The sequence below is a fragment of the Telopea speciosissima genome, chromosome 7 (genome assembly GCF_018873765.1).
Source record: "Telopea speciosissima isolate NSW1024214 ecotype Mountain lineage chromosome 7, Tspe_v1, whole genome shotgun sequence".
Taxonomy (NCBI): Eukaryota; Viridiplantae; Streptophyta; class Magnoliopsida; order Proteales; family Proteaceae; genus Telopea; species Telopea speciosissima.
In genome coordinates, this window is record NC_057922.1 from 36627122 (window position 1) to 36688069 (window position 60948).

A 60948-nucleotide genomic window follows, 5' to 3' on the forward strand; every position below is an offset into this window, starting at 1 on the left:
TCATTTGATTATAAGTTTTTCTTATTGTTTTTGGACGGGGTGGGGCAAGATTTGTATCTCAGATCGGATCGGCCAATATTGGCTGGATCGGATCAGTATCGGTCGAAACTGATCCCAAGACCGATTTGATACATCTGGACAAGGGTAAAAAGGTTAAAAGACAGGGCAAATGCATCATATTTGGGCCGATTTTGGGCGATACTGATCTGAGACAACTGATCCGATCTAAGACATCGATCCGATCCTGATAACGAGATTACGAACCATGGTACTGTGGGGAGGATGCTAGGATTAAGTTTGAATAGAATTTAGGGGTGTCAATCGATCGGTTTGGGCCGGTTTGATTCAGATTGAGTTGGTTTCGATGTGAGAATAGTAAATCCAAATCCAAACCAATAACGAAAGTTGGGTTGGTTCGGTTTCGATTTTTGGTTGTATTGGTTTGTTATCATGTCAGCTTCGAGTTCAGTTTAATTGAATCGCTCCCGAAAAAGAATCTATTAATTCTCTCCCAATTGGTTGGATTATAGGTGTGATGATTTACTTCATGGGCGAGGTCTATGGTTCAAGTCCAAGATGGCCTAGCTGCGCTAGGGAAAAGAATAAAACATACATATTTATCCAAAACTATGACAAAAATCTAATTTTTAAATGGTTTTCGAATTTTTTTCAGTTTCTTATCGGGGTAGATAGGTTTGGTTTTGGTTTTGGTCTGAGTTTTGAGCCAATTTCGGTGCCAGGTTCTTTCTGTTTTCAGTGGGATTCGATTCAGTTTCGGGTCATAATACCCCAATCCGAAACCTGCCTAATAAAGCTTCGATTCAATTTTTTATGGACCATTTTGGTTCGAGCCGATTTACATAGTTCCAATTTTGATATTTCTAGAATATATAATGAGTAGTAGGGGTGTCAAACGGCCGGTTAGGTCCGATTTCGGATTGAGAATGAGTGAGACCAAAACCAAACCATTAAGGAACTTCGGTTTTCAGTCAATTTTAGTTTATTTCTATTTTTAGTATTAGGTTAATATTGATTTAGATCAATTTGTTTTTGGGCTTAAACCATAATGAAATCCTACATTCATAACCTACAGTGAGGAAAGATTCCGTAAAAACACTTTAAATCATCTTCCCAAGTCAAACAACTAGACAATCAAGAATAGAAAAATTGATTTCATGTGTTTATGTTGTAATTGGAACTGTTAGAAAATCATTGGGTTTTATCAAACCCAAATCCATCCCCATACAAAGATCTAGAACACGATTGAATAAAAGAACAGGGAAATAAAGTGTACTTGGCACCCACGTATGTTGGCGAAGAATATATAAGAATAAGTCGAAGAACACTAACGATCCGTCAAATAATGGTTGTAAATCCATGAATAATCTTGGATAACCGCGATGGGGATCTTCCACAATCTCCTAAACTCTCCCATAGAGCTCCCTTTCTTGTGGAGAAAAGAGAATAGTGACTGCAGAGACCCCTCATCATTAGTATTTATAATACTCCCCAAACCCTAACCACTTCCACAATGGGCCAAGCCGGTCCAATCCATCTCAATAAAATAGTGGCAAGCCACGTCAGCCATTATATTTATTGATGCCCATCAATGATCAACCCGATAATTAATTAAGCCCATACGTCGTAATTGAAAAATACCTAACAATCTCCCACTTGGGTTAGATTAATTATAAGGTCATCATTATCAGATGTGGCCATGGAATCTCAATACAACTATAATACTATTAAACCTTGATCCAGTTAGCAAATATATCGATGTCGAGCAACAGTAGAAAATACACCTCATCATACGGCATATCACTTTCTGTCAGCTACAAACAAATATTTACTTACTAATATGAACCGCCTTGAGATAATTTTGTACAAAGAATGTCGTACACATCTGTGATCACATAAATATCGTCATCATTCATTGTGGGTCCTCGAACGTATCATGAGCATCGTACGACTCATAGATTACCTTTGAACATCGTCATATTCGTCAGTAATCGAACAACTTAGCTTATCAACAATCGAACATCCATGGCTAGAAATAGCCGAACGACTTGGCTCATCACCAATCGAACATCCTTAGACCAAAATGGTCTTCAACACGTCAAACGACATATGCATGCATGCAAGTGTTATTCATCACATCAAGCAGAGCGTCATGATTAAAAGGAAACATATATCCTCTAAGTTCTCCCACTCAACAAGCATATTAATCAAATAAAGAAGAATTCTCAATCCACAAACAGATCAATCATGTAAAGAAGTACTTCCACTGATCAAGAGAATTAAACAAACCGAATCAGCCAAGTTTGAAAGTAAAGATTCAAACCATAAATTTTGCATAAAGTAATCAAAACTGTCAAACTACTCGAACTAATTACTTCTTTGTTCTCAATTAAGTCAACACTTTCAATGTTCTTCTTTTCTTTCTTATGCATAAATAGATATCAACTTCTTTAAGGGTATAATTGTAGTTTGTTAAGTGCATCAATTTTTCTTTAATATGTTCTACGTGATATTATTTGTTCATTCATTCCTCTTTATTATTTCTTATTTTATTTCAGTGTTTAGCCTAATCATTTCATACTATTGATATACTTTCAATCCATGCCACCAAAGTGACTTTTGTCAAATTGGTTTTTAACATAATCTTTCATCATTTCAATTCTTATTGATGGATTATTTTGTTCATGGTTCATTATCCATGTTGGTTAACCGTCAATTGTCATAATCATTCACATATTATTTCATCTACCATAATTAGTTATCATTTGTCAATAACATAACTTTCCATCAACATATAGAAACATAACATCATAATATCAAAGCTTCTATATCGTACAACATAATCAACATGTTCTTTCACCATCGCGTATCCATTTATCATTAAGCATGTATCAACATATTATCATAAAATCAGTGGTTCTATACTTTATCATCATCAACACACCAGATAGATATATGTATGCATTCTAGATGATAAATATCAATCAACAATACTTCTTTATATTATTGCATTCTTGTCCTTTTGGGTCAAATGCACACACCTTTATCGCATTGCAAGTACCGCGAGATGGCAATAATTTTCAAAAATCTCCCTCCACCTTTGGGTGATAGAAAAACCCTTAGGTTATGCACCTCAATTATAATAATTGTATCGCACTGCAAATACTGCGAGATGTCGATGACTTTCAAAAAATTTTCTCCACCTTTGGGTGATAAGAAACCCCTAGGCCATGCATTCCAAATTGTTTGAGTATACTATCTTTAGATGGACATACTGCCTTTCCGTGAAAATATCAGTAGTTTTCAGAAATTTTAGCACCTTTGGGCATCTAGAACCCTTAGACTATTATCCCTTCCAATCTATGTGTATATCACCCCGTCAATCTTTGGCAACACTTCCTTTGGGCTAATGTTACCTACTCCGCTGCTTTGACAGAATCATAAAAAAATTCAATGGACCACTTTGGTGCATCATCATTTTACCCTCTCATAATTTCTCAACTTGATATGCAGCAATATAAGTGGAAATAAATACATTAAACGTCCTTAATGTGTTGTGACATGCACATTCATCGTCCAAGTGGCAGTGGTCAACCCAAAATAGTCCAAATATACTCAAAGTAGCATAATTCTCCAAAATAGGTCCCTAGAAGTATTAAACGTTCTAAAATCAGGTACCAGCAAGTAGGTATTGAAATTACGAGTGAAATAAGACCAACCAGAGCCCAATCCGATGCTCCATTCACCCCACGTGCCACCCAAAGGTGACATAATCGTCATTAACAGGTCCCATAAGTTCATCAAAATTATTCAAATAGGATACCCAAAAATACATCTCTGAAAATCGGACACATCGGTCCAAATCGGAGCTCAATCGGATGCTCCACGTCCATTATACCATGCATTCAAGATTATTAGAAAATGCAAAACTGCCAAAATCATGGTCTCTGTTTACTCAAGATATGCCAAATTGAATATCAAAGCGAAGAGTATGACAAAACAGACACACCAGAAAAAATCGCACCTCAAAATTCATCCAAACGAACTCACACGGAACATTTGAAGTTTTCTGGTCATTTGCCCTTTTTTCTTTTTTTTAAGGAAGAACCGAACCGAACAAACCAAACCGAACCGATTCAGTTCACCCAAACTGGACCGTCGGTCCACCCAACCGTGTTCCTGGGTCAAAACCCAGGTCATAAATTCGGGCCTCGGGTTGGGTCCATCTCTGACCGGGTGAAACGTGACTCGCAAGCAGTCTGCTGACGTCATCGTGATGTAAGCCCTACGACGTCATGATGATGTCATAATCGTTATCATTTTTTTTTCTTAAACCTTGCCAGCGAGTGGATCTCACTCGTCACTTTGGCCGACGCGTGCCGACACGTTTGGCCACCGATGGTGACGATCCACCCACCGAAATGCTCGTCTCTCCGAGCCCTTCAATCCAGTATAAAAATTTTAATTTTTCTCCGATGAAAAAATCTGACAGTGGTAAAAAAATGTACGGGTTTACCTTAAATCCAATCAAAAATCCGTTCTTCGTCGTTCAAAAATCGATTCATGTTCTTAAATAAGCAATCAATCGATTCTAGGTCTGTATGGATGGCTCTGATACCACTTGTTAAAAAATCATTAATATTTGTCAAACCCAAATCCATCCCCATACAAAGGTCTAGAACACGATTGAATAAAAGAACAGGGAAATAAAGTGTACCTGGCACCCACGTATGTTGGCGAAGAATAAAAGAATACGTCGAAGAACAATAACGATCCGTCAAATAATGATTGTGAATCCATGGATAATCTTGGATAACCGCGATGGGGATCTTCCACAGTCTCCTAAACTCTCCCATAGAGCTCCCTTTCTTGTGGAGAAAAGAGAATAGTGACTGCAGAGACCCCTCATCATTAGTATTTATAATACTCCCCAAACCCTAACCACTTCCACAATGGGCCAAGCCGGTCCAATCCATCTCAATAAAATAATAGCAAGCCACATCAGCCCTTATATTTTTTTAATCCCCATCAATGATCGACCTAATAATTAATTAAGCCCACACATCATAATTGAAAAATACCAAACAGAAACAAAAGGAATGAATTACAAGGGAAAGATAACTAATATTGGAATAAATGGATAAATAGAATTTGTAGCAAAATTATTGTTTTTTATTATAAGGGGAAGATAACTAATATTAAAATCAATTGATGAGAGACAACTAATAATGAAATCACAAAATGAACCCTACTATCAAAACATTATTTAAAGGTTGGGTGGGTGGTAGCAGAACGTACGTTCTCTTTGATATCATTTTTATCTTCTTTTTTTTCCTGACACAAACGTTTTTTACAGGTGTATGATATCATTTACGGACCCTATTATTATTTAAAATAAATCAAAATAATAGAAAAATCATAATATATATAGGGTCAAGAATCAAGACTTGTTTATCTATTATGGTTAAAAATCATTTTTGACAATTTATGTGAGTACCATTAATGTTCCATGTAGTCTTGTTGGAAAACCAGGTTTTTTTATTTGACTTATCTTTCAGAAAAACCTAATGACTCGGCCTTGTCAAACTTGGTCAAGATGAGTCACGTTTTTTTTTTTTTTTTAATACAATAAATATGTATGAATTCGGAAGAAATCAGAAAAATATGGGAAAACCAGGAAATAAAATCAAGGAATCATAAATCATTGCATTTTGAGTTCATATCATTGAACAAGAGAAGGGAGTCAAAGAGTTGAGGGTTTCTTATTGTTTTAGAATATGGATTTACTATTTTACTCAACTCAGTATCTAAATAAGGTTGACTCGGGCGAGTTTATCATGACTTGGGTAAAAATACCTAGTCTTATTTGACTCAGACAATTTATGACCCAGTCTCGCCATTTTTTACCTTGACCTAGTCTACACAATTCTTGACTAGGTTTTCCAAAATTTTGGCTCGACTCAGGTGACTAGTCTCAGTCAAAACCCAGTTTTCCAACTATGCCATGTACACAATTACTACTTAAGTGGAGATAAAATGATAAAATTAACAAAGAAAGAAGAAGATGATTACAAGAAGGCGGAGGATTCCTACCACTTAGTAGTGGCAGGAACATTCAAGGGAGGGAGGTTGGGTAAGACGGCGAAGGGGACAAGCTTTGTTTCATTAGAAACGCTAATGACGATAATAGTGATGAGGGTGGGAATTCTAATGTTAGCTAGTAATCTCATTTATAGAGAGACTGAAACTTGAGAGGGCAATGTCATGTTAGGCTGTCAACAATACAGATGTAGACAGCTATGAATACCTGAAATAAATATAGAGCAGTGTGGGGACAAAGGAGGCACTAACTAGATCATGATCCTCTGCTGTCGGGCAGCTGTGCGGCTGGCGTGCGGCCTCACAAAGGCAGGGGTGAAATGATCGCCCCACCCACTGCTCAAGCACCCAGCCCATGTAAGGTCCATGTCCGGCCTGTGTGAGGCCACACGGCTGCCTGGCAGAAGAGGATCCCAAATTGGCACAATATAGATCATTACATGAGTTAAAATGGAATCACTAGGGCTCTTACATCAAGTTAAATAAAAAGGGGCAATTACTATCACTACCCTACACTTAGCCTATATTTATTAAAACTACCCTACCTTAAACTTCTTTTCTGAAACTACCCTGCTTTTAAACTTTTACATCTCCTTCTACCCTCATATTTTTAAATACCCAGATTACCCTTCCTTTTCACCTAGTAACTTGCTAATCTATTTAACCTACCATTCTTCTTCTATTTTTTACTATTTTCATCATTAAAATAGTAAAAAATGAAAGCACCCACCCGCTTCTTCTCTCTCCCATTTTTTACTCCATTAGTTTTATTTTTGTTTTTTCTTCAATTTTTCTATTTAATTAATTTTTTAAAGAGAGTCGATATGTTCCATGGTTTTAGTGTACGGTATCAAGTGCTTTGAAGAGAGTTGATCTGTTCCATGAATTTAGTGCACAGTATCAAAACGGGTATCGGTAACCTGCAAAACCGATATGATACTGATACGGTATTGGCCTGGATCGGCTGTATCAGACAAAATTACTCCTGAATCTCCTTAAAAATGAGTTTTCTGACCATTTTATCCCTTGTTCGTACCATGCTATCGATACGGTATTGATACGGTATCGGTGACTAGCAAAATCGGTACATATCACCCGATACGGGCGATACGATACCGATACTTAGAACCATGATTTGTTCGAAGAAGAACATTGAGGATGAAATGTTGAATAAAAAATTAATTAAATAGAAAAATTGAAGAAGAAAAAAACGGAGTAAAAAACGAGAGAGAGAAGAAGCGGGTGGGTGCTTTCAATTTTTTCTATTTAATGATAAAAATAGTAAAAAATAGAAGAAGAATGGCTGGTTAAATAGATTAGCAGATTACTAGGTGAAAACGAAGGGCAATCTAGGTATTTAAAAACATGAGGGTAGAAGGAGATGTAAAAGCTTAAAAGCATTTTAGTATTAGAAAAGATGTTTAAGGTAGAGTAGTTTTAGTAACTATAGGCTTAGTGTAGGGTAGTGATAGTAATTATCCCAAATAAAAAAGAATTAAGTCTGTGTTAAATAAAGTGGAAAGCCCCCCACCCCCTAAAAAAAAAAAAAGGGTTTTTGACAAATGCCCCTTTGAAAATATCCATTTGTCCAAATGCCCCTTTACAATTTTTCTAATTGCAAAATCCCCTTACATTCAAAACATTATAGCACTTTGGTCTCTGTCGTTACTTTGTGACGTTAGATGTTAGTTTTAAGAAATAGAATGACCACAATGCCCTTCTAATAATAATCCACCAAAATCAAAAAATAAAATGACCACAATGCCCTTCTAATAATAATCCACCAAAATCAAAAAATAAAATGACCAAAATGCCCTCATCTTCCCCAAATCGATTAGGGTTGAAACTAAAAATGTTTTCTCCAAATTGGTTAGGGTTTGAACCCATCTGGAAAGCAAGAGATCAGAATTGGTAATGGGAGTGCTCGCTGCCGCTGTATATGGGTTGTGACAGGCTAGGTTGGAAAATAAAAAGGAAACAATTTCAGACCAATTTGGATTGAAATAAATTACATGGGATAAAACTTCTTCTAAAACAGGGTATTGCCAAAGAAAGTAAATGATCAGAATTTTGAAGAACGAACAAGGGAAATTAAGAAATAAAAACTTAAATAGAAAGGGAAAGAAAAATTCCACATTACTGCTATGCATTAACTCAGCTCTCAATTGCAGGAAAAAAAAACCTTTGTTTCTTATAAATTCTTACAACCAAACCAATTCCTCTGTTCTGGGAACAATTGTCTACAGCGCCACAATCAGATTTTGATGGAATTTTTCATTTTTTTGGTTGTAGATTTCCATAGCTTGGACAGAAACACCAACAGGTCGAACTCAGGATTTGGTTGGTGGGTGGAGCGGGGAGCCGAAGAGGAGAGGGGCGCAGGAGGGGGGAGCCTGGGACAAAGAAGAAGGGCGAGAGGAAGAGGGAGGAGGGGGGAAATGACGTAAAATACAGTATCATTACCAATTCTAATCTCTTGTTTTCGAGATGGGTTCAAACCCTAATCAATTTGGGGGAAAAATTTTCAGTTTCAGCCCTAATCGATTTGAGGAAGATGAGGACATTTTGGTCATTTTATTCTTTAATTTTGGTGGATTATTATCAGAAGGGCATTTTGGTCATTAGATTCCTTAAAACTAACATCTAACGTCCCAAATTAACAGCAAAGATCAAAGTGCCAACAATATTTTGAAAGTAAAGGGATTTTGCAATTAAAAAAATTGTAGGGGGCATTTGAACAAATTGGCATTTTTAGAGGGGCAATTGTCAAAAACCCAAAAAAACATTTGGGGTCCTATTTAAAATCTTAACCTACTATGTCAATGGTAAAAGTGTCAATTTTGGACCAAAATTGAAAATTGAATTGAAACTGGAAAAGACCTATACCCAATTGATTATTGGTTTGATTTTAGATCTACCGATCAAATTATTGGTCTCCCGATGATTTCAGAACTGATAGACCAATTAGGAATCGTTGGAACCGAAACAAATCCATATCCTAATCCTATTATCTATAGATTATATAATTCTTAGGATTTAAAGTCATGAGAGCATAGTTGGAAAATCAGGTTTTGATTTGGACGAGTCAACCAAAACATGTCAAAATTTTAAAAAATCCGGTCAATAGTCATGTAGACTCGGCCAGATTTTTAACTAGAGATTCGATTGTTTTCTCCTAGTCACATAGAACTAGGCGAGTCAAATTATCTTTTTAAATGTGGTCTAACCCAATTCCATTCTCTTTTACCCCAAATACATTATCTCTTTGTCACCCAAAAAAAAAATACATTACGTCTTTTAAGTTGTGATATTTATGTCATACTTATGAATTATGACCGTTTTCTGGTTTTGTCCTCTCTCTCCTTATTCCAACTCTTCATGTGTGTGTCTTTATTTATTGCGAAGAGAACAAGGAACACGTAAGGAGGACCAGCAGGTACACGGTATATCAGGTTATGCGCATGTCCAACTTATTCTAGGGAGAATCTTTACCTCTAGATTTATTGCATCTCAACTAACTCCTATTAGCATGTTGCGTTAACCTAAACGTCTCTTTGCAGAGAAATCTCTCAGTCAAGGAATGAACTGAGACATGAAAGGATCTAGAGAATTTCCTTCTCAAAGAAAAGAGGAGAGTCACAAGAAGAGGTCGACAGAATACCAGCTTTAACTGAAGTATTTTCTGTTCTTCGATTCTCTGCAACCAAAGGTTTTTTTCTTTCGTTTTGTTCACACACTCTCTCTCTCTCTCCCACATGCGTGTCATTTCCCAACTGAAATTATAGACCTGAATCCGATCTTCTCCACCTCTTTGGTGTGTCTTCTTTTTTTCTCTAACTGTTAGACGTTTCCCTTCCACCTCTTTGGTTTGTCATCTTTCTCAATCTTTTAGACGTTTCTGTTCTGCCATGGACCAAGCGAACAGATGTCACTCTTTATCCCTCCCTCCGCCACCTCCAATGCCTGAACCTCCTTGCGTAGACCCAAGATTTTCAGATTCCTGTTCGGATGAAGATGACACCTTTACTTTAGATGATGAATTGGAGGATCGCCTGAGTCATTCTCCCACCCTCTCGTTGGTTGGTTTTGTGCTAGCTGGTAAGCCATATCATAGGCAATCTGTATCGGAAGTGCTAGTCTCCACCTGGCATACTGTTCAACCGGTCGCTGTTTCGTCCTTGGCGCCGCACACTTATGTCTTCAAATTCCAGCACCCTTTGGATCTCAACAATGTCTTGAATCAGGGTCCATGGTCTGTAGCAGGTGATAAGTCATAAAATCCCCATCCAACCATGAAGCGCCACGTGGAGGTACTGAGACTGAACCCGAGGACCGAGCCGAGCTGACGGATGCCGTGTCGAACCGGTCAGCCGGTGCGAGAACATCACCATAATTCTCCATACGGCCGAGCACCTTGGCCGAGCATTGGGTCTACCGAGCACTGAGCCGTGCCAACCAGGGTCGGCCATACAGACGACCGTCTCCAAGGGCGAGCACCGAGCCGAGCATCAGTGTGGTCTGAGAACGGCCCAGCTGAACCCGGCACTTAGGGCACCACACACTCGCCACCCATACTGAGCATGGGGCCTAGCACCAAGGGCCCGGCCATTCGAGGCCGAGGCCTCACCAGAAGCAGTAACACCAACTCCCCCGGAATCACGGAGCCACATCAGCACCCCTCCACAATCACGGGATACGAATTGGGTCGCGATCCCGTAATAGAATCAAGTCACACCCTCACAAGGACTCGTACCGCTTTAGGAGTCCAACTCCGAGAATAACTCTCCATTCCGCTCCGTACGGAAGAGCCTTGCCAATAGAGGACTCTTACCATACAAGGACTCATGCAACCGCCTCATCTCACCCTATAAATACCCAGGTATAGAGCTCAAACGCTCATCTCACTTTCACTAAGATGTTACACTGGAGACTTGACTTAAGCGTCAGAGAGTCTTAGACCGAAGCCACACCGGCTCTCTTGTGCTCACTCAGTTTTTGCAGGCTCATTCGTGGGTGAACCGGGCATCGGAGGTTTTCACACACAACAGATTTGGCATCGTCTGTGGGAACGACATCAGCTAGTCATCGTCGTTTCTGCAAATCAAGAAAGCAAGGACAATGGTCGTGGAAACAAGATCAGGACAACACGGCTCTGCCTCCCGCGGGGATGAGCCACAGCCCGATAGGCAAGAAAGACAGTTGCCGCCCCTGAAACGTCACGGCAGGGCGCGGCTGGAAGACCCCCACAAGGGGGAGGAACTCAGTGCAACGCGGGTGTCGCGGCCAACCCGGCCCCATCGATAGACTGAGGAAATGAGGGAAGCGTGTTGGACACGGCAGCAAAGGGTCGACCCCGGGCCAAGCAATGACAAAGGAGCTCCCATATACACTATCCTTGGAGGGCCCGGACAAGAATCCACCAGGAAAGCCAAGGCGAATGCGTGGCTCGTCGTGGTCGCAGATATGCCGAACAAGAGGCCAAAGTCTGAGGCAACAATCTCTTTCACCGAGGCCGACCTTGAAGGTATAAGTTTACCTCATGATGACGCTTTGGTGGTGCAAGTGGAAATCGCGAAGAGACCCGTCCATCGGGTATTGGTCGACACAGGAGCGTCGATGGATCTTATGTCACACGACGCCAATCGACAGTTTGGCTTTGGAGATGACACGCTGAAGCCAGAAGGAACCTTGCTCCATGGATTCTTGGGGGCCGCCGCCACGATCAAAGGGTCGACCGACCTACTGGTTACGTTCGGACAAGCCCTATGTCAAGCGACGATCCAAGTCAAGTTCATGGAGGTACGGTCAGTGGTGGCTTTTAATGCGATCCTCGGTTGCCCGTCACTCACCGCCCTCCAAGCTATCATCTCGCCGGTGCATTTAAAGATGAAGTTCCCCACGGAGAACGGGATCGGAGAAATCTGAGGTGATCAAAAGAAGGCTCGGGAATGTTACGCAACATTCGTCAAGCAAAACAAAGGAAACGTCCGAGGAATGGCAATGTGCATTGAGCACCTCCCTGAAGACCAGAGGGATGCGCTCACTGAAAAGCGCGGAAGGCCCGTAGAAGACCTCATTCTATTCTCCCTTAGTGATGAAGATCCAACAAAGACGGTACAGCTCGGATCACTACTGAGCGAAGAACAAAGGAATCGGCTAAGAAATTTCCAGAAGATGAATGTCGATGTCTTTGCTTGGTCGGCCGCCGACATGCCCGATATACCAAGGCACATAGTTGAGCACCGACTCCATGTGGACCCGAGCCGAAAGTTGATCCAATAGAAGAGAAGAAACTAGGCCCTCGATCGGCAAGCCGCAATCAAAGAGGAAGTGGAGAAACTCCAACAATCAGGATTCATCTGAGAAGAAAAGTTCCCGACATGGTTGGCGAACGTCATCATGGTTCTCAAGCCGAACGAAAAGTGGAGAATGTGCATCGATTATACTGACCTCAACAAGGCGTGTCCGAAAGATGAGTATCCGCTACCTCGGGTCGACCTATTTATAGACGCCGCTGCTGGGCACGAGATGCTGAGCTTCATGGAGGCGTACTCCAGTTACAATCAAATCCTGATGCACAATGAGCATGACTCCTATATGGCTTTTCGAACCGACCAAGAAATTTTTTGCTACAAGGTCATGCCATTCAGATTGAAGAAAGCCGGAGCGACGTATCAACGGTTGGTAAACCACATATTCCGCGAGCAAATTGGTAGAAATATGGAAGTCTATGTGGACAACATGTTAGTTAAGAGCTTGAAGGCCGAGCATCACTTGGCTGACCTAGAAGAAGCCTTCGACGTGTTGAGGAAGAACTAAATGAAGCTAAACCCAGCCAAGTACGCTTTCGGCATAACCTCCAGAAAATTCCTTGGCTTCATGGTCTCCATACGAGGTATCGAGGTCAATCCGACAAAAATCAAGGCAATTCAAGAGATGAGCCCTCCAAGGATGATCCGAGAAGTATAAAGGTTGAACGAAAGAGTCGCGGTGTTAGCACGGTTCATGTCGAGATTGGGCAATAAATGTCTCCCATTTTTTAAAACTTTGAAAAACATTCGAAGCCCGAAGGATTTTAAGTGGACCGAAGAATGCCTGCAAGCTTTTGAAGACTTGAAGAAGTACTTGGAGAATCCGCCTCTCCTCTCCCGACCTAAGCCTAAAGAAGAGCTTCAAATTTACCTCGTCGCGACCCCGATTGCGGTCAGCGAGGTACTAATCAAGGAGGAGGGCCGAACACAAAAGCCCATATACTACATTAGCCATGCTCTCATCAATGCCGAGACAAGATACTCCAAGTTTGAGAAGGTAGCATTTGCCCTTGTCACGGCCGCAAGAAAGCTGAGGCCATATTTCCAATCTCATTCAATCACGATGTTAATCGATCAACCCCTCAAGAAGATACTGCACAAGCCAGATGTGTCGGGTCGGTTGATCACGTGGGCAGTGGAGCTGAGCGAGTACGATATAAGATATCGCCCAAGAACGACGATAAAGGGACAGGCTCTAGCAGATTTCATCGCGGAATGCACGATACCCTACCCCGAGGTGCGGGATATCGAATTAGCGGGAGAGACCAAGGCTGAGCTCAAAGCAGAACAGTCATGGTCATGAACGTTGACGGTTCGAGCAATTCCGGCAGGTGTGGAGCGGGCTTGATGTTGGTTAGCCCCGAGGGGTTTCGCATCCAATACGCCCTAAGATTCAAGTTCCCAGCCTCCAACAATGAGGCTGAATATGAAGCCCTCCTAGTCGGACTCCAAGTCAACAAAGCATAGGGGTCAACCGACTAAAAGTATGGAGCGACTCGCAACTTGTGGTTAACCAAATCAACAGTGAGTATGAGGCCAAGGATGAAAGGATGATAGCATACCTGAGCCGAGCCCGAGCACTGATCTCCGAGCTTGAGCACTTTGAGATGGTCCGAGTACCGAGACAAGAGAATGTTGTGGCTGACTCCCTCTCACGGCTAGCCAAAGCCGACCTCCCAAATCTGAGCCGATCGGTCTACATTGAAATTTTGGAAAGGCCATCCCCACAAGAAGAAAGTGTCAAGCACATTGAAGAAGACGGGCCAACCTGGATGGACCCGATCGTTAATTACCAGGAGAACGATCAACTCCCAGAGAATCGAGATGAAGCAAGGAAAGTCAAGATCCGAGCCATGAAGTACATGATGATCGATGGCATATTATACAAGAGAGCTATCTCGACTCCCCTCCTCCGGTGTCTCAGGCCGAAGGGTGCCGAGTACACCATGGCATAAGTACACGAAGGAATATGTGGGAGCCACATGGGCGGAGCATTGGCATATAAGATACTTCGGTAAGGATTCTACTGGCCGAGAATGCAAGAAGAAGCTATGAAATATGTAAAGACATGTGAGAAATGTCAACTATTTATACTCGTCCCAGGCCGACCCGTGACGAAGCTAACCCCGATGCTGAGCCCAATACCGTTTGCCATATGGGGGATGGATATTCTCGAAGATTTTACCCCGGCATCCAGAAATCGGAAGTATTTGGTGTTTGCTATCAACTACTTCACCAAGTGGGTTGAGGCCGAGCCCTTGGCCACCATCACCGAGAAGAACATGGAGAAGTTCTTCCGAGATAAAGTCAGCTACCGGTTCTGGCTACCCAAAGTGCTCATCACGGATAACGATGCGTAAATAAGCCAAACTTTTGGGAATTTTACAAACACATCTACATCGATTTTCGACTAGTGTCAGTAGCCCATCCACAGGCCAATGGGCAAGTGGAGGTGTCGAACCGAACACTATTAGTGGGAATTAAAAGGAGATTGGATGACGCCAAAGGAAGATGGGTAAAAGAGCTCTCAAGCGTCCTATGGGTATATAGGATGACCGTGAGAACACCAACAGGAGAAAGCCCGTTTCAACTGACATACGGAACTGAAGCCCTCACCTCCGTGGAGGTCAAGGCCTCATCGTATCGGGTGCAAAACTTTGACGAGAAGACCTATGAAGATGGGCCGAGAGCTAACCTTGACTTCCTCGATGAAGTAAGGGAGAACGCTCTACTTCGGAACACTGCATATCAACAGAAGACGGCGAGGTACTACAACTCAAGGGTAAAGGAATGACACTTATGCCAAGTAGACCTCGTCCTCATAAAACTCAGTGCATCTCAGCCAAGGCAACAAGGAAAATTAGCGCCAAATTGGAAAGGCCCATATATAGTCTCCAAGCAAATTCGCCCAGGAACGTATCGCTTGCAGACTCCGGGGGGCAAGAAGGTACCGAGGCCTTGGAACTCGGATAATTTGAAGAACTTTTTTCAATAAGTATTCTGTTCAGCTCAGCTCAGTCCAAACACCTATGTTTTCGGCTTCGACTTTGACTTTGTATGGTTTAGCTTAGATGTTCTTTTCAGTTTGAAAGTCACTAAATTGAGATTCTCCTCCATTCTTCAGTTTGTTTTGAGTCTCAAACATGTCGAGTCATAAGACCAATCCTCATAGACTGGCCGATGTTGAAGATCGACCCTCATAGGTCGGTAACCGAGTCATAAGACCAGCCCTCATAGACAGGCCGACATTGAAGACTGACCCTCATAGGTTGGTAGCCAAGTCATAAGACCAGTCCTCATAGACTTGCCGACGTCAAAGATTGATCCTCATAGATCGACCACCAAGTCGTAAGACCAATCCTCAAAGGTTGGCTAACCACAAAGACCGACCCTCATAGGTCGGCAACTAGGTCATAGGACCAGCCCTCATAGGCTGGTAGATTGACCAAACTAACCTTCACCACGGTCAGGTAGAATGGAGGCTGAAATTAAATAAAAAACCTCTAAGTCATGGAGCTCGGCCAAGCGGACGCCTCAGTTACATAGCCCAACATGGTAACTGACCCGAGCTGGTGACTAAAGCTAACGCAGTGGCTTAGGACTAGAGGGCGGATGAGAGCTCAGCCTTGGTCCTCCATTACACTGCACGGCCAAATGCCAAGGTCTAACTGACAGCCAAGGCCGAAGGTTGTTAAAAATGGCCAAGTCCTTGACCTCGGCTGAGAGGGCAGACCGAATGCTCGGCCTCAGCACTAGGACGGAAGAGCAGCGTTGACGAAATAATGAAAAGAGAATGATCGAATGCAAACACTTAGACAAAATTTGGAAGAAAAAGACATTTCATTCATTCAAAGTCGACAGCTCGGCATGGTACAAAAAGCCTTTCGACTTAGTACATGAAAAAAGAGATAAAAAGTTTTAAAATTTGGGGGCGACGATCGGATCCTTAGCGGCTAGGTCCTCGGCAGCATCCTCGACGGCATCCTTGGAAGGCGATGTTCATGGGTCCTCGACAAAGGTGGACGGCTCACCTCGGGGGGTGACCTCAGTCAGGACGGCTTGCTCTACCTCCACCCCATCCTCCTCGCCCAACTCGGCGACCATGGTGGTCGCGTCCTCGTCAAACTGAGAGAAGTTGAGGTGGGAGAAAGCAGCCTTGACCTCGGCCAGGGCGTCAGCTCGGCCCTCATCGTACCCCTTCACGTACGAAGGTTTCCTCAGGCGATGTCACATTTTGTTAAACTCCTCTGACCGGAGGTACGCGTCCACCGCCTCTGCTCGGGCACCCGCTAGGTCAGCCTCGGCCTTCTTCTTGGACTGCTCGAGCTGGGTCTTCAGGGCCTGCATCTCCTTCTTATGCTGAGCTGACTCATCTTGGAGGACCTTGAGATCGGACTCGGCCTTCTCGAGCTTCCCCTCGGCCTTGCTGCGCGCTTGGATGGCCGAGCTCGCCTCCTTCCCAGCCTACTGACACTGAGCTTTGAGGAAAGCGTTGTCATTGATGGCCCGCTCAAGCCGAAGAGTGGCCTCGATCGCCTTAGAGAGGCCCTGAGAAAATAAGTCGAGCGTGAGTAAAGCTGAGCCAGAAGAAGAAAACTTACTCGGCAAGAGAAAAGAAAAAGCTTACCATAACAAAATCCTAGAAAAGAGTGGAGAGGAGCTCGGGGTCGGTCAACTCCTCCAGCATGGCTTTATCTTTGGGGAGCCGACCTGCATCGTGCCACTTCTTAGCTTGAGCAGTCGAAGTCAAAGCCAAATCCCCTGGGAAGAGATGCCAAGCAGGTCGGATCGGGATGTTGCTGGCCGAGACCCTTCCCAAGGCTAGCCGACCGATGTCCTGACTCGAGGCAACCGAAGGAGGGTTACCGCCCAAGGTGTTGACAGAGAGCTTGTGCCGTTTGATCTCCCTAAGAGGGCTCAGCTTGCCCTTGTCCCTCTTGGACTTCCCTTTCCTCGGCGGGTTCGATGTGCCCTTCCCTTTCCCGGCCTTGCCCTTTTCGGGCTTGGTGGACTCTCCTCTTGATTTGGCCTTCTCGGCTGCTTTCCTCCTCCTTTCTTCAATCAGCTCGGCCTTTAGCCGAGCCGAGTCCATCTAGAGGACGTTGCAGACCACTACAAAATGGAAGAGGGAATTGGAACACATAATGAAAAATACAAGTAACGAGCTCGGCTCGGATTTCCTACCCAGGGTCAGGCTCCACATCCGCAGAAACTCCTCATTCAGGAGCTGCATGATGTCGAATGGCGGGTCCTAGCAAATCTATTTGTACCAGGCCTGCTCGTACTTGTTCAACGATAGCACCCAGTTGACATAGCTGAGCTTTATCTCCTTCCACTCAGTTCGGAAGGGGCAGTCAGGAATGGTAGCAAAAAAGAACCGAGGCTTCCAGTACTTATTGGAGGAAGGCACTCGGTCCAGATACTTGTATGTATTTAACACCAAACCCTTTTGTGTTCGGCGGGTGAAGTAGTACCACCCCTTCTCCGAGGACTTCTTTAGGTACCAAAGTCGAGAAAAGAGATTTACACTCGCGGCTCAGTCCATTTGGTGGAAGAAGACGTGGAAGCCATACAGCAGTAGCCACACGTTCGGCGTCAGCTGACCCGGGGAGAGGTGGAAGTGATCCAAAATTTAGCCACCAGCCCGAGCACTGGGATCCTAAAGGCGTACTTAAACACGATCTCGTACAAGGCCACCTCGTCGGGCTAAATGAAATAGGCCATCTCCCCAGGGTTGGGAGCTCAGAGCTTGATCTCCTTGGGAATGGCGTAAATCTCCCTTAACCGCCGAAAGTCAGCCTCGGTGAGTGTACCAATGCTCCCATCGGCAGGTTCTGGGACATTCGTAGAGGAGTCGACCAAATCGACCTCCTCGTCAGAAGATTTCTCTTCATCTGATTCTTCGTCGTCTATTGAGGATGATCCCGAGCTCTCGGCTCGATCTTCAGCAATAGGCTAAGGCTTATGGCTAGACTCTGAGGGCAAGGGGACTTCGGCAATGTCACCCTGAAGGGTTCCACCACGACGGGCTTGTCCGAGGTCAAGCCCAACAAATCTATGGTAGGAGAGTGGGTGGAGAGCTCTTGGCTTGGACTCGTACCCTCACCCACCCTAGCGTGCACTTCGCCCTCGTGACCACTACCAACTAACATGCTAAAAAGAGTAGACTTACTAGTTGAAGGAGAGAAGAGCTGAACACGAGATGAGCTAAAAGACTGGAGGACGCCGAGTACTTGAAGAGCTGAAGACTCTGAGCTAGCCGAGCACTCTGAAGATTTGAAACAGTGAAACATAAGGGAAGAGCCTTCGCCTATTTATAACCACCGAGTGGCCTAGATCCAACAGCCGAGGAGAGTTTAGAAAAAAGAGATCTAACAGTTTAGATCTTGCAACGATTCGAATTCCCGAGCCATTATTGCAATAGGTGATGTGGCACTGACACCCAACTACCAAAATCCGTACAACGTCAAATCGCCACAGATGAAGAGCTCAGACTCGGCCTCGGGATGAAATAAACGGCACGCTAAAAGGTTGTACTCATCAAGGATGAGCCGAGCCTTGATGAGTAGGGGGCTTGTGATAAGTCATAAAATCCCCATCCAACCATGAAGCGCCAGGTGGAGGTACTGAGACTGAACCTGAGGACCGAGCCGAGCTTACGGATGCCGTGCCAAATCGGTCAGCCGGTGCAAGACCATCACCATAATTCTCCATATGATCGAGCACCCTGGTCGAGCATTGGGTCTATCGAGCACTGAGCCGTGCCTACTAAGGTCGGCCATACAGACAAGCATCTCCAAGGGTGAGCATTGAGCCGAGCACCAATGCGGTCCGAGAACAACCCAGCTGAACCCGACACTTAGGGCACCGTACATAAGCCACCCATGCCGAGCATGGGCCCGAGCACCAAGGGCCCGGCCATCTGAGGCCGAGGCCTCACCAGAAGTAGTAACACCAACTCCTCCTGAATCACGGAGCCACATCAGCACACCCCGACAATCACGGGCTATGAATCGGGTCACAATCCCGCAATAGAATCAAGTCACACTCTCACAAGGACTCTTACCTCTTTAAGAGTCTGACTCCGAGAATAACTCTCCATTCCACTCCGTACGGAAGAGCCCTGCCAATAGAGGACTCTTACTATACAAGGACTCATGCAACCGCCTCATCTCACCCTATAAATACCCAGGTATAGAGCTCAAACACTCATCTCACTTTCACTAAGCTGTTACGCTGTTGCACTAGAGACCTGACTTAAGCATCAGAGAGTCTTAGGCCGGAGCCACACCAACTCTCTTGCGCTCACTTAGTTTTTACAGGCTCATTCATGGGCGAATCGGGCAACGGAGGTTTTCACACACAACAGCAGGTAATCTCATTGTCTTGGAACATTGGAGGCCTTTGAAAGATTGGCTCTTCTCTTTCATTGAGGTGTGGGTGCATATCCTAGAGGTCCCTAAGGAACTACATGACCTTCATCTGATTTCTAAACTTGCTACAAAAATTGGGCCTGTGTTGAGGGTGATGCATATTTCTAGTTTTCGATCATGTCAGAGGCTTCAATATTTTCGTGTTCGAGTGCAAATGGACATCAGGAAACCAATCAAGGTTGTTCTACGGATCAAGCACCGGAGTGGCGACTCACAAATTGTTGATATTCGATATAAAAGGCTGCCATTATTCTGCTACTACTGTGGTCTGTGGGGCCACGACGAGTCCCGATGCAAGTTGCTATTTGAAGATGAATGTATCCATCGTACATCCCACCAATGTGCTGCAGATCATATATGCTCTGAGTTTCAACGTCACCGCTTCCATCCTCATCTGCGATGTACGATACCAGATAACTGATTGCTAGAACAAGCTGTAACTCTCAATGTCACTGAGGCGGCACCACAGTCATCTCATGGCCAATCGCCTCCCCCGTCCGACAATGGAGCGGCTGCACATGTCCCACTTTCCAGGTCAGATTCATCTCATGCCACGTGTCCTTCCAACACCACACTCCCGATTCTCATGCATAACCCCCATATTCTTTCATTAAGTCCTCCAAACGCTTCTTCATTGATTCCTCAACCTTTACAAACACAACCACCAGCCATGACTCCAGTTCCTTCTCTACCATTACAGCCTCAACACTTGACAACAGCATCTCATGCTTTACAGCCCCGGCCCATAACATCTATATTTCCTCCACAGCTGTCCTCAGACGTTTCCATTTTAAATCCTATTCCATTGTCTAACCATAATGCTCTCCCTCTCCTTCAATATCTTAATCAGATTCCACATTCTAAGGAAGTTATTCACGATCTCTCCTCTCTCCTTCCTTATATGTCGGGCGTTTCCTTATCTAGTGCAAACCAATTACAACCCATTACCACATGCAATATTAACTCCCATCTCTCTTTTCCATCTTCCACCAACGGTGAAAAAGTCACATCTAATCCATTCAAGATTCCATCTCACTTCTTAGTTACTCAAGATGCTACCCACTCTCCCACTATTTCCCCTACCATGATTACTCCCACTCATATCCCTGTTCCACGACCTATCCAATCACCAAAGAGGCCAAGAGTTAATACTATGGAGGATACACATATGGATCCGGATACTAAGATGCATTTCGGTGACTCGTTTGTTGACCCAAATACAAATATGCTCCATTTTTTAGGGCATACCCCCTGTGGTGTCTGATTCCCAGCACCACGGGTCACAATGAAGATATTAGGATGGAATTGTCAGGGTTTGGGGAGTCCCTCAACAGTTCATTCCTTTCATCATATCCTCAATTCTGATCATCCTGATGTGCTATACCTTATGGAAACAAGATGTGGAGGTCAAAGTATGGAAAGATTGTGTAGAAGAGCAAAATTTGATTCCATTTTTTTGGTGGACCCTCAAGGAACGGCGGGAGGTTTAGCTTTACTTTGGAATGACTCGGTTTCTCTGAACATTCTCAACTCAAATAATCGCTTTCTTGATGCGGAGATTCTCTCAGCTGATAATCCAACTTTATATCTCACATATGTTTATGTGACCATGTAAAGCTTAAAAGGCAGCAGGTATGGGATCAGATTATTTCTTTAGGCTCTTCTCGCAATGGTAATTGGCTTTGCCTAGGCGATTTTAATTCTTATTTATCCTGGAATGAAAAATGTGGAGGCTCGCAGTCTATGTCTAAAGATTCTGATAACTTCCGAGTCTTCTTGGACTCTTGTAATTTTTTAGATTTGGGTTTCAATTCCATGGTCCTTGTTTTACATGGAATAACAAAAAGGGGGGGTGACTCAAATATTCGAATCCGTCTAGACCGAGCTTTACGTAATTTAGATTGGCGACTCTCTTTCCCTGATGCCTGTGTGTTTGTGAAAGCAGCTTTAGGCTCGGACCACTGCCCTATACTGGTAGATACTTCGGGTGGGATATTTTTTGGCCAAAAACCTTTTCGCTTTGAAGCAATGTGGCTTCACCATGCTGATTGTAGGAATGTAGCTTCAAAAGGCTGGTCAATTAACCCATCAGGCAATGCCTCTCAGAAGATTGTTGCGAAAATCAGGAATTGCAAGAAGGTGTTTAAAAGATGGAACAGGGATACTTTTGGTGATATTCACATGCAGATTAAGCTCCTTAAAGTTGAGCTTGAGTAAGTGCAAAGCCTTCCAGCTACCTCCTTCTCTCAAGCCCGTGAAAACGATCTGTAAAGGCATCTGGATGAACAACTTGCACGGGAGGAAGAATTTTGGTGTCAAAAATCAAGAATCGACTGGTTGCAACGTGGGGATAAAAATACATCTTTTTTCCACATTTCCACTATCAAGCGGTGATACCACAATAAGATTCTCAAGTTAAAGCTCCCCTCTGGGCAATGGACGTCTTCAGATGAGGAAATTTCTGGTATTTTATGTAATCACTTTGCAAATTTATATTGCTCTGAGCCTGTGGACCCTATCTGCCTCTCTCAAGTTTTAGGAATGGTCCAACCTAGTGTTTCAGAGGATTTAAATACCACCGTAATTTCCCCACCCTCGATGGATGAGGTTCGTGGGGCGTTGTTTGCCATGGCACCTCTGAAGTCTCCAAGACCCGATGGACTTCCTCCTGTTTTTTATCAACGCTTTTGGGATATTGTTAAGGATGAGTTATTTTTTTATGTTTCTGAGTTCTATGTTTCTGGCATTATTCCTATGGAACTCAACCATACTTATATTTGTCTTATCCCCAAAGTAAAGAGCCCTGAGTCTGCTGATTAGTTTCAGCCAATAAGTCTTTGTAATGTGGCCTTTAAAGTCATTACAAAACTTATTGCGGATTGATTGAATGGAGCCCTTCATCTTCTGATCGCTCCAACCCAGTCAGCTTTTATTCCAACAAGGGTCATCTCAGATAATATTATGGTGGCACATGAGATGTTTCACTATATCAAGAAGCAGAAGAAAAGCAAGACCAAATTCCTCGCTCTAAAGCTAGACATGCGGAAAGTGTATGATCGTTTGGAGTGGAACTTTATTGAAGTTATGCTCTTGAGAATGGGTTTCCATGTTCACTAGATGAAGCTTGTTTTGTCTTGTATCCGATCTGTGACTTACAACCTTCTCATCAACGATTGCATCAAGGGATCTATTACTCCCACCAAGGGAATCCACCAGGGGGATCCTATCTCTCTTGCTTTGTTCATTCTTTGCTCTCAAGATCTTACGGCTATCATAAGAAATGCAGAAGACCTGGGTGATATTCATGGAGTCAGAGTCCGTAATAGGGGTGAGCCTGTTAGTCATCTTCTTTTTGCAGATGATTGTCTCCTTTTTGCAAAGGTTTCTCTCTAAGAAGTAACTTCCATTAAGCAGTGTTTGGAGCTAAATTGCAAGGCTACAGGTTAGGCTGTAAATTTTCATAAGTCAAGCCTTACTTGTAGCCCTAATACTCATGTGAAGTTTAAGAGATGGTTTTCCAGGGTGCTTAAAGTTTCCTATGATGATGGGCCTTCAAAGTATTTGGGGTTGCCTACGGAGTTTAGTGTGACAAAGAAGAATGTGTTTAATGAGGTGAAGGAGCGCACCCTTAATAAATTGCCAGGTTGGAAGAATCACTTTCTATCTCATGCTGGTAGGGAGGTCCTTCTTAAAGCGGCAATCTCTCCTATGTCAAATTTTGTTGGTTCCCATTTTAAAATTCTGGTCTCACACCATGATTCTATCAATAAGGCAGCTGCAAATTTCTACTGGGGTATATCAGAGAAGGACCCTAAAATGCACTGGATTTCCTAGTCAAGAATGTGCCGCTCAAAATCAAAAGGTGGGCTTGGCTTCAAGGACTCAAAGCTTCAAAACTTAGCTTTGCTAGCAAAGGCTGCTTGGTGCCTCTGGTTTTCACCTGAATCTCATTGGGCCCACTTCATTAAATCCAAATATTTTCCCTTCACGGATTTCCTTCATGCTAGGGTAGGTAATTGGCCATCTTGGGGATGGCGAAGTCTCTTGGAAGGTAGGGCTGTTCTCCAATCGGGTTTGATTTGGCAAGTGGGAAGTGGTGATTGGATTAATATATGGAACGACAATTGGGTTCCTACCTTACCTGGTTATAAGATCCAAAGTGCAATGCCAACTGGTTGTCAAGCTCATGTGGTGTCAGATTTAATAGACCCCATAACTTGCACCTGGCGAAGGAGTTTGCTTCAACTTCTATTTTGCCCAGAGGAGAGGAAGGTTATTCAATCTATTAGCCATAGTATGTTCCCAAGAGACGATAAATTGATTTCGGGTGCCGCAAAGAATGGTTGTTCAGTGTGAAATTAGCATACCATATGTTGTTTAATATGGCTCAAGCATCTGCTGCAAACCATGCTTCTATTTCACGACTGCATAAATGGGATCTGGTCCCAGACAAGGTTTGGAATCATATTTGGAATATTGATACCTTACCAAAGATTAAGGCCTTTATGTGGAGGGCATGTGCGGATGGTCTTCCAACAGGTGAGGGGCTTCACTCTAGGAAGATTCCAGTAGATCCAAATTGTCGTAGATGTGGGGGTATGAAGGAGACGTCAGACCACATCCTTCTTAGTTGTTGTTTCGCAAGGGCTATTTGGTTTGGGAGTTCCATGTCATACATTCCTCCTACTGGCCAAGATCCCTCATTTCTGCTATGGCTACAGAGCTGGGAGGACCTTATTAGGAGGGACAAAAAATTAGCCAAAGAATCATTAGCAAGAGCTACATTTATATGTTGGTATATTTGGCGACCACATAATGACTATGTCTTTGGCACGAAGGAATGGACCCCTCAAGAAGTCATTTTGGTGGCGGAGAGTGCATTCCTGGAATACCACAAAGCTTCAGCGAAAGGGTTGCAATACAATACGACAACAACTCCTTTGCAGCCTCCACATGTCTCGCACTGGTTCCTGCCTCCAACAGGTTTTGTAAAGGTAAATTGTGATGCGACTTTGAAACAAGGTAGCTTGGAGGGAGGCATTGGCTTGGTGTTTCGGTCAGATGTGAAAAGGCCCTTACATGCATTATCTGCTCCCCTAAATTTCACTTCTGCACTTCAAGGTGAAGCTCTTGCCATCAGAATGGCCATTGCCAAAGCGGCCACTCTGGGAATAATGTACCTTGTTGTAGAATCTGACTGTAGAGAGGCAATTCTCTACCTTCAGGGTTCTCTTATGCACCCTCCCCTTGAAGCAGTTGTAATTCTGGACGATGGAGTGCGCCTATGTAATTCTTTTACTGTTGTTTCATTTTCTTCTATTCCACGGGATCTAAATACTGTTGCAGATACCCTGGCCAGGAGGGCCTTGTCTAGCGTATGTATGACAGATTGGCCATTTCCACTCCTTGGCTCCAAGACATGTTTGGAGTTCAAGGGCCCTTACATGATTATCAGTAAAGCTTCATGTTACCAAAAAAAAAATTGCTATATTACCCATATAATGAAAATTAGTTTTGTTTTGAGGGGCATATGCATATTTTTATTTAAAAAATTAATAATAACCACAACTCGGCTAGATCAGGTTTGAATCATCCTAATCACTAGGTTTTGAGCATGACGAGTCAAATCGGAAAAAAAAACTGATTTTCCAACTATTAGAGCAAAGGACTCCTTTGCTCAGGCTGTTGTTTTTGATTTTATAACGAATATGCAATAGGACAATATTAAATTACAATCTTGTTTCCTTCCAACCACTGTGCATAACATTCTTAGAATTAATATTTCTTCTACTGAGGATACCTGGAGATGTTCCCTATCAAAGAATGGTCAATTCTCTACCAAGATGGTAGCTGCTTACCTCACCAATCCAACCTCAGCCCTTGCAGCCATCTATTTCCCAACTGGTGGAAGTTTTTTTGGGGCCTTAATATCCATCCTCGTTTTAAAATTTGCATTTGGCGTGTCTTTCATGCAGGACTATCAGTCAGAGCCTCTATTTCAAAATGGTTGCCAGTCGACCTTACATGTGTTTTCTGTGGCACTAATGATGAATCCATCTAGCATCTTTTCCTATCATGTGATTGAATTAAGCGTATTTGGGCTTGTGGTCCCCTTGGATTGATAACTGAGCATCTTTCACCCCCATCTCTCATGCATCTGTGCGCTTCTTCCTTTAACTACTCTGCTACTGATAAACAATCTTCTATTTGGGTTTTGTCTATTTTATTATTACTTGTTATTTTATTTGGGATGTAAGAAACAAGGTTATTATGCATGGCTCACAGGTCGACCCCCTTCTTATTATTCAGAATGTAATTAAATGGGCTGTTGATATGAATATCAGGCCCCCAACAAAGCCCACTACCATCCAGGAGCCTCTACCATGTGCTTCCGATCCTTTATGTTTGAATATCCCTACTAACTCTGTTTTGAAATCACATGATTTATTGGTCACAGGAATATTTGAACCCGCTCTTAACTTAGCAAAGTGGATCTTTAAACTTTTGATAAATGGGCAAGATTTCTAACAGTTGCAGGTCATATTCTAACACAGGATTTAAAGAGGCTGAACTTTTTGGATTTCTACTAGGCTGGGAGAGGGCAAAGTAGGAGCGGATCGCCATTAAGCATGTTTGGCTTTGCAACAAAGAGCTCTATCAACTTCTAAGTTTTCCTTATAGCAAACCTATCCCCTGGAATCTCATTAACAGTTTTTTGAACTTGGCTGATGCAACCGTAAACTTTTCTAATATTGTCTTTCACTACTGTACAAATGACAAAACAATGCTAGGTGCCCAAATGTACTCTCTTCGTTAGTTTTAATACAACTTTTTTCCTTTTCATCAAAAAAAAAAGAAGGTCAAGTCCTTTATTTTACCAGTCTTTCAATTTTGATTGGTGCCTCTTGTCACATATACTATTTTACCATTAACAAAGATTTGATTGTTAATTTAAATATTTATTAGGGATTACTAACTTGAGAACATGTCTTAAAATAATCCTAATTTATCAAGGTGACAGTGTTTGTACTTATTAGTTGAATGTAAAACAAGTGGTAATATGAACTAGTTCCGTGATTTGAGAAAAAAAAAATGGCGGGTTGCATATCTCATGTAATTAAATTTAGTATCTTATTATAATATTATTGAACATATGTAGCATGTGTTGAAATCATACATAAACAAAATGTGTTTAATAGTATAGAGGACCAGTTTCGTGACTTGAGAAACAAAAATTGCGGTGTGTTCAACAAAACCACAATACCCACAACTATTTAAAAAAAAAAAAAAAACAGATAAATTAAATAGGGTGCTGGTTTTGAAAGTTAGGGAAATATTTCTTTTAAATGTGGGACTGCTTGGAATCAATTATGAACCAGAACCGGCCCACCCATTAACTAATGATCCTAAATCCTAGGTTTGGAACTGGTTATCTCATTGGTCCAGTTCTAGCCTAACCCTTAGGGTCAGAATTGTTAAGGAACCGGACCGATAACTCATAGTGGACCACTTGACACCTTTACTCAAAGGTATATTAAGACACATTCAAGGTCCTATATAACCGATGTAAAACTATACCTCTATAACTCCCAACATCGATCTCAACAGTATGAACCAAATAATCCAAACCTCGATAAAGGCCATGATATCAAGAGCATTCGATCTATTAGTAAACTTCTATGTATACATCCAATCAATGATGAGAGAGGCTCCTTCCAATCCTTTGAGGTAACCGGTAAGTATACCATGATGAATAGTTTCTGAAATATTACTTCTATTGTTCATAGCTTCAAAGTCTTTTGATAATATTTTTCCATGGTAAGGTCAGAAAGAAACTTATTGATTTTTCAAAATTAGACTTTCGCTTGAAGAGTAGAGAGCCCCTGGAGAGTTGTGACCAAGTTCTACAAAAACATATGAGTAATCATTTTATATATATATATATATTTCTTTGGGGGAGGTAACAGCCAGGAGACTTGAACTCAAGACCTCCTGGCGAGCATGGGCATGAAGCGCACCACAGCTCACCAACATATAAGTAATCATTATTATCATACATTGTGGGAGAATCTATATTTACAATTGAGTACTAATTTTTCTTTTTTTCTTTTTTTTTTTGTGTATATGCATATAATATATTTATATCTGTGTATATATATGCATGTATACTTTACTACTCACGTTTATGAGGATGCGTCCAATGATAAAGTACAAAATTTTATATATATGAATTTTCAGTTTGGGCTCCATTTGTTTTTAAGGCTTTTGTTTCTTTCCGCATAAAAGGTGGAAACGAAAAATTTTCTTATAAAATTAGTTTTAGGAAAAAGATCTCCACTTGGTGGTGTTTCCTATGCCCTATCACAGGGTACCGTGCGATGACGCCTCTGCCCTCTGAGTAGAGATCTCTTGCCCAATTAATTTTTTTATTGTTTCTTTTAACATAAAATGAAAAAAGGCATTCAAAAACTTGGAAAATTTACATAGAATAAAACTTTCATGTAAAATTTCATTTGTGCAAAAAATTTTAAAATGAAATAAATAGGACCTAAGTAAAAGAGGTTGACAAGAAATGTAAATTAGTACTTTTCATAATTTGTTTCGATATAAAATGCAAAAAAGTCATCATGAAATAAAGAAGCAAAATTTCATTAGAAAAAAAAATATACAATAAAGTTTTTGTTTATGGATAAAAGTTATGTAAAAGAAAGAAAATTATAGATATAATATATTGGGAAAAAAACTTTCAGAGTTAAATTAAAGAATTTTTTCTTACACAACTTTTAATAGAGACAAACATAACCTAAAAATATATAGTACATAAACATACATGCTAAGAAAATGTAATTTACACAACCCAAATGAAGGAAAAGAGTGATGTTCTACCATTTTGAGTTACATGGAAGACTACTTTGCTCAAACTTGTTAGAAAAAATAACAATACGGGCATAAGTATAAGACTTATCTGTTTTGTATGACAACTTGTATGTTATCGAAATATCCTTGTAGAAATTGGAGAAGGAATTGATAGCACCAATATCATCATTTGTACCACTTGAATCAACAAATCTGTACTTTGAGTTGAGTCGTACTAACGTACTTTTTTTAAGGTATTTGAACGCCCCGAATTATGCAGACCGAATTGATCTTACATTCTCACCTCCAAGATAAAACAACTCCAATCACAAATGGCAACACCCTAAGTATAATTACAATACGGAGTATCCGAAGATAATAATCACTAGTTTATTGATACAGATACAACGATAGAGAAGAAAACAAAATAAGAATGTTTTCAAAACCATGTTAGAGAAATAGGCAAGATCTCCTCTCTTTATATAGGAGAAGAAGAGACACATGTAAGAGATGTCTCCAAAACCCTATAACATGTGTATTTTCCCACAAGTCATGTTTGTTAGCCATTCAAACAAGACTTCCAAGAGGCACACTCATTGGCTATTTAGATATATATTAGGAAAAGACTCAACCCTCTAACACACCTTTTATAAAATAAAATAATATTTTGAATCTATAATTTTAAAATTCCAACAAAACCAACCATTGAATGGGTAGTCTATACCTTATATTAATTATTTGCCAAATTTTGTGTTGATCCAAGGGTTTTTTTTTTTTTCTCTTGCCGTTTTGTGATCCAATATCAATCATCTCACCATGTGTTGAACTTTTACCTTTATACTTTTAAGCATTTAAGTATAGATGTCAAAGATAACTTTGTAACTATATCCTCAAAAGCTACATATTCTCACTTGGAAAAATGGACTTACATTTAATTAAATTAGCTAGATGGATAAGGGTGTTGTGAGTTGTGATCAATATATGTACACAATGTGAGCACCAACAAAAATGCCATGTATCAAATATTTAAGGTCTTGTAAGTAGTCTCCTTAATGGACTAGGAAGGTAACATGCTCTTTACAAATATAATTGATAAATTATTCAAAGGAAAAAAGATGTATGCACCGCGGCACAGTGAGTACGTTGCTCAAACATACTCTCTTTCTTCTTGATATTTTATCTTCTCCATTATTATGTGGGTCCCATGTAAATACTCTTTCGTACATTTGTTGACTTGACGTGGAAGATGTTATTACATGTGTAGCCGAGTATCTGCATGGCGCTTATTGAAAATGTCTCATGATCGAAAACATCTCCTAAGATTGTATGTTTTTATGTATGTACATAAATATAGCACATTTTATCTTGACTATAAAATATCATTTTTTTAATATTAATAATAAGAATTCACAGATTTTTGTGATCAATCTTTCTTATCACTTTTTTTTTTTTGGTAGACATCAATCTTTCTTATCACAAGCATATGTTTTTTACAAATTATTCCAAACTCAAGCTATTAACAAGTATAACTTGTTAGATATGAAAACCTACTTAAACTAATTAAGGTCACATCCTCTCTACTTTTGCATGAAGTTTTTTATTGAATTAAATGGAACATTTAAACGTGAATGTTTAGATCCTCAGCTTTAATTAGCTATTGTGTTAGAGATTTCTACGAGCGCGGATCGTGTCCTTGTACAAGTACCGTCCAAGGCCCTCTAGGGCCACTTACATGGAATCCACTCCTCCTACGAATCCCATGGTAAATTCCATGTGAGTGACCTAAGAGGGCCTTGGACGGTACTTGTACAAGGATTAGTCACATATGATATGCAACTAATTAATTAAGGGGGTGGAATGGTAGGCACTCCAACAATTTAAGTGGAATAATTAATTCCTTGTTTTCTGGTAAACATTAAATTTATTGCTAACTTTGATTGATTATGAATGGACATTAGGCTGGTGCTGCTAGTCAGACAAATATATATTGTTAATTTAGGAAATTTTTCTTATTGAAATTAAGTTAATTGACAACATCAAATAAGGGAGGGTCTCAAACTATGTTTTTGGACTCCCTAGTTCCTACTGATTTTCGAGACTATTTAAAAGGGTAAAAGAAAGTTGTTAGGATGCATGGTGCCTGCCTAGACATGGATGGGCGAAATGATCGCCTTGTCCCTCGTGAAATGAAAAATCTGACCCCTTTTGGATGCCCTCACTTTAACTCACTGGTCCCCGCACAGGTTCAGGGACCACACAGCTTGGTAGTGATCCCCCTCCCCTATAGAAAATTAGCCAACTGGAGTCTACGTGCATAGAGGGACAAGAAAAAAAATACAGGTCGAGTATTTGTTGGAAAAGAAAAGAAAAAAAAAATTCAAGCGACATTCTATGCAATAATTTTAGCAACCCTAAAAAATAAGGCAATAATGTTTAATAACCCAGAATTGAAACAAGATCGACTTTCAAGTTTCAAAGTGATTTTGATTCAAATCAGATTGTAATCAATTGGTTTTGACGTAAATCCTAGCAAATAGAATCGAGAAGAGAAGGGCAAATATTGTCATAGATTTTTATTTTTTAAAGTTTTTTTAATTCAAATGTTTGTATATCTAGTTACACGAACTGAGTTTCATTGATTTCTGCTATTTTATTGATAAATAGGAGAGAAAAAAATGAAGATCTAGAGCATTCATAGTTGTTTCTAAAATAGATTGTAAGAATCAAGGTTGATCAATTCCCATTCAAAAAGTTGTCAAATTCTAATCCAATTCCTTAAACCATGTAAGGCAAAGAACCCAGAGATGGTGAATCTTAACAAGAGTAAGTGATTTTGGATTGAAAATGTTGCATCTAGAGAAACCTAAGCAATGCATGCAACTTGTGATGAATAATATATTGACTGAATCCACATCTTCTCAAAAGCTAACAAAAATACCAAGCAATTGACTTTACCAGTAATGAAGAGTAGAGATCTTGGTCATGGGGGTATTTTTGCCTTTTTGGTGTGCTGCTGCATATGGTGAATTTATATATCAAGTCTATTATTTCTTGCTATCTTTAGTTTATTATTATTTAATTTTTTTGTGTAGAGGTGAGAGTGCAATGTTTTCTTAACAAATTATGCACGTTCCACCTCCTCATCAGGGGAATTAGTCACTATTCTCTCTAACCTGTACTCAGTTTAAATGTTTTCAATAAATTTTACTTCATCAAAAAAAAAAAAAAGAAAAAAGAAAAAAAAGCTTTCTTAACAAATGTTGAAATGAGCCCTAATTTATATATATAAAGTCCAATATAAGTTGAGTCATATGATTGGGTTGGACCAAAACTAAGATGTGGTTGATACAATGGTTTGGACCAAGCAACTAAGCAAGGGTGCAGGTCGAACCCAACTTATCTCGTGTACACAACTATTAAGGCTTGGTTTGGTATGATTTCTATTCCAAAAATTGTTTGGTTTGATTTTTGCACCTTATTTCAGTGAAATAGAAACCAAATAAAATAGAAATTCTGAAATAATCGCTGTTTTAGGATTTCTATTTCATTTAATTGCACTTTTGCTTTTTAATGAACACCTGGTTAATTTGCTGGGCAAAGTAGCATTTTCATGTTAAAAATAAAATTTCACATTTTTTCTTCTCCTAATAGTTTCACCACCACACTGCCAACCATTGCCACCGCCACCACCACCACCACCACCCCCTTCCCAACCCCGCCACCACCACCCTTCCCAAAAATATATAGAGAATCTATTCTTAAAAATTGAAGTACCAAATCGTTTTTTTTATTCTTGAAATATTTCATCTGATACGACCAAAACAATTTTCCTAAATCAACCTTGAAAGCTATAAATAGCTCCACCTGATTTCATTGACAACATATCAGAAAATTTTCAATTGTTGTAGTTTGTACATTAATGTAAGCCCTACAATTAGAAACTTTATCCAAGTCTACTTAAAAAAAAAATCAAAAACGAATCACCGTTGCCAATATTTTTTATCAGTATTAATATCATATCGGTATTGGATACTGGCAATAATAATACGTATCGACTGATACACCAGTACAATGTTGATACTTTGAACCATGGTTCAGCCTACCATCGGGTGTATATATTTTAATTGTTGGCAATAACAATACAACCCATGGATTAAAATCCTCTGCAGTGCGGGCATCTGGCGGTGCACTACAGTGCGACCCTGAAAAGCTCGACATATGGAAGAAGCTTCATCCAACGGTGCGAGCTTGATGCAAGGCAGTTGTTTTATTTTTCTTCTTTTCTTTCTTCTTGAGCTTGGCATCTTTGAATGTTGCATCTTCCACATCTTGAGCTCTCAGACCCGCATTGCAATGCACCGCCAAATTAGGGCACTGTAGAGGATTTTTTCCTACAACCCAATGTGTTTGGTTTGGACCGGGCCAAGTTATTACTCGGGTATCTGGTTGGGGCCCCATGAGTTAGCGCCCATATGCCATATCAGGGAAGAAAGCGGAAGTCGTAGTTCAGAAGAGTTAGGACATATGGCCCACAGAAACACCATTGGATTGGGATCTCTTATGTCTTAGATGACATTGTTGACCGAGATTAGATCTTGCAGCTAGAGAATCGTGCAAGAAGAATCAGGAGACGAATGATTCCAAAGCAACGGTTTCTTTCAAAGGCCTGCAATGCTGTACCATAGACACTAGTTTCAGTTAATCATCTCCAAGTAAAGATTCCAATCTAACGACTAGATGACCCTGAACACTTAGTGACTTAAACGTGATTAGCATCTCCTGGAATCCAAAAGATTTGGAGAAAAAATGAGGGTTTCAAAAAAAACGAAACTTTTTAGTACCTCTAGACGTTTCGAACGGTACAGGGAAGCAAGAGAGCGAGTGTGGCGGGAGGAAACTGGGAAAAGCTCTGCTTCGCCTCAATTTCCTTCCAATTAGGGTTTTACCTTAGAAAGTTTGTTCGACAAGAAAGAAAGCGATTTCCTGAATTCCTTTTTCGTTTGAACGCCATTTTCTTCCAATCCAATGGTGCGCTCTAATGGTGCTAGACTTGCTTACTGGTTTGCTCGCCGCTCCCTCGGTTCGAAGCTCATCGACGATTCTTCAATTACCGTAAGCTGCCCTTTCATTTCTTCCTTTTATTTCCCCTCCTCTATTCCTTCTTATCTTCATTGATTTTCCCAGTTTTTTCTTCCTCCGTGTACAGTTAAACGATTCTTTGCGCCGAGGGAACTGTCGGGGTTTTGTTTCAGGAATCTGCAATTCATCTCGGTTGTTGGGATTTGGGAATTCAGAAAATGGTATTTCTGTTTCTGGTTATGTTTGATTTAGTTTCAATGTTTCGAATTGTTAATCAAGTTTTTTTTTTTTTTAATATATACTATTTAGTGTCGGGAATTGATTGGTGCTTTTGATACCAGTTAATCAGAGAAATGGGGTGTGGGTTGGAATTTTACATGACAGTTCGTTCGCTAAGAGATTGTTTCATGGGACGGGTACTGAACAAATCTCTGCCTTCTTGTTCTTCATATTATATGTAGTTTATCGTTGTTATGTATTTATGTTCTTCATATTTTTACTTTTGAATATTTATCTGTATCTATTTCCTTTGTTAGGGTCAACGCACATGGCTGCCAGAGACTATTATGATATACTTGGAGTAAGCAAGAATGCAAGTGCATCAGAAATAAAGAAAGCTTATTATGGGGTAGGGTCTCCGTTGTCATAATTTCTTTCAACTTTAGTTGTACTTTTTCAGCTGTGGTTGTCATTGGTATTTTGTGTTTTGGCATCCTTTGCAGCTAGCCAAGAAGCTTCATCCAGATACAAATAAAGATGATGCTGATGCAGAGAGGAAGTTTCAAGAAGTTCAGAAGGCCTATGAGGTTGTTTAGCGTTGATTTTGTTTTTTTTTGGGGGGGGGGGGGGTTGGCGTGGGGTGGGGTTAGAAGATTTATAGCCCCTCAAAATACGTACAGAATATGCTGAAAGTTTTATTTTCCTTTTCAGGTCTTAAAAGATGAAGAAAAGAGACAACTTTATGACCAGGTGCGCAATTCATAATAAGAGAAAGAATATCAGTTGCTTTGGTTGCACTTATCTTCTTGAGATGGAATTAATAAAAGTAACTTTAGTTGGCGATAATGTAAATACACTATTACACAGTGGGAACATTTTATTTTTTTCCATCTGCAAAGACATAGTCTCAAGTGGTAACCCTGAATAATAGTTTTAAGTATGGGATTCGATGTGAACAGAATATATCCAGACCTGATGGGAGGAAATTTGTAACTGTGGTCTCAAAACTTTAAGCAATCTCTTTTTATGTGAATATTGTACTATTTTGAAAGGCATTTGTGATAAGCTTTTGGCAAACCGTCTATGGCTCTAAGTATCTATAGGCAATAAAGTTTCTGCAGCCTAGGTGCTTAACAGGCTAAATTTTGGCCTAGTGCTCCCAGCATAGTTGTCAAGGCGTCGCCAAGGCGCCGCTTAGGCGTCCAGGCGGTTTTGCTGGGGCCTAGGCGACAACCACCTTATTGCAGGGGCGCCTTGCATTGGTTTTATTGGTATCGAACCTGGTATTGGCCCTTATTTATGCCAAATATCATTTAAGTAAATATTTTGATGACTTGAGTTAACTTAATGTTGATTTTTTATGACTTGAGGAGGCTTAGTGTTGATTTTTTATGATATAAGGTATATATTGTAGCATACTAAAATAGTTGTAGCACATTAAATAATGTTAGAAAAGGGGAAAAATAAAAAATAACACTTGAGAGTGCCTTGGCCGCCTAGGTGATGCCTAGGCGGGCGCCTTGTCGCCTAAGCGCTTAGGCACCTCTCTACCGCCTTGGGTTGCCTTGCCGCCTTGACAACTATGGCTCCCAGACTCGGCCCCTAGCAGCCCTGAGTTTTGGGGTTTCAGACTTTCAGTATAGTTGATAATTAATATGATGCAACAAAAGCATAACACTTCTGTTTTATGACCCCCCCCCCCCCCCAAAAAAAAAAAAAGGGCATATAAAAACACTTTGTTGGCTGTTGAAGTCACATAGCCAAAAAGACAGTCTAGGTGTCTTCCAAGTCACATTGGCAGTTGCCTGGTTGCCTAGGTGTCATGCAATACATCACTTCTATCCCACCGTGCTTCCTTTGTGATTCCTCTTGTGTATTGTTCTGTATAGCTGATTTTATAGGTTTCCTGATCAAGTGGTCTTGTGTTCAGTCAGTGTCTGGGGGCTCCCATTTCACTATCTTCACGTTACTTGTCACAATAGAAACATATAACTTTGCTAAAACACCTATAGCCGCCTGATGCAGATCCTAGCTTCCTCGAATTGAAGAAGCCACCCTAAACCTAGGGTTTTAGTAGGAGCCTTAGTTTAGTTTAGTTTACTTCCATACTTAGTTTTTATTTTGTGTTTTTAATTGAACCGGGTTAAATTGGTTGCATCCAATTGATTCAATTGGTCTAATTTAAGTGAAGTGATCTTATTGGCTAAGAGGTTCTTATATCCTATTGGCTAGTAGGGAATCTTCTTTATTTTAAGTAGTTTAAGTTGTTTTTAAGTCATTAGGGGTAGATGAGTCTTTTCTTTTAAGTTTTTAATTTGTTTTAAAATTAGTCCACCTCTCCACGATTTAAGTGGGAGATTTAAGTTGTAATAGATTTAGGAATAGGCCTTTGGGCCCCTTATTTAATAAGAATCGTGGGAGAGGCTCCCCCACCAAGTTTATGTTTTAAAAATTTCGTTTCCTGCTGTTAGCTTTTGCTGCTGCTGCTGTTCTTCTCAGAGAACTGCCTTGTGTGTAATATCGAGGCTGCCTTGTGAGCAATATCAAGGTGAGGGCTGGTGGACTCCGGCGACTCCTTGCATCTTGTAGATCGGGAGGTCCTTCTTCTTCTTCAATCAAGTTTCTCCAAGCTATCATTGAAGAACTTGCAATTCAGTAAGTTAATTTACTGTTTTATTATTTCCCCTCCTCCTCCTAACCTTCCAACCTAACCCTAATCGATCCACATTAGATTCCTCCATTAAAACCCTAATCGATCCCCTAAACCCTAGCTTCATCCATAATCACTACAGCCCTATCCCCTCATCAGTTTACACTCAAATTTCAACCACAGTTCCTGCTCAGTAACCCTCCCACTCGATCTCAGTTGCAGCCTCAACTGTCCATCAAAAACCCTAATTCCCTCCATCACCATTAAGACCTAAACCCTAAAACCTGTCTAGACCTAACCAGCCATCAAAACCCAATCAAACTTCAGTCGAACCACCCTCTCACTGCCAGTAAAACTCGACCTGAAGTCCAGCCCTGAAATCCCATCCTAAACCCTAGTTCCAGCCTAGAATCTAAAACCTATAACCCGAAACCCTAAACCTAAATTTCTGGAATTTCAAAAACTTATTCAAACCTAGTACATTAGGACCTTTAAAACCTGCATATTAAAACCCTATAAACCCTATTACCATTAGTTCACCCTAACCCTAATTTCTGCCTATTTAGCCTAAGCTGTCCCAAACCAGCAGCCTTGTTAGGTGAACCCATTCCCCTGGCTCCTAGTGGGATTACTCCTACCTAGGACTACATTACCGCCAAGGAAGTTTGCCAATGTACTATGAAATGGAGGCTTGCTAGTTAAATGGCAATGCTTCTCACATCTGATGTGGGATTCAGAACATGCCAGTCAAAGTATTAATTTGGCATTGTGACATCAAGTGTGGCCTATATGGGAGCTTCCTAAGGCTTGAGATGCACTATGGTTTGTAGAGGACTATAAACTGTAGGTGACAGCGTACTTGTTTGGCTTGAATTAGTTGCTATTATTTATTCTATTCATCTATTCACAGCAGTAAGGTTATTCTTGTATTTCAATGTTTCAAATCTTCTGAGGTAGTAGGGATGATATTCGGCACTATAATCTGGTTGGAATGATTTGAGGTTTTCAGTCCTCTTTCTCATTGTCAATTTATTTTCATCAAGATGTTAACTGTTGCCAAAGTTATTCAGGTACATGCTACTGTCAAAGATGAATATGGGCCTTTTTGAACTATTTTTCAGTCCTTTTTAAGTCCTCATTCTCATTGTCTTTGATGATTTTCATGATTGGCTTGTTTCAATGCCAGACATGAAGATTACAGAATCTACAGATTACCCAAATAATTTTCTGGGTTGATTGTGTAACTTGACAGGAATTCTAGGACTTCAAATCTTCAGCTATTGAGCTGGATTGCATATCGACTGTGAGAAATAACTAGTTGTAAATGAAATTTTGTCTTCTAGAAAAAATTTTAAAATAGGGCGAATGACCCTTCCACCCTTCTCCTCCTTTTTGTTTCCCTAAATGAAATTTGGTTGGGTAACCTGAGTAACACGTATTTATATTAGCCTCTTAGGAATTAGGAGTGGTTGAGGCACAAAATTTTAACAAGTCAAGAAGAAACAAGACAGAAGATGATCAAGAATTGAAGTGGACTATCAATGCATGGTGAAAGAAATAGAGATGGCCTTAGATTACATAGGGGAACCATGTTATGCCCTTGGAGGTGGAAGCGACTTTATTCTTGCTTATTTGGCAATTGGCATCCCTTCCTCCACATATTTGATTTTCAGTCAACCTGTTTCCCCTTCTTTGTTGGTATGTTTTTTTGTTCATGTCTAACAAATATAAGACATCGAACTGAAGGGGAAATTTTATGAAATGACTGTAAATAACATTCTTCATGATGCATAATATTGCTCAAGCAACAAGCAGTTCAACCGTGGAATGAGCATTAATAAGCTGGAGGTGTTGGGACTTGGGACAACTAACAAGAGTTGGATGGATAAAATTGAATAAATACATTTGAGGGAGCTCCTTCTTTTAGGGTGCTGGGGGGCTAATTGGTGAGAAAGTACAGGAAACTCAGTTGAGATGATTGGTTTTATATGCATATTAAGATGAATGATGTCACCATTCAGGAGTAATATGCTGTAAGTTGGAGATTTAAAACGATGGTTGGAACTTGGAAGGCCGGAAGGATGTATTGGTTATTGGTTGAAATGGTGAAAAATGTTTCAGGACTTGTGCTTAATTGAATATGACACTAGATGTGCTAGAATGCCAAACAGGATTCAAGTATTGAGAAAATTGGTGGGGGGGAGGGGGAAGAAAAGGAAACTGCTTCTGAATTGTTCACCAACGATGTTTGGAACTTGGAAGGCCGGAAGGAGGTATTGGTTGAAATGGTGAAAAATGTTTCAGGACTTTTGCTTAATAGAATATGACACTAGATGTGCTAGAATGCCAAACAGGATTCAAGTATTGAGAAAATTGGGGGGTGGGGGGGGGGGGGGGAAGAAAAGAAAACTGCTTCTGAATTGTTCACCAGCAGAATGAGTGAATTATATCTGGTTGATTTTTTATTGCCGTATCTGTACTTCCTTTCGTGATTATGTTGTGCAGTTCTTTTTCCCTTCCCCCTCTTTTTTCTTTTTGAATGCTAATTAATTTTTTTTTATCTCTTTGGTTCAATTGAATAGGTTGGTCCTGATGCATTTGAACAAGCTGCTGCAGGGGGTGGTGGCCCTGGTGGTCCATTTGGAGGTGCTGGATTTGGGAATCCATTTGAGGACATCTTTGGTGGTGGTGGCGGTGGCGGTGGATTTAATGATGTAAATACCTTTCCTTCTGTTTCATAGAGTTATGTCATTCATAGTTGTCAAGGCATCGCCTAGATGACAAGGTTGGCTTTGATGCCAAGATAACTAGTTGCCTTATATATCAAGGTGCCCAGATCCAGAAGATGAAGGAAAAGATACTTGGAATATGGCACTTACCCTTGGTGAGCTTGGCCTTGCCTTGGAATTATGGTGTGGTCTCACCTTGGCTGGCTTTGTCCCCGTTACAGCTATATTGCAATTTATCTTGTTTTCTTTTTCCTCTTATGTAGATCTCATTTATTAAAGGTCTCAAATTCCTTCTGAATATGATGCAATGGTTATAATTGGATTCAGATATTGGAATATAAGTATGTGAATCTGAAAAGCTATGACAATGAAAACTCTCTGAAAAGTTCAAATTATGTGTGTTCATTGATAACAAGAAAAAGGTTTAAAAATATGGGTTCATTTGTTGATACCTAAGAGCCTTATCACAAATTCTAGTAAAGTGTCCAAAAGGTCCTTTTTTTTTTCTTTTCCCTTTTAGGGGGGGGGGGGGGGAGAGAGTTTGCTAGTTAGCTGTTGCTACATTGTTTGCTTTTCCGTAAAATCATTGTCACCATGCAACATAAGGGATGGAGTTTTATTTTTTAGCCAGTTTTTCCCCTTTAATATGGGGGACCGGAACTATTAGATGATGGCTTTTGTTGTTCTAGGTTGTGATTGAATTCATGGGTACGAATTACGATTCATTTGGTAGCCACTGGGTGATGGTGTATTTTTAGAATATGTAAGTTGAGTGCTTTTAGGCCTGTTAGGTAGTGTAAAAGACTGAAGTCTTCAAAATAGCACCTGAAGGGATTTGAACTCATAATTGATGGATTAGAATTCAATACCTTATCATAAGGCCTCAGGAATTCCTTAGTAACAATGACATATCTTTGTACTTTTGTTGTCATTATTGTTATTACTATTACAACTACAGAGACTGGTTCTCATTTCTGTTATGTGGATATTCAACATTATGGACCAACTGTTGGGTCCCCTTGCCTTGTTCTGCAATTCCCTGTGGCTAAATATGATTTAAGTTGGGTCTTAAGCCCTTAATTTTTTTTCTTTATACTTGCATGTTTGGGCTTTTGAAATTTCAATTTAGTATTATCATCTAATTTTGTTCTTGTTATTGATGGGTTTGTGGCATTTTACCGTTTAAACCCAGTTCTTCAAGAATTTCTATCAGCGTGGTTTTGGCGGCCAGGATGTCAAGGTTTTTCCTTATTACCTTTTAATTATTAAATTATTTTCCATATTATGTTTATAATTTTATTTATTTTTTTAAATTGTTTTCTTTGACATCCTACCTTTTTCATTTTCCCATTTCTATAGGTTTCACTTGAATTGTCATTCATGGAGGCCGTTCAGGGTTGCACCAAAACTGTGACATTTCAGGCTGCTGTACCTTGTGATGCTTGTGGTATGACAGTAATCTTCTCAGTGATCCTTTACTATCTAGAAGTTTGCTGCCTATGCAATAATAGTTATGCTTTCTAGATGGTTTGTTCTATAGCGTCAATTGAGTTCCTATTCTAAATGTGTTTATGTCCATGTAATTACATTGGCAGGTGGTTCTGGTGTTCCTCCTGGAACCAAGCCTGAAACATGTAAACCATGTAGAGGCTCTGGAATGGTTAGTTTTCTTTGAACTCTTTCTTGATCAATATTCACATCCTTCTGTGTTCATGACTAACAGATGTGTTTCTGATCTATCCGCAGATATACATGCAGAAGGGCCCATTCAGGTTGCAGTCCACCTGTACACATTGTGGTGGATCAGGGAAAAGTGTGACGGTATAGAACATGTTGTATCTGTTTTGGAACTTTCTGTTGGAATTATTTAAAATTGATAAACTATTTTTATAAGTATTATTTACTGCAATTTGTCTGCTATGTATTCGACATATTTTAATGTTATTTCACTTGCATGCATACATAAACCACAGACTGTATGTTTAGTCCGGATTCATTTGTTATGGTATCTCCAATATGGTGTCAAGAGGCACCACAAAATACTCGCCTTCCTGGATTGCCATTACACTTATAAATCCTATTGGCCAATGGAGCTTGTATATAATGACCATTTCCCATTGGATACAACAACGACAACATAGCCGTATCCCAACTACATGGGGTTGGTTACATGGATCCTTGATCTCCAATCAGCCTTATTCGAAGCCATACATGGTACAAGGCCTAAGCTATGCATGTCTTTCCTCACGATCTCTCCTAGGATTATTTTAGGTCTGCCCCTGGCTCTTTTTGATCTTTCAATGTGAATCAATCACTTCTCCGTACTGGAGCACATCCCAAAGCCTCCGTTAAACATGGCCATACCACCTCAAACGATTTTCTTATAGCTTATCATTTATCGGAGCTACTTCCAACTCAGCTCTAATGTGGTCATTCCTTTGTCCTTTGAAGTTTTGCCACCCATCCATCTCAACATCCTCATCTCTGCTAGACTTAATTTATCTATATGACGCTTCTTAACTGCCCAACATTGCACACCACATATCATAGCCAATCGTATGACAATCCTATAAAATTTCCTTTAAGCTTAAAAGGAATATGCCGATCACCCATGATGTAGGTTCATCATAGAAATTGACTTATTTCTTTAGAAATAGGCCTAGGGTTGGGTTATATACATGTTGGGCCTTTGTTCCCAATGGTTTTCTATGTATTAGGCCACTTTAATGAGCCTAAACTAGGGGTACATAGGTTGCATAAGTGATTAGCCCAATACTTAGTTTATTTTTATGTTTTTTTAATTGAACTGGTTCAAATTGGTTGCATCCAATTGGTTCAATTTAAGTGATCATGTGACTTGGTTAAGTGGTCATGTGACAACTTAAGTAGTCATGTGATGTAAGTTGGGTTAGATTAGGACTCTATAAGTCCAGCTATGTTTTGAGTCTATTTATTTTAGTATTCTAGTTTCCTAGTTAGTTTAAGTTACTCAATAGGTTAGGGATAGGGTTAGGCCATTCCTTTTTAGTGTCTATGCTTATTTTTGAGTTTTCTATATAAGTTTGTAAGGGAGGCCAGCATTACATACGAATTTTGATTAATAAAAATTAGCTTTATGTTTGTTGCCATTGCTGCTGCTTCTCTCTTCAGAGACTGTCTTGTGTGTCATATCAAGACCCCCCTTGTGAGTAATATCAAGGTTGAAGGACTGGAATCCCCAGTGACTCCTTGCATCTTGTAGATCGGGAGGTCCTTTTTCTGCTATCAAGCTACATCAAGCTGCTGTTGCCTTTGGAGGAGATCAAACCAGTGAGTTATTTTTAATTCCCTGCAAGTTTCCTTCTTCTTCTTCTCCATCCAACCTAACCCTGATCGATCCCCCTTAAACCCAAATATTTATATGCCATTAAAGCCTCCTAGACCTGCATATTAAAACCCTATAAACCCCTTTCCCAAAATCCACCCCTAAACCCTAGATCTTGAAAACACTCCATTTTTACAAGGCCTCTAACCCGAAACCCTAGATTTCCAACTTCATCCAAATCAATCCAAACCTACACCAATAGACTCCTAAAAACCTACACATCATTACCAAATAAAACCCTAGCTCGAAACCCTAACCCTAACCTTAATTCTGCCCTAATTAGCCTAAGCTGTTCCAATCCCCAGCCTTGTCTAGTGATCCTATTACCCTGGTTCCTAGTGGGACTACTCCTACCTAGGACTACATTAACCCAACACTCCGGACATACCTCTCCTCTTCATCCCACATTTTTTTAATTCTTTGAGCAACATCATCCTCTATATTATCTTCTTTATTTATGATTGAGCCTAGATACCTAAAATAACCACTTTGTTGAATCTCCCTCTCATCAATAGTCACCACCTCATTAACCGTCCTAGTATAGCTAAAGTTCCACACCATATACTCCTTTTTTGTTCTACTGACCTTAAAACCTTTGGATTTCAATTTTGATCTTCATAAGTCCAACTTGCTATTACCATCTGCTTTTGTCTCTCCCACCAGGACAATACCATCATTGAAAAGCATACACCAAGGAACCTCATCTTGGATGTCTCCGGTTAAATCATCCATGAGAAGTGCAAACAAATAAGGGTTTAAGGCTGACCCTTCATGTAACCCAATTGTAATGGGAATTCACAACCTTAACCCACAACAGTTCAAAACCATTTCCCATCGGATCCATTCCAATAGTATGTAATGAAATTTTGGCCCAGGAGATATCTTCAATGTTATTGCCCATCTAGTGGTCCTTAGTGTAATTTTATTCACCACTCCTTTGCCCAACCTATTGGTATGAATATTTTATTGTTCCCTTTCTACCTAACTTGCCTGCATCCCAACTAGAACTTTGGAATTATAATCTCCACGTGAGATTCCAATTTTTCCTAAATGTGTAGAATGCAAGCCCTGTAAGAAAGCATTAGTATCCAAAGGAAAAAGGTCGTACACAGTGCATGAGGCTCCCACCACTGCAGGGTCTGGGGAGGTTCATAATGTACACAGCCTCACCCTTGCTTTGTAGAGAGGCTGTTCCCCAACTCGAATCCATGATCACCAGGTTGCAATGGAACAACCTTACCATTGCGCCGAGTTCCGCCCTCGATTAGTATCTAGAGGAAACACCCAATAGACTCCAACTACTTGAAAGGAACGGGCCAAACCATTCTCGTAGTAGGATTTTATGTATAATAGTTTGTTTTAGTTTTGTTATTCTATTTAAATGTGATTTAGGTGCTAGAAAAGGTTGTCGTTTTCTTTGCTTATAATAAATTCTCGCTTTTTTTCATATTTTCATTTCCAGTTATTGAAATTTCTCTCTTTTGTGAAACGACCGTGGCCTTAAGTTACTATTACATGCATTTTGTACAGAGCTTTTGCAAATCGTGTAAAGGAGAACGTGTTATGATGGGATCAAAATCAGTCAAGCTTGATATTATGCCAGGTATTTTCAAGTATCTTTTGAACCAAATATAGTTCTTAATGTAATAAAATGTTTAGACTGCTGCTGAATTTGTGTTAGCTTTTAGACCTAATACAAAATCGAAGTTAAGTTTAAATATTGGGAAAAAGAACCGTGTCTGGGAGTGTGGCCTACGCCAGCACTCCCATGAGTCTATCTCTCTCCTCCCCATATGAAAAGACACCTCTACCCCCTTATTTTGAGGAGGAGAGAGATAGACACATGGGAGTGCTGGCGTAGGCCACACTCTCGGACAGAAAAATACTTCCCTTGAATATTTTTTAAAACTTCTCATTTGCTGTTCTTTGTCTTATTTTATTTACTGCTGTCTTCTGAAAGGGGAGACTATCTCTTTCTATTCATTCTTTTGAGGTGTAAGTTGTCTTGTTCCTTTTCTACCCCCTTCCCCTTTCATGCTGATGGAATAAGTTTCAGAAATTCAAATTACCTATTCTTGGATTTTTATTTGATCTCTGGTATTCTATTTATAATTTGACTTGAGAAGCATGTATATCTATTTGTTTCATCTGATTGTGGTTTCCTATTGTGCTGTGTTTACCTGTGCGGCTGAAATCAGACATAAGTGGTATCTCCAGTTTCCGTTTTTGCGCTAGCGCCATCTCAATCTTAGATGATCAGTTTGCAGGAAAATCTTGCAAATCACAAAGTGTCTTAACTTGATATTTGAAATTCAAATTTGGGCACCAGAAGACACGTCCTAAATGGACAGCGATAATGAATCTCTCAGTTCTAGGCTGGGTCAAGGCTCACTAGCAGTTTTGACTAGAATTAAGGGTTAGTCATAGTTGATCCTCATTTTACTATGCTTAAAGTGTGGGCTGTGATGTTAACTCTAGGAGGTGGCCGAAAGTTTTTTTTCCCACCTTTTTCTAGACATGACAGGTGTCAGAGCTGGCAAATGGCAAAACTTATGAAAGGCCCAAAAGCATGGATAAAAAATAATCTGTCTGGTGTTCCTCTTTTAGAGAAGAAAATTCCATCCCACTGTCACTTATAGAATTTTATTTTTCTAAAGTGTGAATTAAACATAAACTCTCCCTCTCCCTCATATTCCCCCCCTCTACCTATCTATCTAATCTATTTATACAATCATCTTGATGGTTGAAGCAAGGGAAAGCAGGTGAAGCTAAGGATTTAATGACCCCCCCCCCCCCAAAAAAAAAAAAAAAAAAAAAATTAGTGCTCATCACTGGAAAATTCCCTTAATGTCTTGTGGTTACGTCGAATGATGAGAACTGATGAGTGATTTAGAGGTATAGACTTTCTATAGCTTGAGACCTATATAAGTGCCTGTGTTTCTTATTAAGGCATCATCAATCATTCAAACCAATTCCTGATGCAATTAGACGTTGGATAAATTAGGAATTAGTTTTTTTATTATTATTTTATTTCCTTTATTTCAGCCGTAGATACAAGTAGGGTTTGAATCAAAGTTGTTTTAGTTTTACAGTCCAATTAGAGTTGAAATTTTGTTTTAGATTTAGATAGAGAATAGCGTCAATTCTAATTTAGATTTCGACAAGGATTAGGATTCTAATTTCTCTTTAAATATTTCTTTTAACCAGCGTAATATTCAGTTTTGGATAATGAAATTTTATTTGGTTTAGTTTGATGGCTGCCGTGAGCTGTGTGTTAGAGATATTAGATATTCTGGTCTAAGGGTATTTTAGGAACTAGATTAGTTCCAGCAGTCCTATTATGTATTTTCCTCTTTTCCCCCTTTTTTACCTTTTACCTCCCTAGGGAGGTGGATGTAATTTATTAATCATTTGTAATGAAGTAATATACCTGAGTGGAGAAGTCTCTCTAACTCAAGACATTACAACCGAAACACTCTTCCTTCTCTTGCTCTCTTCTTCTTCCTCCAACTTCTTCTCCTTCTCTTCCTTGCTTACCTAACCTAAAATCCAACTTGGTATCAGAGCTCTAGGGTTTGACAGTCGCATTTAGCCTCCTTCTCCTATTCTTTTTCTTTTCTTTGAAACCCTAGGACACAAAGGGGTTCAAGGAGAAGATCTCTATGTAAAGAGTTGTTGAATGGGCATGGAATAGGTTATATTACCTATTCATGTGGTTGAAGATGCTGTTTGAGCTTAGTTGAAGCTCCCTTGAGATTTGAAGCTCTTCCAACCACTACAGAAATTTCCGCCAGTCCCAACTTGCAGTCCTTGTTTCTCCTTCCCTCTGCATGGGTTTCAGCCATGGAATGGGTCTTTAGAATCGCCCAAGGATGTCCTTCAAGACCCATAAATCCCTTCTGGCTGGTTGAAGGATCTATTGGAGCTTTTTCTGTTTTCATGGGATCTCTGTTTCTGCTCAGGTAAAACTGAGACTGCATATTTTCTGTGCTACTTGTATTGGGACTGTAATCTATTGCTATCTTGGTGAGAAATGATGGGAACACCTTTCCTTGTGAAGTCCTTAAGCTTGTTTCAGCTTATGTTACACCTTGGAGAATGGTAGGGTGAAGTCTTGTCGAGATTACATGGATTTTCTCCCTTGCTGAGATCCATTTTTTTTCCTTCTGTGTGAAGTCTTGTGTTGGATTCCACATTTGGGTTGAGTGTGTACTCCCCACTTATTGTTGGTACACTTGTTTATGGTCAAGTGCTTTTTCCCTTACATTATGGCTGCTTCGGAAACATCTGGGCTTGGCTCGGCTGACTCACAGCCTACTCCAACAGCCCCTCAGGTTGTTTATGAGACTTCACACCCACAGATTTCTATTGTGAAACTTGATAGTACTAACTACTTGGACTGGTCACACTCAGTGAGGCTTTACCTCAGGAGCAAAGGGAAAATGGGGTACATCACAGGTGCTGTTAAAGCCCTAGAGCAAGGTTCTCCTGGCTATGATAAATGGGAGACCGAAAACTCCACGGTCATGACATGGCTCCTCTTCTCCATGAAGCCCGAGATTGGGAAAAGGTTTATACAAAAGGAAACTACTAAGGCATTTTAGGACAATGTCTCTCAGACTTTTGACAGGGTAGGTGACTCTGCCAAGGTCTACCAGCTTCACCAAAAAATTAATTCCATGAGGTAGGGTGACAGGACCATCTCTGAGTACTGTAATGCTTATAAAAGTCTCTTGGAGGAGTATGACCATTACAGGGATCTTCAATTGACCAATCCAGAGGATGAAGCAAAGGTGCATCGCACCCTCGAGAAGGAGCGTGTCTTCACATTACTTGGAGGCCTGAACCCTGATTATGAACCAATCAGGCTCCAGATTTTAGGCCGGTCTCCTCTTCCATCTCTTGATGAAGTTTGTAGCTACGTACAGAGTGAGGAGACTTGGCGTGTTGCTATGGAACCAGCTCCAGCATCTCCTCTTGAGAGTTCAACTCTCAATTCTTCCTCTTTCCGGGACATCCGTGGTGGTGGTAAAGGCCAGGGGCCTAACCATGGGGAAGACAGCAGTAGAGATAGGTGGTGCTAGTGGAGGGGGCAGAGACAGATTTAAATGTGATCATTATGGGAGATCTGGCCATACCAAGGATCGGTGTTGGACTCTTCATGGCCGTCCTGGTACTCGAGGTGGTGCTCGTGGTGGCCGTAGAGGGGGAGCTCGAGGAACACACTTTGTTATGGCTTAGGCAGATGCTACACATGATGACTCTACTTTGGTAGATGCGGTGTTTCGCAGGGTCATGTCACAGCTGAGCACATCTCCTGCACCCATAGTGGCTAGCTCCTCGTCATCCTCAGCTTTGCAGGTCTCCACCTCAGCTTCTACTGCAGCCTAGTCTTGGGTCATTGACTCTGGTGCCACTGACCACATGACTGGTATGTCCTATTATTATGACTCCTATACCATTTGTTTTGGTAAGGATAAGATTAGGGTAGCTGATGGGTCCCTTTCCTCCATCTCTGGTAAGGGCAGTATCCTTGTTACGTCATCCATTTCTCTTACTTCGGTTCTTCATGTCCCTAACCTTACTCTTAATCTTCTATTTGTGAGTCATTTGACTAAATCTTTGAACTGTTGTGTCACTTTTTTTCCTTCTCATTGTCTGTTTTAGGATCTGGTGACGAAGAGGATTATTGGCAGTGGACGTGAGGAGTAAGGACTTTACCTTTTTGACCCCTTTTTTCACCACAGCTCAGTCCTATGTTTGTGGACGTAATGAGAGTAGTTCTGTGGATTCTGTTATGTTATGGCATCGTCGTCTTGGCCATCCATCTTTTGTTGTAATGAGAAAATAATTACCTCACTTATTCTCCTCTATTTCCTCTTCTCATGTTTTTTTATTGTGAACCATGTATGTTTGCCAAACACTGTGGTTCAACTTATCCATATCATGGTAATAGATCTACTTCTCTTTTCCATATTGTGCATAATGATGTTTGGGGACCTGCCCCCACTACTTCCTTATTTGGCTATTGGTACTTTGTTTCATTTGTTGATGATTTCTCTCGTGCTACTTGGACTGTTCTTATGAAGCATAAAAGTGATGTCTGTGATGCATTTAAAAATTTTTATCAAATGATTCTTACTCAGTTTGATACTCGGATCAAAATTGTTCGTTTTGATAAGGGGGGGGGAGTACATGTTTAGTGGCCTCCAAACCTTTTTTACTGACCATGGCATTATCCATCAGCTAGCGTGTGTTGACATACCCCAACAAAATGGGGTAGCTGAGAGAACAAATCGTCATTTATTGAAGGTCACTCAGAGTCTTCTCTTTGGCATGCATGTTCCTAAGTGTTAAAAAATTATTTATCCACCCGTGTCCCCCTTTGGATAGTCTGCCGTGTTAGAGCTCCTGTATGATATACATATTGGTTCCTCCCTTTCCTACAAGGTCGACCTTTGAGAGGAAGCGGTTTCTACATGGTATCAGAGCAGGCAGGGGTCACGGTATCGAGCCCCCCTGGGAGCGGGCAGGTGTTAAAAAATTATTTATCCACCCATGTCCCCCTTTGGATAGTCCGTCGTGTTAGAGCTCCTGTATGATATACATATTGTTTCCTCTCTTTCCTACAAGGTCGGCTTTTTAGAGGAAGCGGTTTCTATATGGTATCAGAGCAGGCAGGGGTCATGGTATCGAGTCCCCCTAGGAGCGGGCAGGTGTTAAAAAATTATTTATCCACCCGTGTCCCCCTTTGGATAGTCCGCCGTGTTAGAGCTCCTGTATGATATACATATTGTTTCCTCCCTTTCCTACAAGGTCGGCCGACCTTTTAGAGGAAGCGGTTTCTATATGGTATTAGAGCAGACAGGGGTCACGGTATCGAGTCCCCCTGGGAGCGGGCAGGTGTTAAAAAATTATTTATCCACCCGTGTCCCCCTTTGGATAGTCCGCCGTGTTAGAGCTCCTGTATGATATACATATTGTTTCCTCCCTTTCCTACAAGGTCGGCCTTTTAGAGGAAGAGGTTTCTACATGGTATCAGAGCAGGCAGGGGTCACGGTATCGAGTCCCCCTGGGAGGGGGCAGGTGTTAAAAAATTATTTATCCACCCGTGTCCCCCTTTGGATAGTCCGCCGTGTTAGAGCTCCTGTATGATATACATATTGTTTCTTCCCTTTCCTACAAGGTCGGCCTTTTAAAGGAAGCGGTTTCTACACTAAGACCTTCTGGTCTGAAGCCCTTCTCACTGCTTCGTTTCTCATCAATCGCATGCCTAGTAAACTCCTTGGTTCCAAGTCTCCCTTTAAACCTTATCTCCACAGGTGTCTACTTTCTCTCTCCCCCCCCCCCCCCAAGGTCTTTGGTTGTGTTTGTTATGTGCATATTAACAAATCCCATCGCACTAAACTTGATCCCAAAGTTCTCAAGTATCTTTTCCTTGGGTACTCTTTTACTTCCAAAGGCTACAAGTGCTATCATCCTTCTTCTCGTCGGGGTCTTCTCTCTGAAGATGTCATCTTTCTTGAATCTGTCCCCTTCTTTGCCCCTTCTCAGCATCCTCTTCAGGGGGAGAATTGTGGAAGTGAACAGGCTGCTGATTTTCTTCATTCTCCTCTCCCTATCTCTCCTTTTATGCTTGACATTGGGCAAACACAAGACTATGGATGTGGTTGATACTGATGATCAATCAGGTGTGAATACAGAATTGGTTGAAAGTGGTTATGGTAAGGAGAAGGATTGCCACATTAAATACAAAAGAGGTGAAGGCTTGCATAATAAAGGAAAGAAGACCTGCCAAGAGTCCTCTTTCGATCCAGATCCACATCTTGGGCTTCATCCTTCTCAATCAGGTGACATCCCTTCTCGTCCATCTGATTTAGACCTTCCTATTGCAGTTCAAAAAGGAAAAGAGCTTGTACTAATCCTATAGCCCAGTTTGTTTCTTATGATGCTCTTTCTCCTAAAGGTCTTACCTTTATTGCTGCTCTCTCTACTGCTTCTATTCCCAAAAAAGTTACTAATGCTATGTCTGACCTAAAGTGGAGACAAGCTATGTCTGAGGAGATGATGGCTCTTGAGAAGAATGGTACTTGGCAATTGGTGGATCTTCCCAAGGGACGTGTCCCAGTTGGTTGTAGATGGGTCTATATAATTAATTATAAATCTGATGGTACTGTTGAGAGATACAAGGCAAGGTTGGTGGCTAAGGGGTACAGTCAAGTCTATGGAATTGACTATCATGAGACATTTGTTCCTGTGGTTAAGCACAACTCTATCAGAGTTCTTCTATCGTTGGCTGCCAATATAGATTGGTCATTATATCAGTTAGATGTCAAGAATGCCTTCCTTCATGGTGGCTTGGAAGAGGAAGTGTACATGCAAACTCCACCAGGTTTCAACATACCTTCAGTTGAAGGGAAAGTGTGTCTTCTCAAAAAGGCACTATATGGTCTCAAACAGTCACCAAAGGCATGGTTTGAGTGCTTCCGGCTGGCTATTCTGAAGAATGGGTATTCCCAGAGTCAAGAAGATCACACTCTCTTTACCAAACGGGGGAATGGTACCATTACAGCCCTTATTGTCTATGTTGATGACATTGTTGTCACTGGAGATGATACAACTGAGATAGATAAACTGAAGATCTACTTGGCTGACCAGTTTGAAATCAAAGATCTGGGCTCCTTAAAGTACTTCTTAGGGATTGAAGTATCAAGGTCCAAGAGAGGAATCAATATATGTCAAAGGAAGTTTGTCCTTGATTTGTTGACAGAGACGGGAATGTTAGGTTGCAAACCAGCAAGTTCCCCGATTGAGCAGAACCACAAACTAGGAGAAGATTGTGGTCCCTCTCTTGTTGATGCGGGAAAGTACCAGAGGTTAGTGGGGAAGCTTATTTATCTTTCCATGACGCGCCCAGATATTTCCTATGCAGTGGGAGTGGTGAGTCAATTTATGCATGCCCCCAAAAGTGGCCACTTGGATGCTGTCTATCGTATTCTCAGATATTTGAAGTCGTCTCCAGGGAAAGGACTGTTGTATGCCAAGCATGACCACGTGAGAGTGGAAGGTTTTACTGATGCTGATTGGTCTGACTCCATCACAAACAGGGGATCTACCTCTGGCTATTTTACCTTTGTGGGAGGTAATTTGGTCACATGGAGAAGCAAAAAACAGCCTGTTGTAGCTAGATCCGGTGCAGAGGCAGAATTTAGGGCCATGGCTCAGGGAGTATGTGAACTCATTTGGCTGCAAAGATTAGTTCATGAATTGGGTTTTGATACTACAGGCCCCATGAGACTCTACTGTGACAACAAGGCAGCAATCAGTATTGCTCACAATCCAGTGAAGACTGGTGATCAACTGGCAGACATCTTCACCAAAGGGCTCACCTCCCTTCAGTTTGGTACCTTTTTATGCAAGCTGGGATTCTGGGAATGCATGATATTTATTCTCCAGCTTGAGGGCGAGTGTTAGAGATATTAGATATTCTGGTCTAAGGGTATTTTAGGAACTAGTTTAGTTCCAGCAGTCCTATTATGTATTTTCCTCTTTTTTCCCTTTTTTACCTTTTACCTCCCTAGGGAGGTGCATGTAATTTATTAATCATTAGTAATGAAGTAATATAGCTGAGTGGAGAAGTCTCTCCAACTCAAGACATTACAACCGAAACACTCTTCCTTCTCTTCCTCTCTTCTTCTTCCTCCAACTTCTTCTTCTCCTCTTCCTTGCTTACCTAACCTAAAATCCAACTCTGTGCGTCATCTCCTCCCACTTCTAATGCTTTCTTTCTTCTTCTCCTTCATCTTCATCTTCTTTCTTCTTTTTAACATATTCTAAGACCTCCTCTGTTCTGGCGCTAAAACCTGCAAATCTAAAGAGAACCTTGCTGGTTTATAAATCCTGGTCGATTGGCTCCAAAAATCTGGATCGAAGGAAGCCCATCTGCTGGTGGTTGTAGTCCCTGAATCTTGGCCCCCGATATTTCTTCCTTTGAAAGGTTCGAAGTCTGGTTCAGACTTGGTTCTTTTTACCGTCAGATCTGATTTCAGATCTTACCATTTGATTGCAAGCCGAATTTTGAGGCTATTTTTTCGTTGGGATCGGCAGACCTTGGCACTACGATTTTGTTCCAGAAATTGCAAGGAGAATCGTCTTCATATGAAGGAGTTTCCTCTGCTGGAATGACTCAATTTATCGCCTCTCTTTCTATCGCGAAGTTGCAAGGTTGAAGAAGACATAAAAGTCTTTAAAATTGCAAGTAAGGACAACTCAGATTGGTATTACACTCGAGGCTTATCAGGCGACTTGGACCCGTTTCCAATTGGGAGGTCATGAAACAGATTTTGAATGAGAAATTTGTTCCTCCTAATTATGAGACACAATTGTTTCACAAATTGATCAATATTCAACAGGGTAGCAAGAATGTGAATACTTACACTTTGGAGTTCCACAAATTATCTTCAAGGTGCCGACTTCAGGAGACAGATGGACAGCGGGTTATGAGATATATCAGCGGGTTAAATACTGAGATTCGATTAGAGTTGGCTAACATTGAATTCAGGTCCGTTGATTTGGCTACAGCTCATGCAAAGGCAGCTGAAGAGAAGTATAGTTATCTGAAGAATATGCTCAAGACTCCTTCAACTTATAAACTCTCACCATGGATGGAAGAAAAGAAGTCTGAATCTAACAAAAGTAATGATTGGTTGAAGAACATTGTGTTGTAATTGTGGCGAAAAGGGTTATTTTGGCAATAAATGTCCCAATAAAACTCGTCCCATAATAGCAGAGAAACAACCAATGGAGAAGGATGATTCTGATGGTGAAGGTTTTGATGCTTACCCACCTGACGAGAATGACTTCACTTATGATGATGATGAAGTTGAAGCTCACTCTGCTAGTCTTACATCATTCGCAAAGGGGCTTGTTGATAAAGCTCCCCTCTTCAGGCAAAAGGGTATACTTCTGTACGATATAGGTTCCACAAATGTTCATACAGTTGTTGACACCGGAGCAGAAGCCAATTTCATCTCTGCTGATTTTGTTCGAGCACATAAGCTTCCACAGAAACATCTTTTCAAGAATATTCATATGCGAGGTTTTGGACCTACAGCTTGAGAAAAGGCCACTGCAGTAGAGGTTGGGCCATTACAGTACCATGTGTCTTGCGTAGTCACCTCGTTGGCACACTGCGACATTCTTCTAGGGCGACCTTGGCAACGACATGCTGGTATTCTCTATGATGGTGCACGAAACACCATTAAAGTAAAGCAAGGAGGGCGTAGGTTTTTAATGTTGCCTCATGCATTGAAGGATATGCCGTGGCGACTACAGTTTTCTCCTCCTTCAGCTATGGATCGCTCTCTCCTCCCTGCTCATGGAGTTGCAGTTCGATCGTCTACCTCAAGATACATGCCACCTTACCGTCGAAATAATTACAGAGGCATCTTGGGTTTGCGTCCGTCGAGTTCTTTTAAGACCGGGAGAGTTGATGCAATTAGACGTTGGATAAATTAGAAATTAGTTTTTTTTTTAATTATTTTATTTCCTTTATTTCAGCCGTAGATACAAGTAGAGTTTGAATCAAAGTTGTTTTAGTTTTATAGAGTTGAAATTTTGTTTTAGATTTAGATAGAGTCGATTCTAATTTAGATTTCGACTAGGATTAGGATTTTAATTTCTCTTTAAATATTTCTTGTAACCAGCGTAATATTCTGTTTTGGATAATGAAATTTTATTTGGTTTAGTTTGATGGCTGCCGTGAGCTGTGCGTGCATCTCCTCCCACTTCTAGTTCTTTCTTTCTTCTCTTTAACATATTCTAAGACCTCCTCTGTTCTGGCGCTAAAACCTGCAAATCTAAAGAGAACCTTGCTGGTTTATAAATCATGGTCGATTGGCTCCAGAAATCTGGATCGAAGGAAGCCCATCTGCTGGTGGTTGTAGTCCCTGAATCTTGCCCCAGATATTTCTCCCTTTGAAAGGTTCGAAGTCTGGTTCAGACTTGGTTCTTTTTACCGCCAGATCTGATTTCAGATCTTACCATTTGATTGCAAGTACAATTTTGAGGCTATTTTCTCGTTGGGATTGGCAGACCTTGGCACTGCGATTTTGTTCCAGAAATTGCAAGGAGAATTGTCTTCATATGAAGGAGTTTCCTCTGCTGGAATGACTCAATTTATCGCCTCTCTTTCTATCGTGAAGTTGCAAGGTTGAAGAAGACATAAAAGTCTTTAAAATTGCCAGGACAACTCAGATTATTTACATAAAACACCGCATATTCCCTGATGCTATTCTGTTTAGTCCCATTTATTTCTTTAATTCCAGGAATACCCCTCCCATTATCATTTTATTAGCCCATTCACTTGTTTCTCTGTTATGAGTTGATTCTATTAAATTACAGTTCTGCCACTCATCCCTTAAAACCTTCCATTAAACCAGTCTGCCATTATTCTTGTGAGACTTCATATATTTACTGTTTTGCCATTCAACTTTGGATTTGAGTGCTTCTTTTCTTGGGTGGGCCCTTAAGCAACCCAATAAGGGTTATTCCATCCCGGGTCTGCATTAATTCCTTATCTTCAAGATGGTTTGATACATTTTTCTTTGATGTGCCTTCATAAAGATTAGAAGAAAACAAACACCACAAATTAATAGAAGAAATGATATTTTTGTTTATTGAAGCATTCTATGCATGTGCTCATCTTTGATGTTGTACAATCATTAGAGAAGAGCCTCAATTCTTGACTTGATGCATGCAGGAATTGATGATAGTGAAACAATGAAGGTGTATAGAGGTGGTGGAGCAGATCCTGATGGCACTCAACCTGGTGATCTCTATGTTACAATCAAAGTAACCTGTCGAACTTTGTCATCTATTATGTTACTGTCTGGTTGATGATGAGCAGTTGTAGAGTTCTATATTTGTTTGCTCAGATTTGTTGCTGTAATTTTTTCCCCAGGTCCAAAAGGACCCCGTTTTTCGGAGAGAAGGCTCTGATATCCATGTTGATGCTGTTCTGAGTATCACTCAGGTAGTTCCTACTCTTGACTGTATCTGTTTTTTTCACATGTTCCCAGATGATATTGAAGTGTCCCAGTTGTGCAAGTCTTGATGTTTGGATAGAAGGTCCTACTTATGGTCAATGATTGTGGTTTTTCTGAGGCGATATGTAACCTAGGAGGGTTATTAGTTTGCAAATCAAGATTTGTGAGAACAGTTTAATTCTGTTCTAGTTTGGTTATCTCAACATCATGTTCTGAGACTCCTTTCGTTGGCAGTGACATTCGGTCTTGATTCACACTTTATTACTTATCATTGCCTATAGATAAAACGGGATAACGTATTCGTGATGATTTGGAGCTGGAATTACAAAATCCCCCTATGATACGCATATACAGTTTTATGCGTGCTGAAATTTCCTTTTTCACTGTTTCATGCCTTTTGGACAAAGAATTGAGCTCAAACTTTCGCAGTTACATATTTATGATTGGGCCTTATTCTCTGTTTCACACAGCTTATCTCCTCAGCCACTTACTTTTTTTTCTGTATTTTAAGTGGTGTGCCTGTTAGTGTGACACTGTTTGTCTGCTCTTTTGCAGGCTGTTCTTGGAGGAAGCATCCAGGTCCCAACTCTTACGGGAGATGTTGTTCTTAAGGTTTGTTTGAAGTACTATCCTACCATTTGTCTGTTACGAGGTTTATTGGCATGAATAACAGGGTGTGAGACTTTTTTATCTACTCAAATGATTTCCACACACACCAAAAAAAAAACCCAATCCTTCAATACTCATTTTTAATATGGCAAACATGAGGTATTGGGCCCTGGTGTTTCCAGATGAAAATGTTATGGTTCACTCATTCAGGTGAGATGAGTAATTTGTTTTGTGGTTTGCAGGTCCGTCCAGGCACTCAACCCAAACAAACAGTTGTTCTGAAGAGAAAAGGTGAGGTCTACTCAATTATATGCTGCTCTTTTTATGCAATTTCTCTCGTTCTTCAGTTTTTCACGTGCATTTGTGCTTGTGGGGCTTGCTAGGAGTTATATACTGGTCTTTCATTATGTTTCTGGGTTGAGTGGGTTCTGTGTCCAAAAAGAAGAATTAAATTGTTTATGCTAGCATAGAAATTAAGGATTCAAAGATCAGTATTTGACTTCAGATCGTTGCCAGGGTATACTGGTCCAAATTCCAGTTATATAACATTTTTGTTTGCATAAATATTATGGGGAGTCAAGTCTAATAACAATAATAATAATAATAGCAGTTCCCTTGCAGTTAAGACAATGTTGTACAATTTCCAATATCAAGTTTTTCTATTATATTCTAAAAGGTGTTATTAACTTTTTTTTAGAAGAAAAGCAGACTCGTACACAAATAGGTATTCGGCACTAGACCTTTCCCAAAATAATGAGTACATATGAATATAAAATTTTAAATTTGCAAGTTTTCCATCATATCTTTCAGTCATCATAAGGTATTATTCCTGAATATATCCTGCACCAGAGTTTTTCACGTCCAATTTCTCACTATGATCCAAACCAAGGATTGGGTAATTCAATGAGCAAACGCCAGATATTGCCATTGTGACTGGCCAATCAACTATATATGCTACATCATATTTTCTGGTTTAGTAGTATGGATCGGACTATCCAGACAATCCAGTTGTCCTGAAAACCATGGTAAAAGTTTGGAGTTGGAAAACGCTATCCCTACTGTGCTAGTTTCTTAAACAATGGCGCTCCCCTTGCTTCAAAAGATTAAATAGAAAGTAGCTCCTACCATAAGCAATTAAGTAGAAAGGAAAATTTTCTAATGGCAGCATCTCTATTGCTTCATTCCTCGTTGTCCTCTTTCCATGTCTCACGTAGCCACCGTCCACACATCACCCATTTCCCCTCTTACCTCGCCCACTCTTCCCCCCCCCCCCTTCTTCCGAGGAAATACCTCTACTATGGATCTCCTAGCTACTGCTGGCAAACACCTCCAACATCCCCATTGCTCACTAGCACCACCGACTCTTTTTTTTTCCGAGGGGGGGGGGGGAGGGTGTCTTGGTTAAGTCCAGGGAGATATTATAGTAAGTTCAATAAGAAGAGCCTACCATACCATACATGACCCAAAAAGAACTGTACAAGAAATGGTACCAGGAAGTATGCAAGAAACATTTCCAGGTCCTGATTTCCCTTTTTGATAGGCCCCAAAGCCTCACAAACAAAAGCTCACCTAACTGTTGCCCAAACACCTGAGAAAATAATAGTTGGACAGAAACTCGACAGTCCAGTGTCACTAAAACTATTTAATGCCCCTATTTGACATCATTGCTACTGTCAATTAACTCCCTCTGCTATTGTCACTGTCTGTTCGTTACCACTACTACCACTACAACTAGAAGCAGTCAAATACCCACAAATACACAGCTACTGCTACACCACCATCCTCACTGCCTACATTACCAATGAAAAACGGTACAACTATTAAACCATAACCACTTACTTTTGCAGTTGGATTATGTCCTGGTAACTTCTTAGGCCTTCTAAGCATGATTCATCAATAATAGAACATCTACAATCTGTTTTACCCAACTTTCTGAACAATCTGACTTCATGTCCCAAGACTGTTAGTCATTTAGGAGCAAGACATAAATCAAGGTTTTATATCTCAGTATCACGTACCTGATCAGACACTTCCGGTCTGGCCCTATACTGGCCCTATACTGGTGTATGTTTGATAGAATATTGGTGTTATTGGCTGGATTGTGGCCAGATGTTACCAGTCTAGATTGGCAGATCCACCTGATCCAATCCGGAGATATGAAAACTTACATGTAACATAGGTTTGTCCAGTCAATTCCAGCTTTAAGGTCTTTGGAGAAAGACAGTGAAAGGGCCATGGATTGGACTGCTACCATCTAGGTTGATTGGCTGGATGTAAATCTGGTTGGCTCACCATTGCTCTACTATTTGGTAACTGCAATCTCTAACGTTGTGTAAAATCTTGGAGCTCTATTGCAGCGATGATCTGAATGGCAGTTGAAAAAAAATCAGGGCAGTAGGTCATTGTTATTTTTTCTTCTTTTTTTAGGAGCTCCTTCGAGCTTTATTTTGTTATATGATATAATAATTGTGAAGGGAAGTAGATTTATCTTGTAAAATGGGCAAAAAGTTTTTCGATATTAGGGTTCTCATGAAATTTCTTTAAGTGAGGGGAACAGTTTGGTGTTATATGGATCTTTAAGTCAAACCATTGCATAATAATGGAAAACTTCTGGAGGAGGTCAAAATGAATTAACTTTTGACACGTAAATGGGGGCGATTTTATTCCAGAAACCACCCAGGGGCCTTCACCTCTTTCGTCTAAACAGTGTTGGTTGCTTTTACCCAAAATTTACATGTTCATTTATTCTGAATCTTAACTGATAAAATATTTTATGGGGAAAATTCGATAAGTGGCCTGCTTGGAAAGGAATCTCCAAGTGGGATGCTTCTTTTTTGCCTTGTGGAAAGTGATCACAATTCAGACGTTGGATGTCTAGGGAATGGTGTGTCAAATTTCAGAACTTAATTCAGTCAATATCCTCCTGTGTATTGGCATATGCCCATGCACGCCTATGGTTACTCTGACCAATACTGTGCTCTTATCCATAGTCATGATTTTTTCAAAGCTCTATTTTGCCACTTGGTTAATTTTAATCAGTCTGAAATTTTACATGTGAGCAGTGGACCTTGGTGTTTGCCTGTCCACAGACTGAACTACCATGTGGCAGATATTTTAAGACCTGCCTGGAGATTTCTTTCCACGGGGTGCTGGTTGAGTGCAACTGCTAGAATTTATGAGTCAATATATGGACCTTAAAATTTCTGTTTAGTGATGACATATTTAACTTGTTTTATTTGTGCTTTCTTATCTGTGCTATGGTTAACAAGATTTATGTGCAATAGTTAACAAGACATGTTACTGCTACCTTCCTACAGGGATCAAAGGCAGGAGTTCTGTATCGTTTGGAGATCAATATGTGCACTTCAATGTTAGCATCCCAACGTGAGTCCACTTGTTCTCAGCTCCTGATCAGTAATAATTAATTTTTTCCCCATAGTTCTGTTGTACAAAAAGAAGCTTAATTTCTTATGATCATTTATGCAGGCACTTGACACACAGACAGCGTAAGCTATTTGAAGAGTTTGCGAAGGAGGAGCAAGGAGAATATGATAAGGGTGCTACTGCTACTGATGATGCTGCAGCTGGAGCATCTGGCTGAGCACTGTGCGCCGAGTGCATGCGTGGTGAACTCATTCCTTGAAATTTAGTTACCCACAATGGAATTTTGTAGGAGAGCTTTAGGTTTTGTTTACTTGAACCTTTTTTCTCCCCTTTCTCTTTATAATGTCTTTGTACGATATTTAATTATTTTTGGGTCTTAGAATCATATTTAGTTATCAAGGCCACATATCAATAGGTCCACATTCTTCAGGAGCTAATCATTGTACATAATAAATATTTTTTGTTATGGGGAAAATGAATGGAATCCAGAGTAGTTTCATGCTTGCACTTCCATTAATATACTTAGGTAGAACAAAATTTGGTCCTTGATGCAATTTTACATTCTCAGAGCAAGGTTGATCATTTGCGTAGGACATTAAATGGTTTCTCAGAACTCAAGTCTGCTTTCTAAGAAAATAATCATAGAATGATTTCTAAGTTGGTAAGCAGAAAGGATTTGGCTTCAAATTGAAATTGGGGTCGGATCAAGAAAGAGAAATGATATCTCAAATAAAAAAGATTAAGGGGAAGGTCTCCCTGATCTGCCAGTGTGGGTTATGCTAGCAGCTCCTATCTCTATCTCTCTTTTATCTGCCTTGCTTTCTATTAATTTTTTTTTTTATTTTATGAAATTCCATGCCTTCTATTGAAGAATGGCTGAAGTGCCCTTGATTGGTGCGCTCCTCTTTGCCGTGGTTAGAGAACCCTCTCCCAAAGAAAAAAATATTTTGGAGAGCATTTTTGCCCTTTTTTTTTGGTGGAAATCGAAGTCTTCCTATCTAATGGTCAGACCAAACAGTGGACTTCGGAATTGGCGTCATAGCCTGCAAAACCTTAGAATTAGTCCAGAATTCAGCAGTCTTCGACACCCTATTAGTTGTCTCTATTAGTCTCTGAAGGAGAACGTGAGCCTCTGCTTATCTATCAAAACA

The 60948-nt window shown here is 40.6% G+C and overlaps 2 protein-coding genes across 2 annotated transcripts; both read left to right on the plus strand.

Moving 5' to 3' along the window:
• The first annotated feature begins 11580 nt into the window (after positions 1 to 11580).
• LOC122668518 lies at positions 11581 to 12042 on the plus strand. The gene has a single exon (XM_043865071.1). The coding sequence runs from the start codon at positions 11581 to 11583 to the stop codon at positions 12040 to 12042; it is 462 nt and encodes a 153-aa protein (XP_043721006.1).
• Positions 12043 to 33559: 21517 nt separating this feature from the next.
• On the plus strand, positions 33560 to 60297 carry LOC122669935 (chaperone protein dnaJ GFA2, mitochondrial-like). Its single transcript, XM_043866852.1, has 18 exons — positions 33560 to 33829; positions 33924 to 34017; positions 34138 to 34212; positions 34333 to 34424; positions 34519 to 34602; positions 34727 to 34765; positions 39248 to 39379; positions 40587 to 40634; positions 40754 to 40841; positions 40990 to 41054; positions 41141 to 41215; positions 44289 to 44361; positions 55519 to 55610; positions 55720 to 55791; positions 56360 to 56416; positions 56656 to 56704; positions 59731 to 59797; positions 59900 to 60297. The coding sequence occupies exons 1-18, from the start codon at positions 33743 to 33745 to the stop codon at positions 60012 to 60014; spliced, it is 1404 nt and encodes a 467-aa protein (XP_043722787.1). The 5' UTR covers positions 33560 to 33742; the 3' UTR covers positions 60015 to 60297.
• Positions 60298 to 60948: the final 651 nt, after the last annotated feature.

What these genes read in the sequence shown, in the direction of transcription:
- LOC122668518 (XM_043865071.1), top strand. Translation starts at nt 11,581, where the DNA reads ATGCCGAACAAGAGGCCAAAGTCTGAGGCAACAATCTCTTTCACCGAG.
- LOC122669935 (XM_043866852.1), top strand. Translation starts at nt 33,743, where the DNA reads ATGGTGCGCTCTAATGGTGCTAGACTTGCTTACTGGTTTGCTCGCCGC. An exon ending in GTGGCGGTGGATTTAATGAT is followed by an intron (nt 39,380 to 40,586) that starts GTAAATACCTTT and finishes GTTTAAACCCAG; the next exon opens with TTCTTCAAGAATTTCTATCA. An exon ending in TGTACCTTGTGATGCTTGTG is followed by an intron (nt 40,842 to 40,989) that starts GTATGACAGTAA and finishes TTACATTGGCAG; the next exon opens with GTGGTTCTGGTGTTCCTCCT.